Genomic DNA, 72,089 nt, shown 5'->3' with positions numbered 1-72,089 from the left:
TGAGTGCAATGGATCTTTCATATGCAATATCTCACAGACAGGATAGTACATACCATGGCCTTGTTATACCATTTGTGAAACACGTGTTGCAACTAGAAATAGTATACCGAACGCGCATCAGGCGAGCGCATCAGCATCGAGCTACGTTCCGCCCCTTATACCGGCCTCGGTGGCGTCGTGGTTAGGCCATCGGTCTACAGGTTGGTAGGTACTGGGTTCGGATCCCAGTCGAGGCATGAGATTTTAAATCCAGATACCGACTCCAAAAACTGAGTGAGTGCTCCGCAAGGCACAATGGGTAAGTGATTCAACAAATTCAACAAAGGCCATGGTTTGTGCTATCCTACCTGTGGGAAGCGCACATAAAAGATCTCTTTCTGCCTGTCGTAAAAGAGTAGCCTATGTGGCGACAGCGGGTTTCCTCTTAAAAAAAACAGTGTTAGAATGACCATATGTTTGACGTCCAATAGCCGATGATAAGATGAAAAATCAATGTGCTCTAGTGGCGTCGCTAAATAAAACAAACTTTACTTTTACTTTACGTTCCGTCCCTAGCACAAAGGGAAGTAACCTGGTTATTGCGAACACATATCTGTTATATGCAGAATTATATTCCTTGGACTAAATTTAGAAAATAAAAAGTGGGATTTCTGACAAGCATGTAAATAATAATTATAGTGCTGATAATTGCTGTTGTATTTACTACGAACTTTCGTGAAGTGGGTGGTGTCTCAGTTTGATGGGTTTAGTTGGAGTAAATATATTACATCATTGTTATAAAACAAAATACCAACGAACATATCGAATACCTTGAGCATGTCGTGAGTCAGTGATCATCTACATCGCTTGCAATAATTACAACTTCACCATACCCTTAGTTAATAGAGGTCACCGGCCTCAGTGGCGTCGTGGATAAGCCATCGAACATAAGGCTGGTAGGCACAGGGTTCGCAGCCCGGTATCGGCTCCCACCCAGAGCGAGTTTTAACGACTCAGTGGGTAGGTGTAAGACCATAACACCCTCTTCTTTCTCACTAACCACTAACTAACCAACTGTCCTGGACAGACAGCCCATATAGCTGAGATGTGTACCCAGGACAGCGTGCTTGAACCTTAATTGGATATAAGCACGAAAATAAGTTGAAATGAAATGAATGAACAAGTACAAGTTCTTTACTGCGTTAAGCTTTACAGCTTAAAGGCATAAAAACAATATTTAACATATAAAGTAATATCTACATGTATATTCAATAGTGCATTGCAATGGTGGAGAGTGACTTAAACATGTACACAGCTATTGTTAAGCTATAACTAAAATCGCATGTAGTATAGTATAGCAATATGGTAATATAATATAATTTAATATAAAGGTACAGTATTGTTAACTACTATTGATAATAAAGGGGCATATGGCTGTTTATAATAATGTATAAGTAACCAGGTATAAGTAGTTATAGTGTTTGTAAGAACTGGTCTCTACTTCGATTCGTGGGGGCGCAATTTAGCTCAGTCGGTTCAGTGCTCGCTTAAGGTGCTTGCGTCGCAAGATCGAACCACCTTGGTGGATCTATTCAGCTGACTGGGTTTTTTCTCTTTCCATCCAATGCACCACAACTGAACATAGGCCGTGGTATGTGCTTTCCTGTCTGTTGGGAAAATGCATATAAATTATCCCTTGCTGCATTAAAAAAAATGTAGCGGGTTTCCTCTGATGACTACGAGTCAAAATTACCAAATGTTTGACATCCAATAGCCGATGATTAATCAATCAATGTGCTCCAGTGGTGTCGTTACACAAAACAAACAAACAAACAAACTTCTACTTCGATTCGCCTGTAATAAATATTTTTCAAGGTTATTTATCTCATTATTTTCAGTGGTTAAAAGCTGTATTAATTTGAAGACACTAGGATGTTTAAAATAGTATTGTTTAATTAACTTATGTCTTAAAGTTTCATATTGTGAGCACTGTAGAATGAAATGAAATTCATCTTCTATTTCATCAGAACTACACACCTTACACGTTCTTTGAGATCTCTCTATGTCAATATACCTACCAGTTTCAATATTTAATTTGTGTGCACAGATTCTAATTTTTGTTATTTCTTTTAAGTTACGAGAGTGTTGGTTTGGCTAAAAATGCGAACTGGTGAGCTCAAATAACATACTAACACCACACGTAAGGTGTGTTGTTTGTAAAATCTGAAAACAAATATCAGCTTACACAATGGGCAACTGTGCATGTGGCTATTAGACTCTCACTGTGGTTTACTTTGGGGTGACTCTGCAGTACAATGTGACAGATATGTGTGTACAAACTGAACATGATCCGCACCAGACGAGAGTTGTTAACAATACTTGATGTGACATAAACCTGGCTAAATGTTAAGGGGTTTTGTTTTATAACTAAGCGTGCTAGCGAGGCGTTGTTCTCTGTCAATCTGTCAGTACGGCGGTGTTATAATGTTGCCTTTGCTCATTCTGGTATTTTTTAAAATAATATTTGTTTCAAATCGTGATGTGTAACTAGGATTTGTTTTTTTCTAATATAAATAGTCTAAAAATAATTATAATGTTCTGCCCTAATTCCCTAAACTCTCGCAACTTTGCGATCTCGCAGTGCAATGCTAAAAGACTTACAAATAGGAAAAAAAGAAAGAAATGTTTTTTTAACGACGTACTCAACACACTTTATTTACGGTTATATGGCGTCAGACATATGATTAAGGACCACACAGATATTGGGAGAGGAAACCCGCTGTCGCCACTTCATGGGCTACTCTTTCCGATTAGCAGCAAGGGATCTTTTATATGCACCATCCCATAGACAGGGTAGTACATACCACGGCCTTTGATATACCAGTCGTGGTGCACTGGCTGGAAATAGCCCAATGGACCCACCGACGGGGATCAATCCTAGACCGACCGCGCATCGAGCAAGCGCTGTACCACTGGGCTACGCCCCCCCCCCCCCCCCCCATAGGATGCTTTGTGGTCTAACAGAGCCTACAAGATCTTTGTGAATTAGACCATTGATTGTTAAATGTTATATGTTAAATGTTCCAGCCAGTGCTCCACGACTGGTGTATCAAAGGCCGTGGTGTGTGATATCCTGTTTGTGGGATAGTGCATATAAAAGAGCCCTTGCTACTAATAGGAAAATGTAGCAGTATTCCTCTCTCTCTCTCTCTCTCTCTCTCTCTCTCTCTCTCTCTCTCTCTCTCTCTCTCTCTCTCTCTCTCTCTCTCTCTCTCTCTCTCATTACCAAATGTTTGACATCCAATAGCCGATTATTGATTAATCAATGTTCTCTAGTGGTGTCGTTAAACAAAACAAACTTTAACTTTTTAAATGTTCTGCATTCTTCAGCCAAAAATTATCAAATGGACTACATCTAAAACTGATCATGACTCATCGAGTCTTGGGGTGAGAACTATGGTTTGATTCGAATATTCGCTAGATATTCGAATATTTGTTGAATGGGGAAAATGACTCTAAATGAGATAGTTCTCGCTCCAGCCAATGCACCACGATTGGTACACCAAATATCGCGGTATGTGCTATCCTGTCTGTGGCATGGTGTATATAAAAGATCCCTTGCTGCTAATGAAAAAACATATCGGGTTTCTTCTCTAAGACTATGTCAAATTACTAAAATGTTTGACATCCAATAGCCGATGATTAATAAATCAATGTGCTCTAGTAGTGTCGTTAAACAAAACAAACTTCTTTTTTTTCTAAATGAAATAGATAATACGGTTTCTTTGAATTCTAAGATCGGTCCTGCATGCTGCTTGTCACGTGCAAATCCGGAAATTCGTCCGGGCATGTAGTCTGTTGTTTGACTGTGATTATTTCATGGCAGACAGCTTTCAAGTGGCAACTATTAGATTGAAGTTGACAGGGGAGAGCATGTAGTTTGTAAACATGTGTAACTTGTTGACATTGAAGACTTATTTGTGGTAGTTCCGGCCCATGCAAAAGTAGTACTTTTGAGTAAAATGGGTGTACTCCGGCCAGGTTTAGTGGGTGTGTTTGTTTAAACCAATATCTTGGGAGAAAGAGCAGGACAACAGGGGTTGTCCATTTTATGGTATGTTTCTCCCGGGCAAGCAAAGGTACATAAAAAAAACCATGGGCCTGCTGATATTAATAAACCTGCTATAGCCACTAACGCTATACAGAACCATATAGCTTTTTGCCTGATATGGAACGTAAAGCATGTTTCGGGTATTAATAATAGTGACGTCATGCGTGTGGCTGAAATTCATAAAAAGTATTTTCGATATAACGGAAATGCGGTTCACCTACACTAATTAATATATCGATTTCCAATCCTATAAACAAGAATTAAAACAAAAAAAATTGCGATAAATTCATAACACAGTTGGTTTTCAGATATTACTTTCTGGGGGCCAGTTTTATTCATTATTTAAAACGAAATTTTACTTCGAACTCTATTTGCGAGATTATTTGTACTAAAATAAATACTGGATTAACAAAATTGCGAATGTCAGGTTTAAGAAACAGGTGGCTTCCATTTAACATTCCTAAAGAAAACATACTCTGTAAAGTTTGTAACACTGATATTGGAGATCAATCAAAATCAAAATATTGAAAATATCAGAAGAACATATACATAAACAAATATAATTACAAACTTTCCGAATTTATACGATTTACTGTATTCTGATTGGCTGACGTCACTAAAAAACCAAGCGTTATCCTTCCATAAACCTCATAAAAATACGTCATCACGGAAGAGCAAGATCGATTGGAACTATTTTTAGCTGGATGGGCGAGAAGCCCAATGACCCAGTTCGGTGATCGTTTTAAAAATAGAACAAGGAAGTGACCTCTTTTCTCGATTAAATAAATAAGGGAAACTGGATGAGATATTCATGTTATATATATATAAGTTAAAATAAAGATATATACACTGTTTTTGTTGATTCAATACTTATTTTTATTTTTAGACGGACAATTTCCAATAGTATGTATACATGTATTCCTACGCTTATTTACAGAACATGGTTGACGGTAAGAACGAAAGAAATGATTTTTGAGTGTTTTAAGGTACACTTCTTGTACTGTTTGTAATTATAAGAATTGTTTCTAATTTTTTAGGAATTTATCGATATATAAAAGTCACAAATGTAGTATAAAATCGCTTCGCTACGCTACACGATTTTATACCATTTGTGACTTTTATACATCGATAAATTCCTAAAAAATGAGAAACAATTCTTATATAATCCTAGCGTTTTTAAAAGGAAATTTATGTTATCTGTGTGAAATGCACCAATATTGAAAAACCTTGCTTTATGTATTTTTGAAAAATCTTGTGAACTTGTGACTTGATGTAGGCCAGTAGTATTAGCACATAACCTGGAAAAAATTAGTAGAAAGCTGAATTTTTCAGTAGAGCTCCAGAAAGTCATACCTTTCACTGTATCGGTACTCGGTTACAGCGAAAGTGGACTGTTGACGATTTTTGTTACGGCGTGTTGCTTGTTTTTGATACGGACATTTTACATTTTTCTGATTTTACTACAATGAGCACTGGTTGTGGCTGATGCTATGGAACAGACGACACAAACACAGGTAAAACTATTTACACTGACGTATAGAAACAAACACATGTTATACTCTTCAAAATGAATACATATTCTGTAGTATTATACAGATTTGGACGTATATTTACAGGAAATGTGCATAAATCATATTAATATTATTTAATAAAGTTTCCTGATTATTAATTGTTTAAGAGTTATAACTAAAGTAGAATACATATATCATAACTCTCAGTGAAAGCCGCAATTATGACAGAAATATAGTATTTATGACTAAATTAGATTAATAAAATTACTGAAAATGCTACGGAACGTTTACTGTCTCGATACGAACTGTTGTCAAACTACGGAGTGTTTACGATTTTTGAGTTTTTGGCTTATTTGTTTTAGATTTCTACATCAAGATGCAAATATTGTCGAAAACAATATTGAAAAAGTTACGTCAGCCGTCAGACATATTGTAGATTCACCCAAAAGAGAAAATGTCAATTTTGAATCCATCCAGTGACATTTTACATCTGTCTCTCTCCGTCTGTCTGTCTGTCTGCCACTGTCTCTTTTCTCACTATCTCTCTCTCTCTCTCTCTCTCTCTCTCTCTCTCTCTCTCTCTCTCTCTCTCTCTCTCTCTCTCTCTCTCTCTCTCTCTCTCTCTCTCTCTCTTTCTCTCTCTCTCTGTATCATCTTAATTTTGGTAAGGGATTAAAATAACCCACAATAAACTGTGTATGCACACATGAATGTGTGTACGAGATTGCGTGTATATATGTGTACTCGTGTATGTATATATCTTGCAGAAATCACATGTTTTATTTGATGAAACGACAACGTGTCAAACCAAAGTGAAAGAAAGCAGCTGTGCCTAGTGTCGACCAACTTGCAACGGGAACAAGACCAGTTCTTCAATTCCACCATATGGATAGCTCGAAGATACTGGCTCATATTTGGATGGGATTATCCGACATATAAATTGAATGCACTTCTGAATTTTAGAAATGACAAAACTATATTCATTGTTTATCAACTATGTTTTTATCTGATCAAAACAAAAACATTTTAAAATGGTCAAATAATCATGTACCAGTACTACACAATCGTAAATTAATAGCGTTTTTAAATAAAAATTAAAAAACCAAATGACTAAGTTAAAGCTACAACAGAAGTTTCGGGTGTACTCGTGCATAGTTTCTTTGCGACATAAGTTTTAAACAAGTTGTATTTGGCCAATTTTACACATCGTCCTGTGTCGTGCAAACGATGGACGCCATTTGAATGTTTTACCACATCCACACATTTTGTTCATATCACCCAAACTAATTAAAATTAGCTCCACTGGTTAATTACTATTACCTGTGGATCTAACAGCACCCTGATGGAGTTCATATACAGTTGACCAATCAAAACCTTACTTGCAAAATCATGCCAGTGATTAGAAAAGAATTTCAAACCATTCAGGATTATGCCGAGGGTATACGAAATGATTCGTGTGAATTACGAAGTATGCCGGAAACGAATTTCAATATAAAATGTTATATAAAATTCGTTTCAAGACGAAAAAAAAATGTGATTGTATAGCCATAAAATCTGTTTATAATAGTATACAATCCAGAGTTTATTACTGCACTTTTCCCACTGTTTTTTAATGTTGAATAAGACCAACAAGTTCGCCTATTGCATAAATAGTCTCGCCCGATCTTTTTAGAATTGGTATGCTCCCGAATAACGCTATAAAAGGCGAAGTGTAATTGGTCGATATTTAAATTGCTATTTATAGATGAAATGTCACCTGGATATGGGAGTCCACGCAATGCTGTTAGATCTACTGGTAGACCGTTATAGCTAATTTTAATCAGATTGCATATCACCGTGCTTACCAACCATGTGATCTTGCAGGGAAGCTGATATTTTGAGTTTTGATCCGCATTCTTGGCATGCGTATTTTCAGGGTCATCACCGATACATGGTCCTTTGTGTTTTCGCATACTTGAAACATATGCAACATATTTTGAGTATTTCGAACATTTGTCACAACTGAATTTCTTCTTCTCATGCTTAGCCTTGACATGTCGTTTCAAATTACTGCCATTTGGACTTTCGTAGGCACAAAGATCACTTTTTTTGTCTTTAAAACTCCACTAACCTTTGATTTCAATGGGGTTGATGTGATAACAGGTTTACAGTTGTTAATGTCAATATTAATATCAGTACAGTTGTCAGAATTGGTGATATCGTTTTCTTTGATATCTGGCAAAAACAACTTTCATTGATATATCAGTTTCATTAATGATAACAGGCGATTGATCAATGAATGACAATTTCATAATCAAACTAATTCGGTAAACACGCCGTAACACCGTTGGAAAAAAAGCCTTTTCTTATAAATAGAAATCGTCAAAATTCTGTATCGTTACTGTTTTGATTTAGAAAAGGTAAACATGCATTTTCTAATATTTTTAAAGCCGCACACCCTAGTTCCATCCAGCGAAAATAAATTATAATTTGGTTAATCTACAAACCTGTAACACACTTAGATCACGTTTTTATCAAATGGAGTGAAAAAGCAGGTTTTATATCGATAAATACCATGGGAATCCCCATGTCCCAATTGCTTGAAATAATTTTGAAAGTTAGTATTCTGATGTCACCGGTAGATGTCGCTCGAAGCACAACAATGCCTAAGTCACGACAAATTTCACAGACTTGGGGTGCGTTCGTTTCACCTCTCCTGGACATGTTCCAACTGTTCTGTCCTGGTTGTATCCCCTCTCCAATTATCGTAAGACTTAGCATAATTATTGGTTTTAAGGGTTTGTAACGTTTTGTATTGAGACACTTACTTGTCTGAACTTTATTGTTACTGAAAATGTTCACGAACTGTGAACAAAAATCTCACAAATGAACAACAACAAATCGGATGTTGATTGCGCAAACCGTGCACGAGAAAACAAACCGAACCAAAATGTTAACGGTCACGTGATATACCAACGTCTGTGACATTAAAAATATATTGGACCTCGCTTGCTTAACGGTTTTTTCTCGACAGAACGTCTTGTGAAAAAATGCAAAAAAATGCATTTCGTGGTTTTACAAACACCAGGATTACCAAAAAGCACTTCAGGTGAATGGAAATGTGTATTCTAAATAATAAAATGTAAGTAAAATGCAATTTTATTTGTGAAAAATGTGGTTTAATAGCGAAAAACAACGCCGTAATGGTTAAAAAATAGCCGTAACTAGGGTGTGTCCCTTTAAGCAATGTTTTGACAATAAATGCTAACATATTTATTCTATACTGAAAATGTATTGCTTGTATGAAAGTTACAGTGAACATAGGTAGTCCTGACATATTTTTCTACGGATCTGTTTTTTTAAACATGCTATTGCATGACACTGTATTAAAATAGTGCTTTAAACTACGCTATACATCGCTATGCACTAAATTAAACACGTGGAAATACGTACGGTACGTTAAAATTAATATTTGAGTGGTTTGAATAATTAAATATGAAAGTTACCTTATAAGCATGAACAATATTGTTTAAAAATCTACCGGAGCTCAAGCAAGAAACACGCAACACACCGTAACAAAAATCGTCAACAGTCCACTCTCCCTGTAAACGAGTACCGATACAGTGACTATACAAACATCGTAAAGTTATACTTATCTACTGTTGCACACTCACATTCTCTCTCTCTCTCTCTCTCTCTCTCTCTCTCTCTCTCTCTCTCTCTCTCTCTCTCTCTCTCTCTCTCTCTCTCTCTCTCTCTCTCTCTCTCTCTCTCTCTCTCTCTCTCTCTCTCTCTCTCTCTCTCTCTCTCTGTCTCTGTCTCTGTCTCTGTCTGTCTGTCTGTCTTTTTCTCTCCCTCTTCCTCTCTCTCTCTGTCTCTGTCTGTCTGTCTGTCTGTCTGTCTCTGTCTCTCTCTCTCTCTCTCTCTCTCTCTCTCTCTCTCTCTCTCTCTCTCTCTCTCTCTCTCTCTCTCTCTCTCTCTCTCTCTCTCTCTCTCTAAATAGCATATTTTGTTTAGATACTATTGTTTAAATATGTACTTTGTAAGGCAGTAACCACAGATCCCCTACCTGTTCACTGCCTATGTTTTGGGGGCAATAAATGTTTCTTTTTTTAATCTAAAAATTACAACAACAACAAACAAAAAATTAAAAATCGTAAAGTTCTGCAAATTCTACCCTATGGTATTCAAACAAATTCAAGAGGGCCGCTATTACCATCAGCGATAATGGGAAAACTCCAAAAGCATCATAAGTGCTCAACCACAGGCTTCAGAACAATGATTTTAATGTGCAAATCCATGTTTAGAGTGCTGAATCCAATGGGAGCAAATATGTTTTAATTTCATCTGAAATTATCCAAGATGGCTACTAATAAAACTAATAATCGGCTCACAAACCAGACATTTCTTTACTTTAGAGCTATACTAATACATAATTCACAATACATTAAATTGAAGAGGGGTTTTACAAACAAAATCTTGATAACTGGAGATAGGGCAAAACACAAAATGTCTGTTTTTGTTCAGCATGTGTGTGAATTATGACCTTGCAAGTGAATTTTGACCTGGCGTATCAACTGTCTTTTTTTTTGGTAACATTATTTGACCAGTGGACTAAATATGTTACTAATATCACTATCATTTATTTGTTGGGCAACAGTAATTTAACCTTTTAGCATTGTAGGAGTACTTTCTGATGGATTGGCTAGTATTTTTCCATTTGATTTTCAATAAACAAAATGGCCGCCAACCCATATAAGGACAAATATGGAAATATGCGACTGTTTATGCTCCAAATACTCATCTCCAGGATGGTCAATGTCCCCCTGACTTTGTAGATAATGATGAATATGTCCAAAACCTCAAACTGGAGTGGAAGCTTCAGTGAGCAAACAATAGAACAAGATTTAATGCGATTGCTGAAAACGTCTGGAGGTATGACACATGGTCGAGGAATTACAGACAGCATACTGAGCAAATGGGTGCATGCTATGCCTTGCAGTATCCCGATCTGCGATGCCTTGGAAACTTTTACGGGTGTGCATAGTAACACCTCTGACCAGCATGTGGACCTTCATGCCAGTAGCACAGCTCGAGATAGAAAACACTATGAAACCTTCCTCCATTGGCTGGAAGTGCATTCTCCATTCTCCTATGGAGAGCACAATAACTCGCTGATCTGTCTAGCAAGTGGTGTCATTGCTGGGAAGTGTTTCATTGCGGGTCAAGCTGTTGCTGTTGGCATAAAAGCTGTTCGTCTGTTACTGGGCTAACGTATGCTAACATGAAGTTGAAGAGAAACGACAGAGTAACCAGCATCAGTTGTAAAAACAACAAAACCGTATCACTATTCGTGGTGTTGAGTTGGAGGTGAATAGCGCATTGTTATTCATGAGGGTCACATGTGTGATTAAGGGTAGTTCTGAGATGGATGCTTATCTCCTTCACAAGTTTGCCAAACAGCCACCCTCCTTATTTGATAAAGTGATTATGAGGAAAACTGCGAAAAGTGTTCTTGGTAACATCCTAAAGGCTTTCCCTGGCCTACTGATGCCACATATTACCAAGTCTGTGACCACTATGTATAATATGTGCTTGAAGTCTATGGGCCAGACTCTGTCTTAGTGTTTGATCGATATGGCAGTGCAACCTCAACAAAATCTGCTGAACAACAGCGACGAGCACAACAAAACACATTAGCTGATATAGTTTTTGATTGGGAAATGAAAACCACAACATCTAAAAAGGCTGTTTAAGGAAATGGCAAAAATAAAGATCGCTTAATCAAAAGGTTGATTGGAAAATTTGAGGGAGTAGGTCTGACTTTGAAGCATAGCATCGCAGATGCTGGCTGGTTGATTGCATCAACTGCCATGGATACTGCCAAAACACTAAATTCACCTGCTGTTGTTGTGGCGACTGACACTGATTTGCTGGTGATGATAGTTGCACAAGCCACCTCAAACATGGATCTCTATATGCTTTCTGGCCACAACCCATTGCAAGTATACTGTATAGGTGAAATTCAAGCAGCTGTTAGCAACGTCAAACAACACCTGATGTTTGTACATGCAATCACAGGGTGTGATACAGTGGCTGGCCTCTACAACCAAGGGAAGAAGAAGGCTCTTGCACAGGTTTGATGATGGTGACAATTGGTACTGTTTGGGTGTCTTTTCGCAGTCTAACAGCACTCACAGTGATTTAGCAAGTGCTAAAGCTACATAGAGCAGTTAAATCAAAGTCACTGGACAAGCATCGTTATGTCATGTATTGTCCATAAAGCATCTTTATCTTCATCTGGTTTTAAGTTGGAATCACTCCCTCCAACTTCAGCAGCTGCAAAATATCATAGCTTTAGAGCATACCATAATGTCCAGCAATGGATGGGGAAAGAATTGTCACCAACTGAATGGGGATGGCAGTACAGGGAGAGACTGCTTGTTCCAATCGAAACTAGCAGCCTTGTTGCTCCAGAAAAAGTGTTGAACATGATATCCTGTGCCTGCAAGGGAGGGTGAGGAAAACGGTGTGGCTGTTACAAGGCAGGGTTGGAGTGCACATTATTGTGTACTGTTTGTGGTGGACTATACAAATTCTCATGCTATTAATGCAGAAACTGATGTTATTGATTAGACTTCCAGATTCAAGCTAATGTAAGCTAATTATGAGTAGTCAAAAGTTGGTTTTAATTGCTTATTGGAATATATTTTATAGCATATGGATGCAAATATAATCTTTCTGTAGAATATAGTTATAATGTTATGCAAATATTTCGATTTCGGAGCCAAATATTGGTCTCGTTGGCGGCCATTTTGGATTTATGCTAATTAACTCAGCTCTAAGACAAATGTATATAACTTCATTGGATTCCACACACATCAAATATGAATTTACACATTAAAATAAGTTTTCTAAGGCTGGTGGTTGTGCAGTTATGATGCTTTTGGAGGTTTCCCATTTTTCTCATTGTGATGGCGGCCATCTTGAATTTTAAAAATGCCACAGGGTAGAATTTTCAGAACTTTGTGATGTTGGCCGAGGTATGGTTTTCTGGAGCTCTTCTGAAAAATTCAGCTTTCTACTAATTTTTCCGAGTGCTTGTTATATTTTGGCTAGCGTTCCTGGCCTGTATTGGTGATTACGTACCCACGGTTCTATGTTGATTCTCTGTTGATTGCTCTTGTTGTAATGTATTGTGCCCTGCATGGTGTGTGCATTCACTGTGTATGTTATCTGAGGAGTGAGGTTAATGGCTTAAAGTAAGAGAAGAAACCGGATGTAACTGGAGAGCTTCTTTTTGTGTGTAGACCTATACATCCGTATCTCGGTGACAAAAAGCTAGCGTGTATGACCATTCATCCAAAACGCATCGCTCGTTTTTCTTTCCCGACATACCATGTTTCATTTCTTCATACCTGAATCTCTCTTCTCCCTCTCCTCCCCCCGCCCCCTCTCTCTCTCTCCCTCTCCCTCTCTCTCTCTCTCTCTCTCTCTCTCTCTCTCTCTCTCTCTCTCTCTCTCTCTCTCTCTCTCTCTCTCTCTCTCTCTCTCTCTCTCTCTCTCTCTCTCTCTCTCTCTCTCTCTCTGTGTGTCTCGCTCTGTCTTGTCCTTTTTCTAATGGCAGATAACACAACACAAAATATCCACTATACATTTTTGGCCAAAAGAAATAGAAAGATACTTTTCTATTTTCAAGTTAATTATAAAAGAAAAAAAGAAATGTTTTATTTAACGACGCACTCAACACATTTTATTTACGGTTATAGGGCGTCAGACATATGGTCAAGGACCACACAGATTTTGAGAGGAAACCTGCTGTCGCCCCTACATTGGGCTACTTTTCTGATTAGCAGCATGGGATCTTTTATTTGCGCTTTGCACAGGCAGGATAGCACAAATCATGGCCTTTGTTGAACCAGTTATGGATCACTGGTCGATGCAAGTGGTTTACACCTACCCATTGAGCCTTGTGGAGCACTCACTCAGGGTTTGGAGTCGGTATCTGGATTAAAAATCCCATGCCTCGACTGGGATCCGAACCCAGTACCTACCAGCCTGTAGACCGATGGCCTAACCACGACGCCACCGACGCCGGTTAAGTTAATTATATTCCCAGTTTGTCACAATCATAAAGCCTTTACGGTCCACCTCAATCAAACATTCTAAATATGGATATGGCATCTGCACGTCTTACTTCGCTGAACATTTGTATAAAAATAAATTAAATTAAAGTTTGTTAAAGTTTGTTTTGTTTAACGACACCACTAGAGCACATTAATTAATCGTCAGCTATTGGATGTCAACCATTTGGTAATTCATAGCAATCAGAAGAAATCCGCTACATTTTACATTAGTAGCTAGGGATTTTTTATATGCACTTTCCCACAGACAGGAAAACACATAGAACGGCCTTTGACCAGTTGTGATGCACTGGTTGGAACAAGAAAAAAAAATCAGTTGAATGGATGCACTTAGATGTTTCGATCCTACGACGTACACATCCCAGGTTAGCGCTCAACTGACTGAACTAAATCCAGTCCCTAAAAATTAAATTACACAAACAGATTTAAAAAAATGATTGAAACGAAACACCAAGTAACAGTATGTAAATATATTTTATTAGATCCATCAAGGCAAACATCATTAGAAATATCATCGTAATACTGTCCTATACATATGTACACGATTATTTTCAAACTTGTGAGTAGTGTCTTTTCAGAGACTAACACTTACAGTGTTTTTATCGCTAGCATATCTCTGTTGTATATCTGTTCAAGACAGAGCCCAGCGGATAATATATCAAGCCGTGACGTCACTACAATGTCATTGTGATCATGCAGACTCCACAAAACTCGACCTCGTAAAACGCTACATAGATAGTTTCTTATTTATTGGCACGTTTCATACCATATTTTATTTAGCCCCAAATCGACATCAAGTCGCATCGAAATTAATTAAATAAATTTACTGTTTAACGACACACACACACACACACACACACACACACACACACACACACACACACACACACACACACACACACACACACACACACACCTAGTAAGTATGCACAAATACGATCAACCTCTGGGTGTCATAACTTAGAACCATATAAAAACATTTCACAATTGAAAAACGTGTCCGTTCCATAATTGGCTCCTAAGGCTTTTTATGTTTGTTGTCGCTGTAGCTATTGGTCATGTTAATGATGATGATGATGATGATGATAATGATGGTGGTGGTGGTGATGGCGGTGATGATGACGATGATGGTGGTGGTGGTGGTGATGATGATGATGATCATGATGATGATGGTGGTGGTGGTGGTGGTGGTTGTGATGGTAATGGTGGTGATGGCGGTGGTGGTGGTGGTGGTGGTGGTGGTGATAATGATGATGATTTTTTACAAATTATGCAGACTGTATATTATATACATGTATTTAAAGATAGATGTGTTTCTATCTGAAGATGTGACTTGGTATAGTTTATTTTACAGGCACACGGACTTTAGCGTAAGCACACAACACACTAACATATCAATTAAAGTGTCAACAGTGTCTTAAAATTAGAACATCTACTCAAATGAGACATTTAATAGTAGTATACAATGTAAGTAACATTATAAATCATGGTTATACGCAGTCATTCATCCCATAAGAATTATAAGGGACAATGAATAAAATCAGAGAAAAATAAAGGTTCATGAATAATTTTTACTAATGGTAACAATCTGTGCGACTTTTAGTAACGATTTTTAGCATGTTATTTAAAGTATCTCTTTTTACACACTTCTTGTGCTACACAACGTGTATCATGTTACTAAAACAGTATGATTTGGTCATTCTCATGGAGCAACTTGTAAATTGCGACTAAAATGGTTACGATTTTGTAATTCTCTCAAAACATCTTGTAGCATCAGACTAAATTAGTTACGATTTAGTCAACATCATAAAACAACTTATGGCTGCATGCTACCATTCGTTACTACAAATCACACAGTGTGCCCGCCCCTTAATTATTTGCTCATTGATATGAAGTGCTGTAACATCTCATTATCCGTTACTGCTCGTGTATCCTTGTATGACATTGCCTATTACCATCACGGCACTTATAACTGTTTGTTTCTCATGGAAAGCAGTATCCTGAAACATAGACATGACGTCACAAATGTAATATATTTTACACACTCCTTCACAATTATCCACATAATTATCCGATAGAATTTATAGACTAGATATGACGTCACAGCATTACTTTGGAAGACCCTGGGAGCTGTTAAATCCATTTCTGGTATTTCGTTGTAGAGCTCAAGTTATCGGCAAAGTGTCACCACATCCATACATACAGATCATTGTTAGAAGGTCCTGGGGTCGTTGTTTTTTTTAATTCCTTCCTCGACTTTGGATATCTCTAACCAGTCCTGGTGCTGGCAAATTCCATCTTGTCCGGCAAAAAAATATTGTAAGTGTTTGAAGGAAGGACACGAAAACACGGACGCTACGCTCACATGTCGACATCTTTGCCAGCAAAGTGAGGCACAGACTCTGATTGGCTTTCTGTACCGGAAATACGTGTCACGTGAACCCATTAACTAATGGCAATGAAGCTGCACAGCAGCATGATTACAGTGTTATGAGATGATTCTGGTCAATAGAAACGTTTTATTTCCACCCATGAGATTTTGGACCGAATCGAAAACACAACTTCTTGGGATAACCGCTGTGTTTGGGAAGATCGACGAAGTAGCCTTCTTTTCTTGAGTATCTGTAGAAGAGGAAATGACGTCATCGATTAATGAGTTATAAATAGAAATATACTGAACTCCATTAAAAACGCACTACCCAATTTTCAGTTGTTATTGCTATCAGTAGCGGATCCGGAAAATCCATTATGGGGGGCCCCAATGACATGAGGCGAAATGCCAAGGGAACTTTTGGGGAGGTTTCGAGGTGGATAGTAAAACATTTTTATGTATATATATAATAATAAAATTATAACTGTCGCAAAATTTAGGGGGCCCCGGGACCCTGGGCCCCACTCCCCTAGATCAGCCTCTGGCTATCGCATGTGTTGGGTTTCTATAAAACACACAAAAACAATAAATCTTTGTATACAATCAGAATACATCCAGTTATACGAAAATCAGTTAAATGTATTATTATTTCTTCTCGTGTAATTTTGACAACTACAAATAGGACTGGTGCGTTTTGAATGAAGTTCAGTATAACGGTATAAGTCGTTATGGTTTCTTGTTTTGCTTGCCACGTCTTCACGGATTCTGTCCCTACCCCCACCTCACTTGATTCGCCCTACACCAGCTCACCTAGCCCCACCGCCTCAATGAAAATGGTTAACTACGGTTCCGATTATTCATAAATGGAAACAAAAACGTTTGTTTTGTTAACGACCTACTACAACACATTGATTTGTTAATCATCATCAGCTACTGAATGTCAAACATTTTATAATTTTTGACATATAATCTTAGAGAGGAAACCAGCTATATTAGTAGCAAAGGATCTTTTATATGCACCATCTCACAGACAGGACAGCACATACCACGGACATTGATACACCAGTGGTGGTGCATTGGCTGGAACGAGAAATTAGCCCAATGGGCCCACCGACGGGGTTCGATCATAAACCGACCGTGCATCAAGCGAGCGCTTTACCACTGGGCTACGACCCGCCCCAGATGTAACCAAAGTAATGCAACAGTTTTGACACTCATTCATAAATTCTGAAGACATAACAGTTGCCATATATTCTAAATGATAATCACTGCACAAGACAGAGTCCAAAGGAGAGATGATCACCGCTTACCGTAACGATCTGCTCATCTTCTCGTACGTCATCGGTTTCTTGTTCTTCTTCTTTTGACCCCACAACATGGCGACGTCGTTTGAATTGACCAAACGGAAGACTCCTTCCGTCCTGTTCTCCCACCGAATCAGAGAGCCACACGTTTCCGGATCAACAAGCAGATCGCGAATAAACTCCCACAGATGAAGCACGTTGGAAGCTGAAAACCACGGAGGACACAGACTTTTGACTTACGGTATATCATAAAAAACTAGACATGTTATATACATATATATATTAACGGTAAGCTCGCATGTTAAGGTCCAGTCTGTAATACTAATAAACGACCCATTCTGGAATAAGTACCCATTATGTAATTAAAAAGCCTACCCATTTTGTAATAAGTACTCATCTTCTCATTAGAAAAACTCTACTCATTCTGTATTATAGATAGGTTACAACAACAATGGCCTGAAAATGCATACCTTTAATTTGTCCCGAAATGTATTTTATTCAGCCAGCTATATAAACAGATACATTTAAAGTTAAATCTCATTTCTTGTCAATATTCTGTTATACCCCAAATAAAATCCCATAAGCGATAATGTTAACCTATGTGGCTAAAATGCTTTATGCAAGATATCAACAAAGATGTGACTTGTAAATATAAATCTATAGCTCCTTCCTCAAAATATTATGTGAAGAAAGTGGGACCTTTCATGGCTCATTGTCAACATAATGGAATGTTTTTACAAACACGTCTTGTTTTACAAAAAAAAAGACAAAACAATGTGTAGTACTTAGATGTATAGGTACCCCGTGCATGTTTACATGTGATACTGGGTGAAATACAATTGCATTCATTTATTGCCCAGGTAAAACTATTTTTTTAGGAATAGTGCTACCTTTATAACACAATAACTTAAATTGCAAAAACATATTACTTTCGTGGCATGTATGTATTATGGAGAAGGCCTAGTAAGTTGTATAACTTGTGCCAAATCCATTTGTTCTTTAAAAATCAAATACAACAACTGAAATATGCACGTTCAGTGTGTTTAATGCTAGTATCAAACTACCAACTGTCAGCAGAAAGTTGGCCAACACGACGGGTGCGCCCAGATTAAAACTAATGGGTTATAGTACGATAATCGAGTTGTAAGAGCGCTCAGACTAGCAATTGGACAGTTGTAGAAGTCGTGACAGCAACAAATTGGCCAACTTTCTGCTGGCAGTTGGTAGTCTGAACCTAGCATTACACGACCTATAGCTGCTGTTTAGCGATAGGATACGTCGCTATTGCGTGACTGCGATACAGAACACCAAGAAAGACAGGTGGAATGAAAGCATTTGAAATATGTTGAAATACGCTATTGAAATCACAAGGCGGAATTCATTTACTTAATTTATAATCCATTTTATACCCCAAACATTCATGGGCGGAGTTAGGGGAGGTTGATAGGGAACGTCTAACTTTTTAATATATTCATGGGCGGATGTAGGGGTAGGTTGATAGGGAGCGTCTAACTTTTTAATACATTCATGGGCGGATGTAGGGGGAGGTTTGGAGGGGGTAAATAGTGTCACACAATTCTTAAAATGGCGCACCAAACGGGCGGGGATCACGGGTCCTCGGAGACCCCCCCTCTGGATCCGCCAATGGTATCCACAGTAATACTTACTTTGGCCCTTCTTACGACCGGGTTTCTTCTTCTGTGATGGACAGTGGAGCCGTGATGAGCTGTCAAGCACGGTGTGCATGGGCTGACATTGGTCAAGGTGAGGGTCACTGTCCGACTGGTCATCCGGGAAGTTGAATTTGAACTTTCTATCGAGAAGAAACTTGCTTCCACCACATCCATCAGATCCAAAATCGCTGGAATCGTCTATGATTAAAAAAATATATACAGTGTTGCTGAGAAAAGATATAATACTGTCAAACCTACTAAACCGGCCACCTTCATAAGGCCACCTTACTTTTTATGCATCTTTTAATATGGATCACACGTAAATTACGACGGCATTTGTCCATATTCTAGTAGATGGCTGTTTCATACAGGTTCACTTATGTCCGTATAAAACGATGCGGGAACGCTTAGATATCAATATAGCAATCATAATGACATCACTCATAATAGCAATTTAAGAAACGTAAAGATATTAATCATAATCTAACACTCATAATGTTATCAGTTATGTACAGTTATTATCATGGTATCACTTTAGTAACCACAATTATATCAATTTATCATTTATAATGATATTAATCCAGTTAAACGAATCAACAATTATAATGCTATCAATCCCTTAGCTGTTCAATCCATATTATAATAATATTATTGCAATGATCATAATGATATTAATCCATCAACAATAATGATATCAATTCAGTCGTCATAATGATTACCCAGTAGCCAGAACGATAATCATAGTACTAGTGCAATAGTCGTAATGCTATCAATCCAGCAATTATAATTATTAATTCTAGCAATGCAGCAATCAACATGCTATCAGTTCAGCAGTCATGATATCAATTCAGCAGTCGTTACATCCATACAGCAATCATCGTAATAATATTATCAATTCAGCAACCATCATAATTATAGCATGGCATCAATCAACATGATATCAATTCAGCATTCGTTATATCCATACAGCAATCATCGTAATACCAATTCAGCAAGCATCATGATACGTATGTGCTGCGAATCAGTTAACACATGGCATATATAGAGTTAAAATTGGTTGTTGCTTTTGTATTGATTTCTGCTGGGGGGTTTTGTGTATAAGGAGCGGGTCGTAGCCCAGCGGTAAAGTGCTCCCTTGATGCGCGGTCGATCTAGGATCGATCCCTATCGCTGGACCCATTGGACTATTTCTAGTTCCAGTCAGTGCACTACGACTGATATATCAAAGGTCGTGGTATGCGATATCCTGTCTGAGGGATGGAGCATATAAAAGATCCCTTGTTACTAATGGAAAAACGTAGCGGGTTTCTTCTCTAAAACTATACAAAAAATACAAAATGTTTGACACCCAGTAGCCGATGATTAATAAATCAATGTGCTCTAGTTATGTCGTTAAACAAACCAAACTATTTTTATTTTATTTTTTTTGTTTTTTTTTGTATTTTAAATTTTGTTTTAATAAGTAACTAATCTCCTGCCATACCTGACACGTCGTCCGTTAGATCCTCGGCCGAACTCGGGCTGTGTTCCCCGTACGCGAATCCCGAGTCGGATTCCGAGCGAAGATCGACAGATTCCGCCATATCGTTCAAGTCGGGCACGGCCACGTCGTGCCATTCCAGCTGCGACATGGTTTGGTAGGTGATGCAGAAATCGCTCAGATCTGAAGCAACAAAATTGAGTTTTACGATTTTAATACAGGCGTGACAGGATGTACTTGTTAGAGTGAACAGGTCTAGAGATTACTGAAGCTGATAGCACGAACCAGGAAGGTTTTTAAAAAGTATAGATGACATTAGTTAACAGGAAAATATTATCGTCTGCTGGCATTCATCAGAGGATGTGACATCACCAAAAGGGTCTTTGAAGGTTTTATGATCGTTGAAAAACGATTACTTTAAATAATGTTTTAATCGCACTCACTTGGTTGTCATACAAACCTTATTTAAAATTCGTTTGAAAATTTGTAAAACAATTAGAAAACTCTTTTCAAAAGTCTGGTATATCCGAAATATTAATTTTTGGAATCTCTTAAGTACTGTCCTGTCTGTAGGAAAGTGCATATAAAAGACCCCTTACTGCTAATGGGAAAATGTAGCGAGTGCCCTCTTAGGACTATGTGTCATAACTACAATTATAGTGTTTGTTTACTATTTTGTATTTTGTACCTGAGAACATTGGTCGAGATCGTTAGCGATACCATCTGTACTTTGATACATATTTACAAGCATAGGGAGAAGTCCTATATATCGATATGGTATGCAAGTATCACACGTTTTTATAACGTACATGATTATACATAACATAAAGTTCAGCAACTTTTCCAGAAGGTATATACAATATTCATAAGTTAGACCAAACATCAAATTAAGATCGTATCGGGTTGCATAGGTCTACCACTCGGTTTGGCCTATCTGTTTTGTGGACTACAATCAACACCACTATTTCTACTCCTATTTCTATTTATAACCTAAATACTGAAAACTAAATCATTTTCTTCAAATATATATATATACATGTATATATAATTAAGATAGAGCCCAAATACCTGAGATTTAGTTTTGTAAGGTTATTACCTGTTATTTACCAAAAAATAAGACAAAGGTTTTTTTTGCTAAGTTGTAGGTTTTCCCATGTGACGGCTCATATATTATTAAATTATGAACAAATATTTTTGTTGTTGTTGTTGTTTAATGACAATCCAGAAAACAGTGGAGTCTGCAGCTATCTGATGTCTTGCATGGTATTTGCGAAACTAGGTTTATGAAATGAGATAAAAAAAAAACCTGCCACAGTTACACTATCTTGTTATTGATTAGCAAACAATGAGTATGGCATGTATCTTCAAACGGACGCAACAGCATTTACCATGACCTTTGATAAACTAGTTTTGTATTATTTGTTGGAACGGTGGACATTTCCAGTTTTATATCATGTCTTAAAACGTAAGTGAGCATTTCCAAAGAGGAAATGTTTTTGGTACTTGAGAAGGTAAAACATAAATAATTTTATAAGAAGCGAACGTTTGGCAGACGTTTTTGCAGCTGCAGTGTTCTGACTGTGTATCGATATATGCGTGTCTTGTTGAGTAACTTGTGCATGTCCTGTTCTAATTGTGTTCAAGAATATGAGCAGAACGCAGGGTACTCCAATAGCGTGCCTTTATACTCTTAAAGTACGGTTAGCTGATCCAGGACACACCTTCATATTTGTGTCAGAAATGTATTTTACATGTCTCTGTAGACCTAAGGTATAGGTACGACTACCCTGGGCTTGAATTTAAACTTGCACCAGAAAAAACAAACATGGGCGTATCCGCATACCTGATAGTAAAGGAACTCTTAGTTACAGACCTCCATGCACTTAAAGTTAAGTAAGATACCTTTACATCTACCCTGGGCACAGATTGAGACCTGTACCAGAACATAGTTTGCAGTTCTGTAAACATAACGGTAGCGTACTCTCTTTACTTGCCGTTGGCATATATACCTGGTGAGCAGGTATTTTCTTTTGTTCTGGAGTTGTTGTTGTTTGCTTTTTTTCTCTTGTTTTTTTTACTACCTGCAAGTCTGTTTTAATTGTGACTTACCTTCTTGCAAGGCGATGTTTTCCTCTGGGTTTGTGCCACACTCGTTCAAGAAGTCCACCTCCCTCAGATTTCGTAATCTGGTCCCTGAAGTAGCGACGTTCATATCCACCGGGAGAGTGCTGCTCGACTGACTATCGATAAGCGACCCGATGTCGGCAAAACACGTATCTTCCGGGTACGGCATTATCTGAAGCAGGAAGTTCAACATAACACTACATACAACCAGGTAAAAACGCATTGAGTAACTATATACAGATATACCTGGTGGCTATTTAATATGTGTGTCAGGGAAGAATGCAGAATTTTTTGAGGACGGGTGCACGATTAAAACGGGTATCTACAGTTTTTAGGGGAAGAGTGCGAGATTTTATAAAAGGGGTACCTATAATATCCAAAAATAAATGAATTCACCCGCTGCTTGATCAAAGCAATTGTTTTTCTGTTTTAATATATTTTCTGTGGAAGCATGATCGGAACGCCTCTAGAAACCTCGCTGGCCACAATCCAGAACCAAAACCTCACACACACACACACACACACACACACACACACACACACACAGAGAGAGAGACAGACACACACACACACACATACACACATACACACACACACACACACACACCAACTGCCACACCCCAAACTGCATAATTTCCAGCACATGCGCCTGCGAACATGCATATATATATGACCGTGGAGCGCTCGCCTGAGGTGCATGGGTCGGAGGATCGAATCCCATCGGTGAACACATTCTCTTGTTGGGGTTCCCACGTCCCACGTGCCCTACTACTATCAAAAGCCGTGGTATATGTGGTCCTGTCTGTGAGAAAATGCATATAAAAGATCCCTTGCTACTAATGGTAAAAATGCAGCGGGTTTCGTCAATGACCAAATGTTTGACATCCAATATCTGATTATTAATTAATAAAAGCGTTCTAGAGGTGTCATTGAACAAAGCAAACTTTAACTTGCACTGAATTTGAATCATATCGAATACTAATTCATTAGTTTCATGTTTATATGCAATTAAGGTTCAAACACGCTGTTCTTGGCACACACATCAGCTATCAGTACTTTTAATCCAGGACCGATAATTAAAAGTTATTGGTTAGTCAGATATCAGAGAAGTTAGTATAGTGGCCTTATTGAGTGAACAAAACTAGCTCAGGGTAGAAGCTGGTACAGGGGGTGAACCTAATGTCTGCCAGCCTTAAAAAGTTAAAGTTTATTTTCTTTAACCACACCACTGGAGTACATTGATTAATTAATCATCGGCTATTGGATGTCAAACGTTTGGTCATTCTGACACGTAGTCATCAGAGGAAACCCGCTACTTTTTTTTTTCTAATTCAGCAAAGGATCATTTATATGCACTTTCCCACGGACAGAAAAGGTGCACTGGTTTGAACGAGAGAAAAAATAATCAGTTGAACGGACCCACCTAGGTGGTTCGATCCTGCGATGCAGGCGTTTCAGGCGAGCACTCAACTGACTGAGCTAAATCCCGCCACTGCCAGCATTAAAGTCAACCAACCCACATCACGGTGGCCGGTGCAACATACGTGTTTCTTCTTTGATTTATATATCCACTAATATGCATCAATCACCTTGCACACAGCATATGAAATAAAATATTTTGCCAGCAAGAGTGCACGTCGGTGCAATGTAGCGTTCGTTAATATGTTTTAAAGTTTTTCTACTTATTTTTTACTTATTTTTTTTTTTAGTTTTTTTTTTTTCTTCGGTTGACTGGCTTCTTTTAGTGATCACCGCATTCATCCACACGTCGGCTAAAAGTTAACGGTCGTTCATTGGTCGGCGAATACTTGACGGTGAAAAAGGAAGTGTTCCCTGTTGCAATGGGTATCATTGTCCAAGTGTCCTGGCGGCCACTCAAAATCATTTATGGCTTAGTAAACAATCTCTTAAACTGTTTGTAGTCAATTTACGTAATGGTCAAATTTATCGTGCACGTACGCACTTTTGTACACAGGTATACTGCATAAATTAGTTCAGTCACAGAACACGTCAGTAAAATGTTCCATACTAGGTATTTTAACATACACTGTCTGTCTGTCTGCCTGTCCATAAAGAGACAGAGCTCAACACAAAATCATTGAAACCATTTAAGGGACACTCCTGACTTTGCTACATTGTAAGATGTTTCCGACTAATAAAATATTTCTAGATTACACTTACATATTAAATATATTTTCTTGTTTAGAATATCAGTGTCTGTATATTCAATGTGTTTCTGGCCGTCTTAATATTTGTAAGAAGCCCAAACTGGATTTTGTCTTCAAATAATTTCGTACGTACGAAAAAATATATTTTAGGAAATAAAATGAAATTTAACCTCGTACAAATATCAGAACGATCAGAAACACATTTAAAATACAGACACTAATATTTTATGTAGAAAAATATATCTGACATGTAATTACAATCGTTATAAAGTCTCTGTTAGTCGATAACTTCTTAAAAATTGCAGCAAACACGGGAATGTCCCTTTAAAGCAACCGTTTCACTACGTACAGTTTCAGTACATTCGTTTGTTTATGCTTTTCACTGATATCGCCAACTGTCGTGATGTAACATAGATCATTATGTTGTCTTGTCGCCGGTTTTATTATAATTATATTATTATTATTATTTATTAGGTAGTTAGGTAGTTATTTAGTTATTCATTACTTCATTTATTTATTTATTTATTTATTTATTGTATATTGTCTAGCTAAACAGTTAGAAGCGGGGCTCTGTCTGAATGTGATCAACAGAGCATTACATTTCTACGTGGTAACTTTGAGACTTGAAACTTTATTTCGGTACACCCAGGCCGTCAACAACAGCATATGAGGAATTATTGTACAATAGTTAATTACAGTGACAAGATGGCAACAGGAGTTCTTCGTAGAATATATACAAACATAATTCAAAATGCCTATATCCACATTTTGAATGAAGACACATGGTGACAAGACATTCAAATATAGCAGAGAGATTTTTACAAGTCAGTATTTTTATAAGTATCAAATGGTATTGAAGATGTTTGTCTGTGGTTTATCAAATTTACTTGTAATTTCAGAGATGAATTTTGACATTTTACGGAAGGTGCTTATGCTATTACAATTAAAAAATTCTTTGAATGTAAGTGTGCTAGGCTTTTTATAATAATATGGCTTTATAAGCCTTTTGCGTGTATTCATAAAATAATTACATTTAAATAAGCAGTTATATTCATCTCCAATATCATTTCCTTCGAACAAGGTACATAATATGTTTTCGACTGGGATTGTAGTGTGTGTGCGTGCGTGCGTGCGTGTGTGTGTGTGTGTGTGTCTGTGTGTGTGTGTATGTGCGAGTGTGTGTGTTTGCGTGCGTGCGTGCGTGTGTGTGTGTGTGTGTGTGTGTGTGTGTGTGTGAACGTATATGTGTTTGTGCGTATGTATGTACATGTGATTACATGACTGAATGTCTCTCTCTCTCTCTCTCTCTCTCTCTCTCTCTCTCTCTCTCTCTCTCTGTCTCTCTCTCTCTCTGTCTGTCTGTCTGTCCGTATCCTGTTTTGTCTGTCAATCTGTAAAGCTTGGTCGTTCTCGTCTGTGAGACACGGTTCCAAACAGCCACGATTGTTCATGTACTGTTATTCAACCATACTGACCAAAGTTTAATTCCTACATTTGATGACAGAAGCGTGCCGTACATGCAGATGTATTTATTCGGAAGAACAATGGTATTGACATTGTGTATTGACAATGTTTATTGATATTATTGTATTGAGAGTCGTTTAACAATGCATCACATCTCGTGCTATTTACTCCTCTCACCTGTATTACACAGCAAACATAAACATAATTCAGTGCAGTTCCATTGTTTTACTTTTAAATGTTAAATAGCTTAAAGTCATATTCCTATTGTTTCGCTTTGAAATGTTAGCTAGTTCAAAGTCACATATATGCATGGGGTTTTTTCCCCAATGTACAGTTTACTAAGTGGACCATGAATAATTGATCTCTTGTCGCGTGATGCTGTGGTTATTAACTGCCGGGCTATGTTGTTTTTGGGGTGGGTTTTTTTATCAATATCCACCTGAATGATTGGTGACGTTACCTCTGTCATTGTTGTTATCAATTATCAATCTACCTGCCTGCCTACCTACCTACCTACCTACCTACCTACCTGCCTGCCTGCTTGCCTGCCTACCTACCTACCTACCTACCTGCCTGCCTGCCTGCCTGCCTGCCTGCCTGCCTGCCTGCCTGCCTACCTACCTACCTGCCTGCCTGCCTACCTACCTGCCTACCTACCTGCCTGCCTGCCTACCTGCCTGCCTGCCTACCTACCAACCTACCTGCCTGCCTACCTACCTACCTACCTACCTGCCTGCCTGCCTGCCTACCTACCTACCTACCTACCTACCTTTCTACATACATTCTGGTTGAATCTAGTCTAGTCTAATCTCAAAATATGTCCATCTGTCTATCCATATACCCCCTTTGTTTCTCTTGCTCACTCGCATGCTCTCTCTCTCTCCCTCCCTCTCTCACTCTCTCTCTCTCTCTCTCTCTCTCTCTCTCTCTCTCTCTCTCTCTCTCTCTCTCTCTCTCTCTCTCTCTCTCTCTCTCTCTCTCTCTCTCTCTATATATATATATATATATATATCACATAGATCATGGATGGACATGTGAATGGATGGGTGGACATATAACAATGGAAATATGGATGGATGGATGGATGGATGGACGGGCGGGCGGACGGACGGATGGACGGATGGGTGGATGGATTGGGTGGATGGATTGGGTGGATGGATGGACATGTGAATGCATTGAGGGATGGATAGAGTGATGGATGAATGGATGGATGACTAAATGGATATGAAGGGATCACTGGATGGACAGACGGAGCTGTCCTCGTTTAGTTATTCGATCCCTCGGATGTATATCTTTGTCCGGATTAATATAATGCAGTCACACGTGAATAATCAAGTATCTGTGTATATATATGTGTGTGTTTAGGACAGGTTGGACTGTATGTGCACGCTGTGTTTGACGGTTAACAGGATGACGTGATGTAAAACTTACAGCGCTGTAGAGGGAACATGCCAGGGAGCTGTCCTTGCTCGGGTACTCTCCTGCAAAAATAAAACACTTCAGCTTTATCAGACCCTCTAAGATTTAGCTCACTCTTAGCTATCACCGGAAATAATTCCCGGAAATAATTCCCACCGCTATTTATACAACTTTCATTTAAGTAGTTGCATGTTACCGCACCCCCCCCCCCCCCCACCCCCCCACCCCACCCACCCCACCCCACCCCCCACCCCCACACACACACATAAACACGCTAAAAAAACATCTGATGCGTGCCTGCACCTTCATTCCCCATCCGCTCCACATATATTCCTCCTCTCAGCGTAATATTAATCAGTAATACGTGTCAAACAATTAAACAACAATTGATGCCTGTTTTAGTTTTTTTGGTTTCCAGTGAAGTTCAATGACTGACATATGGGGTATGTGTACACACAGTTGTGGAGTGTTTCTGGTCTGTTCAGCAACAGCAGACAAGCACGTTGGTTTGTAATATAATATACAGGACAGCATAGCGCCTAATACTATTAGTAAATAAACCAATTACCCAAAACGACCACTAGGATCCGAATGCTCGTAGTATTTAATAAGTATTCGATGAACCAGGGCCGAAAGTTCGGGGTAGGGGCATTCAGAATTAGTTCCCTCTAACGATGGGAATTTTATTATTAGCTCAGTTGTTAGATTACTGGACTCTTATTCTGATTGCATACCTTGTGGTATACTGTGAAGATTGTTCAATAATACTAGTATCTGCGTGAGAGTACTGCAGACGAAACTAATGAGCACCCTGTTGTTGGTCTCTCAGAGCAATATTCTAGCCCCCCCCCCCCCCCCCCCCCCCAACCCGAGTATATGTTCAGTTCTTTATTGACACTGCGTTTTATAAGGAATTTGTACTCACAAAAATACAAATACAAAAAAACAGCAGAAACAGGCTCACTGTAAATACCCATTGTACAATAATTCCTCATATGCTGTTGGAACAAAGGCTAGAACTATCAGAAACATATTTATTATTTATTATCCATTTATATACCCACTAATATAATATAATATGTCAAGCAGAAAAATATATTAAATGAGTAATCATTAGTCGTTAAAAGGTCTTTGTTAGTCGGCAACATCTAAAACAATGGCACAATGACAGCAAACTCAGGACTGTTCCTTTAAATGACACCCCAGCACGAAAAACACATCGGCTATTGAGTATCAGTAACAAGAAGCTGTGAGCATGTGATGTATGCAAGATTTTTCTTTGGCGGGGGGTCAGCGTTTTCAAAAGGTAAAAACGTACATCTACAGTATTCAATAAGAGGTGGGGGCTCGTTTTGTTTTAAAAGGCACTTACAGCATACAAAAGTACATTAATTGTATTCGTCTGTTAAACAATTGTTATTTTGGGACGTGGCGGAACGTTTGCGCATCCCAGCACCCTCCTCTAGATCCACGTCTACAGTATTTAATAAGAGGGAAGTTCGATTTTTATATTTTTAAAGCACTTCTTACAGTATTTAAAAATGCATTAACATGCATTACATATATAGCAATATTCCCTAGAAGGCGACGAGGACATAAAACATGCTCCCAACTTCTAATGAATAAATTGATTGTGTTCATCTGTTTAACAGGGGGCGAGACGTAGCTCAGTGAAAAAGTTCTCGCTTGATGCGCGGTCGGTTTGGGATCGATCCCCGTCAGTGGACCCATTGGGCTATTTCTCGCACCACGACTGGTATGTCAAATGTCGCGGTATGTGCTATCATGTCTGTAGGATGGTGTATATAAAAGATCCCTTACTGCTAATCAAAAAGAGTAGCCTATGAAGTGGCGACAGCGGGTTTCCTCTCTCAATATCTGTGTGGTCTTTAACCACATGTCCGACGCCATATAACCGTAAATAAAATGTGTTGAGTGCGTCGTTAAATAAAACATTTCCTTTCATCTGCTTAACAATGAATATTATGGGGGCATTCGTAACTCGAGGGGAAGCGGTTGCGCACCTCAGCACCTTGTCCTGGATTTGCGCCTAAGTATACTGTGGTATAACACCATTATAACTAACCGTATAAATGTAATTGAAATATATATATATACAGTGAAACTCCTCTAAACCGGACACCCTTGGGACCAAGTAAAACGTCCAGTTTTAAGAGGTATCCGGTTTAGAGAAGTTCTCTTTTGTACAGATATTTAAAAGGGGGCGGCACAAAACGTCCGGTTTTGAGGGAATTCCGGTTTACAGAGAGTCCGGTTTTGTGAGGTTTCACTATATGTGTGTGTGTGTGTGTGTGTGTGTGTGTGTGTGTGTGTGTGGTGTGTGTGTATTACTTATTTACAGTTGTTATTTAATACAGTAATACAGTCCCGTGGCCTGGGTGTACACGTACACGTACATAGCATAATGTAATTAAAATATTAACAAAATTGCAGGTATATTGCTAAGAAGAACATTTTTAAAATGTTTTATCTCATTCTGGCAGATGTTTTAAATTGAAACGAATAAATTTATATCAAGTTATAGCACAATTTAAATATATATATATATATATATATATATATATATATATATATATAGTTGTTATCTAGGTAAACAAAAAGTAAATAACTCACCCAAGGTATGCATTTAAATCATGCAGCAGATCTAGATGATGAATGCAGTAAAATTGTATAATGTCTCATAGACACTAGCACTATTTCTACGTGATGTACACCGCAACACACAACTATCATGTCATGGGCAGTTTTTGTCAGTAAGGAAACCAGGGGCGGATCCACAATCACTTCACTGTATATATATATATATATATATATATATATATATATACAAACGGCGTCAACGTTCATACGATTGTTTTTTTGTTTTTTTTCCCGGGAATCTTTAGCCCTCCGGATCTAAATGGACTGTTCCGGTCGGCGCATCACTACCCAAACTAGTATCATCGTCCAAATCAGTGTCTGGTTTCCTCCTCCCCCTTTCCCATTGTGTTTGTGGATCGTGTTCTTAGTCTTACACTCTATCTCACGGATGTACATCTTTATCCGGTCGGAAGGTCGTTAGTTTATGCATTGCGTTACAGAGTGGTCTACAAGTGACATCATTTCAGGGGTTTCTAATACCTACAGTTAGTGTCAGTTGACATGCATTAGTCATATTATACTCTCTTTTTTATTGCAGTAAGTGAAATGATATTACGGATGTAATGGAAATTATCTAGTATGTCCCAAACACAGCCAACCGATCATAGACACTGGATCTGTTTAGCAGGACGGATCTAAGCGGGGTGTCCATGGTGGTCCGGTCCAACCCTTCAATTCGACAGGTCCTTTTTTTTGTTGTCCTAGTTCATTTTCATCACACTAGCAGATCTTATGACGTCCCTCCTGTCTACGTATTGCACTCTTTGGTCTAAAAACCGGCCTCGGTGGCGTCGTGGCAGGCCATCGGTCTACAGGCTGGTAGGTACTGGGTTCGGATCCCAGTCGAGGCATGGGATTTTTAATCCAGATACCGACTCCAAACCCTGAGTGAGTGCTCCGTTAGGGGCGGGACGTAGCCCAGTGGTAAAGCGCTCGCTCGATGCGCGGTCGGTCTGTGATCGATCCCCGTCAGTGGGCCCATTTGGCTATTTCTCGTTCCAGCCAGTGCACCACGACTGGTATACCAAAGGTCGTGGTGTGTACTGCCCTGTCTGTGAAATGGTGCATATAAAATAAATCGTGCTGTTGATCGAAAAGAGTAGCCCATGAAGTGGCGACAGCGAGTTTCCTCTCTCAATATATGCGTGGTCTTTAACCATATGTCTGACGCCATATAATCGTAAATACAGTGTGTTGAGTGCGTCGTTAAATAAAACATGTCTTTCTTTCTTTCTACTACAGTTACAGTACATCTATTGGTTGATTAATCATCGGTAATTGGATGTCAAACATTTAATAATTCTGACCTGTAGTCTTCAGAGGAAACCCGCTACATTTTCCCATCAGCAGCAAGGAATCTATAATATGCACTTTCCCCAGCAGATGGGACAACATATACCCGTGACAGCCTTTGATACACCAGTGATGGGGCAGAGAATGGGTCCACCGTAATGAGGAAGAGAAAACTGCAAAGTGCATTGTGCATAACTACCATCACCACCACCACCACCATCGGTTTGGGAACCCGTAGACATGTGGACAGTTTGATTGCTGATATTACAAGCCTACCAACGAATGAATAAAAAAGAAGATGATTATGATTATAAAGATGATGATGATGATAATGATGATGATGGTGGTGATGATGATGGTGGTGGTGATGATGATGATGATGATGATGGTGGTGGTGGTGGTGGTGGTGGTGGTGATGATGATGACGATGATGATGATGATGCTGTTGATGATGATGAAGATGAGGAGGCGGAGGAGTTGGGGGAGGAAGAATAATGCAGAAGGGGTACGAACACTACACAAACAAAACAAACTGAGCTTTCCTTAAACGCTTTGCGTTTTTCTTTACTTTCTAATTTGTAAGTAGTACCTGGAACATCAGAACAGACAACAGACGTCGGGTGGGGTCAGGGAACCCAGGCCTTCCTAAACTCTGAAGATAATGCATTTACTTTCCACTTCAAACTCAAATTAATGTATAGCTGCCCCCAGTTATCTTCCGACCCCTATGATAGATAACACTTTATCAGTGAGAATGTCAACGATATCTCTACCAGATGGGAGCCTAACATTAACATTTGATATCAGCACCAGAGGGAGACTAATATTAACGCTTGACATCAACATAAGAGGGAGCCTAATAACGCTTGAGATCAACAGAGGAAGCCTGACATTAACACTCGACATCACATCAACTGAAAATTAAACTATGTCTTACCTTTTTCAAACTGAAGGATAATTTTTCCAATGGTCGCCTCGGCGATGTGGAGCTCATCAATGTCGCTTGTTGACATCTTAAACACGTGGTAAGTATTCAGCGGTGAGTTTTAAAAAAATATAGCAGACGACAGAAGCAGACGGCAAAATGTGAGTCCGATGTGTCACATATCTGAACAGAGTCGTTGACTAAACCTTAACTCAGGTTTGCTCCCAGTGAATAATCTAAAGAATTTTTTTTTAGCAATTTTCCTTATTCCACTATTTTAAGACTGGTTTTCAGGGTGAATCCCCCGTTGTGTACGGTTTTTGTGGGGTTTTTTTACCTCAAGACGTTTCTAAAGATTAGCACGCTTTGGAAGTGGTGGGTATTTCCCTTCTATATTTATAAATAGCTCACTTCCTGAGCTGAGTGAACAAATCGTCTGCTTTTCCAAGAAATCAGTGGACTAAACGAGGTCAGCCGTTATAAGCGGGTATTTTCCTTTACTTCTTTTGTGACTGGCAGTTTACGTCCCGGGGCATAAATAGATTATGTATGGATATTATCTCGGCGTATAAACACGTCAACGCAGAGAAGTCATATTTTAAAGTGATAAAAGGTTTTCTCAAGTCAGCCTCTCATAATTTTCCTCATGGACATTCCGATATTATAACCTTATTGTGTTTGTCAACCGGAGTCACTGGGGTCACTCTCAAGAAGGTGCTTGGGAGTTTGTTTTCTAGAAGGGCGCTTTAGGAGAAATCGTTTCCTTTGGTGTACGTTAGTCCACGATCTTATATCTAACAGAATATGTAATTAAAGGGACATACCCTAGTTTTTAAACACTACAGCATATTTGTCACTATAAGAGTCGTTTGTGATCACTGAAATAAAACACTACTTATATTTTATTGTTTAGATTATCCATTTCTATACAACCGAAGTGTTTTTTGGTTATCCTGGCATGTTCCCTCTACAGCGCTGTAAGTTTTACATCACGTCATCTTGTTAACCGTTAAACACAGCGTGCACATACAGTCCAACCTGTCCTAAACACACACATATATATATATACACAGATACTTGATTATCCAGGTGTGACTGCAATATATTAATCCGGACAAAGATGTACATCCGAGGGATCGAATAACTAAACGAGGACAGCTCCGTCTGTCCATCCAGTGATCCCTTCATATCCATATAGTCATCCATCCATCCATCCATCTATCCATCCATCTATTCACCCATCCGTCAGTGCATTCACATGTCCATCCATCCATCCACCTACCCACCATCCAGGTGTTTCTATTACCACAAAATGCATTTTTACATATTTTTAAAAACGCACGTGCGTTTGAGAAGTAACTGTTATGGAGTCGCGTTTTAGTCTATTTTAACGGTATTTCAACGTCACAGACTCTTGTTTCATTCTGTTGTATTCAAATTTGTTACAGGTTTGTAAGTTAACCAAATTCTTACGGGTTGAAACTAGAGTCTAGGTGAAAATTATGCCGTAGTGTTTAAAAACTAGAGTATGCCACTTTAATATGCAAGTTGTTATGAAGGAAAAGAAAGAAAGAAGTGTTTTATTTAACGACGCACTCAACACATTTAATTTACGGTTATATGGCGTCAGACATATGGTTATGGACCACACAGATTTTGAGAGGAAACCCGCTGTCGCCATTACATGGGCTACTCTTCCGATTAGCAGCAAGGGATCTTTTATTTGCGCTTCCCACAGCCAGGATAGCACAAACCATGGCCTTTGTTGAACCAGTTATGGATCACTGGTCGGTGCAAGTGGTTTACACCTATCCATTGAGCCTTGCGGAGCACTCACTCAGGGTTTGGAGTCGGTATCTGGATTAAAAATCCCATGCCTCGACTGGGATCCGAACCCAGTACCTACCAGCCTGTAGACCGATGACCTGCCACGACGCCACCGAGGCCGGTTTTGTTATGAAGGATGCTAGATTTCGGGGTTGCACAATTTCTGGTCTTCGTCAATTTGCTATTTCATCAAACGGAATTTATTTTATTGAATTTATACTTTTACTTATACTTATTTAACCTATATAATAGAGAGCGCCAGTCCTACTTATACAGGTTAAACCATTTAAATTTAAATATTAACACATTAATATATGGCGATCCCAACTTAACACTACATGAAAACAGTCTCATCTGCAAAGCAATTCACAATTTCATTGTTGAAAGCAAATGTTTGACTGATAAAACCGTTCACCTTCTCCTTTATTCTTCTTGTTTCTCTGTTCTAATCTATATACAAATATTTATTTTTTGACAGGTTAAATATACAATAGTTTTACATTTTTTTACATTAAATGCACATCTTGTGCATGTTCACCAGCTCATATTTCAATTGTATAACGTAGGGAAAGGTCTTTATATAGGCTATTCCTGTTGACCAATCGCATCTGTTAATATAAACAGAAATAAATATGGTTTAAACTATTTATACTTATTTTCGTGCTTATATCCAATTGAGGTTCACGCACGCTATTCTGGGCACACACCTCAGTATCTTGGGTTAGTTGTTAGTGTGAGAGAGGTCAGCTCACTGAATTGATAAAACTCGGTCCAGGTGAGAAACCGGTACTGGGATGAAAACTCGGTACCTACCGGCCTCAAGTCCTATAGCTTAACCACTACACCACAGAGGCCGGTAATATACAGTAACTTGCTTATATCCAGCTACGGCGCAAGCACGCAACACTGTGCAGGAAACTTAACTAGCTGAGTTGCTTCACAGACATTTGTCAGCACGTGTGTCAGCTCGGAGTTCCCTGCCCAGAGCAGTGTCACTGAATAATAATTAGATATAAGCATTAGCCATTAACTTAAGTAAATACCAGTAAGTTATTTTGAGCGAAAAACTGCTTCTGCCACATGCTTACTGTGGCTTTCATTTCTGTTTATGTTCACGTTTATATTCAATCAGAGTTCAAGTACATAGCGACAGGTCGATGCACTGGCCTTACGCGTCACCGCCTAGCTGTGCACGCAAATTGAATTCGACCTAGAACTGAGATACGAACTGATGACCTAAAAGCTATCAATTCCGTAACTTAACCGCAATTGAGACCCAAGGCTACTGTTGGCATTTTTCTATACCATGTTGCCAGTTGTGTATATCATGTTGTCATACACAGAACAGCACATGCATATAAACCACGTTCTAGCAGAACGGATAATGGAAGATGATAGTATGGCCATCGAGGATGCTGGTTTTCAATAGAAAAGGGGCGGGACGTAGCACAGTGGTAAAGCGCTCGCATGCTGCGCAATCGGTCTGGGATCGATCCCCGTATGTAGGCTCATTTGAGCTATTTCTCTCATTCCAGCCAGTGCACCACGACTGGTATATCTAAGGCCGTGGTATGTGCTATCATGTCTGTGGGATGGTGCATATAAAAGAACCCTTGCTACTAATGGGAAAATGAAGCGGGTTTCCTCTTTAAGACTATATGTAGCTCAGTGATACAGTGCTCGCTTGATGTGACTGTCGGTTTGAGATCGATTCCCGTCGGTGGGCACATTGGGCTATTTCTCATTCCAGCCACGACTGGTGTATCTAAGGCCGTGGTATGTGCTAGCATGTCTGTGGGATGGTATATATAAAAGATCCCTTGCTACTAATGGAAAAATTTGGCGGGTTTCCTCTCTAAGACTATATATCAAAATTACCAAATGTTTGACATAGCCGATGATGAATAAGTCAATGTGCTCTAGTAGTGTCGTTAAACAAAACAAACCTTTTTTATAGAAAAACTCAACTGATGAATGAAAGAACATGAGGGCTGTGAACATTTTCTTTCTGTAGTTGTTGATGCTTTAGCTTCTGCTGCTGTTGCTGCTACTGTTGTTGTTGTTGTCGATGTTTTTGTTGTTGTTGCTGCTGCTGCAGCTGTTGATGTCTTTGCTGCTACCGGTATTGTTGCTACTATCGTTTTTCCCACTTCTACTGTCGCTGATGATGCTACTGCTGCTACTTCTGATGTTGCTGCTGATGCTACGTCTGATGCTACTGCTGCTGATGCTGCTGATGCTGCTGATGCTGTTGTGGCTGTTGTTGATTCTCCCGCTGCTGCTCCTACTACTGTTGTTGCTGCTACTGGTGCTACTAACGCTAATGCTATCGTTGATACTACTGTTACTACTACTACTAGTGCTGTTTCTACTGGTACTACTGCCGATGTTTGTATTCGTGTGCTACTGTTGGTGGTGGTGTTGGAGTTGGTGTTGTTTTCTTTTTAATCAACCGTTAAATTATCTTCTAGCATGCTAACAGAGACACAATAAAACAAACTCATATCGTGTAGTATTCTGTATTTCACGAGTTACGCTTTTCATATTACCATTTACAGTTTAAAGGCACTTAGTTTTTAATAATTAGTTTTCAATAATTTGCGTCAATACATGTGTGTGTCATCAATTGGTAATTAGCATATTCAATACTGCATCTCAGCACAAGACTGCTTCCAAAAGAAGTTATTATAGAGCCGTGAAGGTCACCGAGTCACAGATAAGTGTTTTCTCTGCAGATGACAGCTAACTGAACATGAAATATGGTTCCATGTCCGTATGTAGGAGAACTGCCATTTTGTAGCGCTCACCTGTACAGGCACCAAACACCTTTCGACAGAACCCGTAAACAAAGTGACGTCTGAACGCGCACGCGGATGTCTATGGAATAATAGTTCAAGCAAGGAACTGTGTGTTTAATATGGAAATAGTTCTCAAATTATTTCCAATGCGAGATACCTTTGCTTTTAACTTTAATAATACCTGCCTCGGTGGCGTCGTGGTTAGGACATCGGTCTACAGGCTTGTAGGCACTGGGTTCGGATCCCAGTCGAGGCATTGGATTTTTAATCCAGATACCGACTCCAAACCCTGAGTGAGTGTTCCGCAAGGCTCAATGGGTAGGTGTAAACCACTTGCACCGACCAGTGATCCATAACTGGTTCAACAAAGGCCATGGTTTGTTCTATCCTGCCTGTGGGAAGCGCAAATAAAAGATCCCTTGCTGCATGTCGTAAAAGTGGCAACAGCCGGTTTCTTGTAAAAAAAACAGTGTCAGAATGACCATATGTTTGACGTCCAATAGCCGATGATAGGATAAAAAATCAATGTGCTCTAGTGGCGTCGTTAAATAAAACAAACTTTACTTTACTTTAACTTTAATAACCTGATGGCAATAAAGATATGTTCCATTATTTGAACAGATTTCACTGTATGTGAATGTACTTGGTTTTTTTTTTTTCGAATTACGTAGATGATAAACGTTAAAACACAGGCAAAACCTAATACAAGATTATTAAAGAATCGTACGTATAATTAAAAATAAATTTCAGTTTGTACAATACTGTAATTTGTATACAAGCTTGAATATATGAATAATATATTAATAATATCAGTAACTTTAAAACTAATAACTATAACAGCAATAATCGGCTGTCTTAGATGTGTAAATGTGTATATCACAAGATATTTCATGTTATTAACAAATCATTTTGTGCATAATTATTAGAATTTAATAGCCAATGATTAATAAATCAATGTGCTCTGGTGGTGTCGTTAAACAAAACAAACTTTAACTTTTATTATTATACCGTCTGCATAAATTGTGTTTCATTGTAACACATCGTGTATATGTATGTTGTCGATGTCCATAGGGCATAATGGAAATAAAATGGCATAAGTAACATACTTATGTATATTAACTCAACTCCTGTTGTGTCTATAAGCGCTTGGAGTTCCAGATGTAGGATAAACAACAATGAATATTGAATATGTCCTGTCTGTTACTAGGAAAAACCCCAGCAATACTAATTGATCCTCTCGGTTACCAGGATACATAGCAATACTAAATGATAATTTCTGTTACCAGGATACATAGCAATACTAAATGATCATTTCTGTTACCAGGATACATAGCAATACTCATTGATCATTTCTGTTACCAGGATACATAGCAATACTAATTGATCCTATCGGTTACCAGGGTGCATAGCAATACTAACTGATCCTCTCTGTTACCAGGGTACATAGCAATACTGGTTGATCCTCTCTGTTACCAGGGTACATAGCAATACTAATTGATCCTCTCTGTTACCAGGGTACATAGCAATACTAATTGATCCTTTCTGTTACCAGGGTACATAGCAATACTAATTGATCATTTCTGTTACCCGGGTACATAGCAATACTGGTTGATCCTCTCTGTTACCAGGATACATAGCAATACTAATTGATCCTCTCTGTTGCCAGGTTACATAGCAATACTGGTTGATCCTTTCTGTTACCAGAGTACATAGCAATACTAATTGATCCTTTCTGTTGCCAGGGTACATAGCAATACTAATTGATCCTCTCTGTTACCAGGGTACATAGCAATACTGGTTGATCCTCTCTGTTACCAGAGTACATAGCAATACTAATTGATCCTTTCTGTTGCCAGGGTACATAGCAATACTAATTGATCATTTCTGTTACCCGGGTACATAGCAATACTAATTGATCCTATCTGTTAGCAGGATACATAGCAATACTAATTGATCCTCTCTGTTACCAGGATACATAGCAATACTAATTGATCCTCTCTGTTACTAGAAAAAACAGCAATACTAGTTGATCCTCTCTGTTACCAGGGTATATAGCAATACTAATTGATCCTTTTTGTTACCAGGATATATAGCAATACTAATTGATCCTTTCTGTTACCAGTGTATATAGTAATACTAATTGATCCTCTTTGTTACCAGGATGCATAGCAATACTAATTGATCCTCTCTGTTACCAGGATATATAGCAATGCTAATTGATCCTTTCTATTACCAGGGTACATAGCAATATTAATTGAACCTCACTGTTACCAGGGTATATAGCAATACTAATTGATCCTCTCTGTTACCAAGGTACATAGCAATACTAATTGCTTATCGAAAAGAGTAGTCCATGAAATGGCGACAGCGGGTTTCCTTTCTCAATATCTGTGTGGTCCTTAACCATATGTCTGAGGCCATATAACCGTAAATAAAATGTGTTTAGTGCGTCGTTAAATAAAACATTTCTTTCTTTCTTAATATACCAGTCGTAGAGCAATGACTCCTCCCTGAACACCAGTACAGGATCTTTACATGCAATTTCTCACAAACAGAGCAACACATACCACAACATGTTTTAATATACCAGTCGTAGAGCAATGACTCCTCCCTGAACACCAGTACAGGATCTTTACATGCAATTTCTCACAAACAGAGCAACACATACCACAACATGTTTTAATATACCAGTCGTAGAGCAATGACTCCTCCCTGAACACCAGTACAGGATCTTTACATGCACTTTCTCACAAACAGAGCAACACATACTACAACATGTTTTAATATACCAGTCGTACAGCAATGCTGTTAAAATGAAGGAGTAACTATAAGTAAACACATCAATGCAGCTGCTGCGGGTTTCTTTTCAACATCACCAGATCGAGTTTTACAAATGCCAGATGTTGCATAACAAATAGCCGCATATTAAACTACATGTTCGGGAGTTGTTAGACAAACGGAAATTCCACCCCAGTTCTTTTAAGAGGGCTGGGTATTATTTACTCAGGGTTGAGTTATGTGTCTCTGCACGACTGTCAAATAATAGTGGTAACAAACCCCACGCGGATCTAGGTATGTCTGATTGTATTGGCAGATTGACAAAAGATCTTAAAAAGAATACGCGTACGTTTTAGGGGAATTACCTACAGACTTGACCTTTCGCAGAAGACCAATCAAACGAGAGAGCTATTTTAAATATAGGCCAAACACTCACCTGTTTGGGTGTCTCTTATAACGGTCATCGTTTGATCTCTAATCCAGTCCACTGTATCACGTAGCATTTAAAGCAGAAATCTCGAGTAGATTTGATGATAAATAATAGAATTTTCGCTTCTTTTACATGGCACAGAGAATACTATATGAGTGGTCGTTAGATATCATTTATTTTTACAATGTGTTGTTTATATAGTGGCGAATCCAGAAAATCCATTTTGGGGGGAGGGCAGTGACATGAGGTGGAATGCCAAGGGAACTTTGGGGGAGTTTTGGAGGGTGATCGTAAAAAAAATCAAAAATTAATATATGATAAAATTATATATATCACAAACTTTAGGGGGGCCCCCTAGATCCGACATGAGTGACCGACTGCTAGATACCATTTATCTTACAATGAGTTGTATTGGCGGATCCAGGGGGGGGGGGGGGGTCATAGGGGTAAACGCGACTTTGAGCATCTTTATTTGACACCCCAACCCACCCAAATACCCACCCCACCCACCCCTACCCCACACACCCCTACCCCACACACCCTGATTTCACTAAAAAAAAAATATTATTTTTTTGCCACTACCACCTCCCCCCCCCCCCCCCTCCCATACACATACACTGGATCCGCCTCCGAGTAGCTAGATAATACATAATTGAGTTTCTCTTTCTTTCCAAGGTGGCGAGATTTAGCTCAGTCGGTTGAGTGCTCGCTTGGTGTGCTTCCGTCGCTCTAGTAATGTCGTTAAACAAAACAAACTTCTTTTTTTTAGATTCCACTTATCCTATAAGTTGTTTATATAGAGAACCCTACATAAGTGGGCGTTAGATAACATTTATCTTACAACGAATTGTATTAAAAGGTATTTAATACTGAAAGCCAGTTTGATACGTTTTTGAACAACTCGTTCTAAGATAAATGGTATTTAACCGACACAAGTATAACAAATTTATTCCTTACGTAACCTTAAAAAAAACCCGGCTAGTACGGTTAGTGTTAATTCCATTGGCCTATGTGGCTATCACCATGGAGAGGTCAATGAAGCAGATGTCTTTAAATCTAACGCATGTAATAACACTGGGTGATATGGGTGTGTAACAAATGTACCGGCCTCGGTGACGCAGTGGTTAAGCCATCGGACTACAGGCTGGTAGGTATAGGGTTCGCAGCCCGGTACCGGCTACAAACCAGAGCGAGTTCTTAAGGGCTCAATGGGTAGGTGTAAGGCCACTACACTCTCTTCTCTCTCACTAACAACTAACCCACAGTCTGTCCTGGACAGACAGCCGGATAGCTGAGGTGCGTGCCCAGGACAGCGTATTTGAACCTTAACTGGACATAAGCACGAAAATCAGTTAATGAAAATGAAATAAATTGGGTTCTATTTTCCAATCTAAGTCACATAAAAATGCATTGATAGCCAACCATCATGAAGAAAGAAGAACGTTTTCGAGCCGCTTTAGCCATACTCTATACTAGACTTAGGTGATGACACTTGTTTGGTGCAATTAAAGGGCCTATCCTAAGTTTGTTACACTGTCACAAGTTTACGACTAACAGAGCCTTTTTCATGACTATAATTACATGTTAAAGATATTTTCTTGTTTAGAATATCAGGATCTGTATAAACAAGGTGTTTGGTGTTATCCCAATGTTTGAATTACTAGTAACTCAAATCGGAGTTTACGTTCCAATAATTTCGCACGTTTGAAAACACACACACACACACACACACACACACACACGCACACACATTTATTACCCATATGAGCTCAAATATATGGGGTAATATTTTTTCGATCCCTCCACAGTGTGGAGATTGCTTCTACAGCCATTGATTGGCTGGCTTAAAAATCACGATGGCCGGAACTTCACTTTCATTCATATAATGTTTCCATTCATGAGTCAGATTACACATACGTTATATACGATCTACAAAGATTTACAAAAACAAATGGACTCATTTGTTTCGTAAACATGAAATGGTATATTTTCATAAGCATATATATATATTTTAGTAATCTATAAAAATAATTATTATTAAATGCAAATACAGTTGTATTATTTTGTCCTGTAAACATTTGGCTGTAAAAAGAACGTCGTTATGTTATGACGTCACTTATATTACGTCATGTAATGCGAGTAAGATTATAAATGGCTGATGGCTTTGTTGTAGACTGCAGAGGAATGTTTACATTAAAAATCAGTTAAAATTGACAATGGGTAATAAAGAGAATAACCAACTCGCTACGTGGAGTTACGAATTATCTGTCCCTCGTAAATGAATGTTGTAAAACCCTCGCCAAGGGCTCGGGTTTTCAACATTCTTTCACTCGGGACGGATAATTCATAATTCCTTGTAGCTCATTAGTTATTCTCTAAATACATATACATACATATATACATATACATATACATATACATATACATATATATATAGAGAGAGAGAGACAGAGGATTCGTCACGAGTATTTTTTAATATGGAAAATATCAACCGAGTCTGTTAATTGGTATTTGTCTCGGCAGAGCCTCGACAAATACCAATTAACTAGACGAGGTTGATATTTTACATATTAAAAAACACGAGTAGCGAATTCTATTTATCCTATAACACTTCTAAAATAACATTCCAATTACCTTTTTTAGTAAATCACAATACTAAAGTCGCCGCCATCGATACTATGACGTCATCACGATTAGTACAGATTAGTTTGACGTCACGCATTTTAAACAAATCTTTGAAAACGTTACGCTCAGGTACACGGGTCTTGTTGGCTTGTAAGCAAATGACCCATCCACAGCAACAAATTACCTAGAGACCTTGCAGATTTGCATACCATTATTAACCGGGTTAATAAAGTAAATTATCATATGGGTTTATGACATGGATATCATGGGTAAGTTATAGGATAAATATATAGACAAAACTACATATATGTGGTTTTCTAATTTCTGTATTCCACGAGTGTATTTCCTGCAGGAAACCCCGATGCCGCAGGCAGAGGGGTTTCCGGCAGCAAATACACGAGTGGAATACAGAAATCAGAAAACCACATATATGTACTTTTGTATTTATTACATACCCTAAATTGGAAAAAAAATTCCAAATAATAAATCAAAAATTGTAACACTGCTAGCTAATGACGGGGATTTCTAAATTTACACGACTATGTCAGCTACTACGCGGACCGAAGAACCACCAATTATTACACATAGGAATATAGTTCTATTTAAACAATAAACAGAAATAAGAAAGAATGAGTGAAAAGTTACCTATAATTTTCATGATATTGTTTGAAATGCCTTTCAAAGACAATGTAATAGCTAAAATTCACGAACAATATAATATTTAATTTGCTCGTAATACATCAGAAAACCTTCAGCATGCCAGTTTTATCAACGAAGAAAAATGACAAGAGAGAGAGAGAGAGAGAGAGAGAGAGAGAGAGAGAGAGAGAGAGAGAGAGAGAGAGAGAGAGAGACAGACAGACAGACAGACAGACAGACAGACAGAGAGCCGTCACACGCGAAAACCTACAACTTGGCATAACGTCAGAAACCGAGTAAATGCGGATCCAATCTAATTACAATTATCTCCACTATTACATGTGGATCTAACAGCAGCCCGTTGGAGCTCAAGTCCAGTTGACCTTTCATTCGACCAATCAAAACCTTACTTGCAAAATCATGCCAGTGATTTGAAAATAATTTGAAAACATTCGGGATTATGCCGAGGGTATACGAAATGATTCGGGTGAATTACGAAGTATGCTGGAAACTAATTGCAATATAATATTTTATATAAAATTAGTTTCAAGATGAAAAAAACCCGTGATTGTATAGCCATAAAATCTGTTTATACTAGTATACAATCCAGAGTTTATTACTGCACTTTTCCCTCTGTTTTTTTAATGTTGAAATAGACCAACAAGTTTGTCTATTGCATAAATAGTCTCGCCCGTTATTTTTAGAATTTGTATACTCCCGAATAACGCTATAAAAGGCGAAGTGTAATTGGTCGATATTTAAATTGTTATTTATAGATGAAATGTCACCTGGACATGGGAGTCCACGTAATGCTGTTAGATCTACTGGTAGACCCAGTAGAGCTAATTTTAATCAGGTTGACGCGGCTCAAAGTTTTGTACAAGTACAATAGTGTTTGGATACTATTTTGTATTTTGTACCTGAGAACATCGGTCGAGATCGTTAGCGATACCATCAGTACTTTGACACACCTTTACAAGCATAGGGAGAAGTCCTATATATCGATATGGTATGCAAGTATCACACGTTTTTATAACATACATGATTATACATAACATAAAGTTCAACAACTTTTCCAGAAGTTAAATACAATATTCATAAGTTAGACCAAACATCAAATTAAGATCGTACCGGGTTGCATGGGTCTACCACTCGGTTAGGACTATCTGTTCTGTGGACTACAATCAACACCTCTATTTCTACTCCTATTTCTATTTATAATCTAAATACTGAAAACTAAATAATTTTTTACAAATATATATATACTATGTATGACGTCATATTTAGCAGTTATTTAGCAATTCCTTTCTGAAGATAAGATTGAAACATGTAAAAGGATAATTATTTCTTTAAATTGTTTTTTAAAATACATATATACTGTACACTTGTTTTCTTTTATCATTTTTTTTATTTATATATATATATATATATATATATATGTGTGTGTGTGTGTGTGTGTGTGTGTGTGTGTGTGTGTGTGTGTGTGTGTGTGTGTGTGTGTGTGTGTGTAACAATACTACATTTTTAGTTATTTATTTTACCATCGTTTGCAAACAAATTTACTGTCGTCTGCACACACATTGCGATACGGTAACAGAAACGTTTCATTTATATACCTTTATTATACGCCATGATGTCATTGCATAAGCTGGCCTAGAGATTAACATGCGGAGGTATAGTAGATCAATTCTCGAAAGGTTGTTTGTCCCTCAACCAATTTATTATTATTATTATTATTATTATTATTATTATTATTATTATTATTGCTGTGTGTGTGGGTATGTGCGTGCGTGTGTGTGATAATTATTAAATTATTATAATATCTGTTCACTTTACTCACTTCACATCATTTGTATAGGAGTTGGTTTTCTTTCCTTACAGATGTATATTTTAATTTTACAAGAGCCTGAAGTAGGGCTACTCTTTGAGGCACATTTTGGAATTCAAAATAGAAGACCAAGACTAAGAACAATGGAATCTAATCTGTATTAGATGACGAGCGGGACGTAGTCCAGTGGTAAAGCGCCCGCCTGATGCGCGGTACATCTGGGATCGATCCCCGTCGGTGGAGCCATTGGACTATTTATCGTCCCATCCAGTGCACAACGACTGGCATATCAAAGGCCGTGGTATGTGATATCCTGTCTGTGGGATGGTGCATATAAAACATCCGTTGCTGCTAACAGAAAATGTAGCGCGTTTCCTCTGTAAGACTATAGGTCACTATTACCAAATGTGTTACATCTAGTAGCCGATGATTAATAAATCAATGTTCTCTAACTTTAACTTTAACTGTATTGGATGAATATGATAAATACAGTCCAGCAGATGTTGACAATAATGCTGAACATAGAATCAAACACTTATCTGATGATAACACCAGTGAGCAGAATGACACTGAACCTGATCCAATTAGCACAAGTTACAGAAAGGATGCAGTGGAGAGAAGAAGAAACCAGAAGAGAAAAAGGAAAAACAAAAGGGTGGGAAACATGATTACTGTATAGGCTAGCCCGAGTACTTGGGCTACGTGTAGGCCTATCGTTGGGTATTGGTCGACTTTGCGAAAAGACATACCCCTTGTTTTAATATTATTTTAATAAAGATTTCAAGATATCTAAAAAAATAAAGGTGATCCCCTAAATTGGGATATCATGTCTGTGTTCTTTTTATTTCTTCATCGAATGAATCGATCACACTGATATCGCCAGGTGATAAAAAGTAGTTTCGTTTTTGTAAAGGCGGTGTATATTATAATTTGGCATTTAAGAAAAATACTTTTAATGATGAACACTACCACTTCCGTTATTTTTATAAGCCGTGATACCCCCAAATTTAAAAGTTTCTAATAGTTTGTAAAGAATTGCCGAATAAACAAATGACTAATTAAAAATCATCAGTTACGACCAACTACATCTGCAATTGAGAACAAAATATCAGACGAAAGTTAGTGAACACAAAAAGTGATTGACCGAGGCTGTTAAAATAGTGTTAACTTACGTTACGGTAACTATCGTAAGCTACTGAAGTTTTTCCACAACGCGGCTTGTTTTCTTTGATGTCGAGTGTGCCGATTGGTCGATTTTTTTTTTTTTTTTTCAACGTGAAAAAAGTGTCCAATATGAACCGGGGGACATATACCCTGATAAGAGCAACCCCTGTTGTCCAGTTCTTTCTCCCAGCAGATTGGTTTAAACAAACACACCCTCTAAACCAGGCCGGAGTACTCCCATTTTACACAAAAAAGCACTACTTTTGCATGGGCCGGAATTACCACAAACAAGTTTTCAATGTCAACAAGTTATACATGTTTACAAACTACATGATCTCCCCTGTCACTTCAGTCAAATAGTTGCCACTTCATAGCTGTCTGCCATGTAATAATCACAGTCAAACAGCAGACTACTTGCGCGGTCAAATTTCCGAATGCATTGGGAAGATAACTGTAATCTGAGGCCAGTGTACTGCCAGCTGCTTGTCGTAAAGCTAGAAAACGTGATTAAATAAAATGAAATACTGTTTAAGACATGTTGCATTTTTTTATATTAAATGTTTGATTACTAGCGACAACAAGTTTTACTTTTTATTAGTCATGTTTTGTCTTACCGGTTAATGTTGTAAATCTGGGTCACGTGGTTGAGTTCATTTCCACGAAGTGGGTGCATTGATGAGGAATACATATTGTTTCTCACTTATATACTACAATCATTATTAGTTGAAACTTTCTACGTTTACAGTAACAGATTATATTTTAAACATGGTAAAATTATAATTCATTTGTGCTATATCTACTGATATAATACTAGCGTCGACATGATACATCCCTTCGTCCCTTGCACAGAAATACAAAACTCTCAAAACCGGCGTGAAAATGAAAGAGCTTTTTGTGACCAGGACAGGCGTGCGCTACAACAGTTTGCTCTGAATGTGCACGTAAAGCCCTATGACCTGACCTTATCAAAACCATAGTTTTAGTCGGTGGCCTCCTGTTTTGACGACAATTATTTTGTAGTTGAATTTACATGCGTAAGGCATGGCCGCTCACAAATTTAATAATAATTTCCTTTTAAATCATGAATGGATAATCTTTAATGAGAAATGCGCCCAGAAAAAGCAATCAGAGTAGTTGTAGACCGTGGGCCCACTATAACCACACACACACACACACACCCCCGCTTCCCCCCCCCCCCGCTTCCCAAAGCCCCCCCCCCCCCCCCCCCCCCCCCCATAGGGATTTTTCAAGATGAGTATATTTTTGAAGCCTATCCATAGGCATATTCAAATCAGCTTGTCTGCAGGCAATCTGTTGGTGGGTGTGCCTGTAGGGTTACGTTTGAGTTTAGGCACCCTATTTATTTTTAACAGGGCAAATTTCTGATCAAGGTGAATGTTCCACATAATTTTTGAATATATTTGAAAATAAATCTGGACTATATCACTGCTTTTACTTTAAAGCTGGGAGTAACCCATGAATGTATTCCACCAAAAAATAATAAATTTTGGCATCTGACTAAGCATAGTGAGTCAATGAATTTGAAATGTCCTGAATATTACAAACATAGTATATGAAAAAACTGCATGGCAATGTTGAAGTTCTCATCCAGACATATTTTGAACAGGTTTAAGACCAAATTATGAATGCTATTCATGCTAAATTACATGTTCATAACAACAAACCACAAAGCAATGCAATATATTAAATTCATATATAATGAGGTAACTAAAAATACTTGTCTCCAAAAATCCCGGGGGGGGGGGGGGGAGGGTTTCGATATCTGGCCCATGGACTATTGTCACAACAGTAATTGGTCTAAGGGGCCTCAGTCATCCCGATCGTTTCGCACCTTTGATAACACCGACAGAACCGATTCACAAAGCTGAAAGCAGTCGTCAACAGTCGGTGATCACGTCAATCAACTACCAGATGACTTCTCACTGGCTGCAGTAAAACAGTGATCTCCATTTGTCTCGCATAATGAATGAGTAACCCCACCTTATGTGGGCATACATACATACGTACTATAACCGGAGATATCATTTCCGGGCGGCTTTCTGGAGCGACCAACTGATTGTACCAATTAACACTAATTTCCAAGAACTATATTATATAGTAGGATGCGGGAAAATAAAGAGGGATGGAGAAAAATAAAGGGGGCGGCAAGACACGAAAGCGGGGCGGCAAAATGCAATAGCGGGCCGGCCTCCCCGCTTAAAGGTCTACATTAAACTTTTATCAAAAACGTAATTCACTATTGTTTGGTATCTACGTATACCTTTTACAATATATATATGAAGTATCAATAAAATAAAATTTTAAAAATGTACCCGTTTTTAATATATTCGCAATAAAAAGTCGCGTTTTTCCCATCGCTTGCCAAAAAGCCTCTGAACTCCAAGAGTCAAGTCACGTGACCCCGTGACGCGCTAACCGGCATAACATTCGCAGCCTTTCGGTCATTTTACATGGAAGTGGAACACGTGTATTTTTAAAACGCGAAAATGTTATTCTATTGAATTGAATTGTATGTTTGGAATATTATTTTGAAGATATCTTTCAAATGTGAAACATGGTGAACCATTGTTCGGTGTATGGACGTACAAAAGCTGCAGTTAAAGGCAAAAGAAGTTTGCATATTTTTCCGAAAGACAAAGCGACATTGTTTGCACGGAAGCAGTTCTTAAACCGAACACGTGCGTATTGGAAAGGACCGTCAAGATGGGATTCGATTTGCACTGATCACTTCACACCTAGATATTATGACAATTATCTAAGATGGTCGATGGGAATGAGACCGAAACTTTTGTTAAAGAACTTGTCTGTTGCAAGCCTGTATCCCCACTGTTCAGCCTATTTGCAGCCCGGAGCCCGAACGTCGCCCGGAGACAAAAACAAAGCCCGAATGTTAATGCCGAGGTGTACATTGTTCATATTTGGCACAAAGATACACCTCAACACGATGCATTTATATATACTGACACACAATGAAAACGCAAAACAGATATTTTTCAATATTTTGTTGTGATTAATGAAAAATAAATTTTGTGGACTTAAAATAACAATTTATGAGAGGAAGATGGTGGATGATTACCATTCTGGAGAGAAAACTGTAGTCTCGCAGCACGATGTCGCGGTGTCATGATGTTACCGTTGTACGGGCGTCTGCATCTGAGTCCAGCCGTTCTGAGTCGACGGATGACCGTCATCGGATGAATATGCCTTCCATGACGTCCTATCGTGTTGCTTGCTGTCATCGTCGCAGTTCTGAACCGGTCACGGAGGTGGTGTCGTCGAATCTGCCGATCTTGGCGTGGGGTCGTAACGGGACGTTGACCAGGTCGAGGTCGATCACGGACACTCCCAGTCTGTTGATGACGTTCAGCAAGTCATCCAATAGTTGATGGATGGACTCTAAAGGTCCTAGCAACTTGGCTTTGCGAAGTCCCCCCTTGAATCCCAACTCTCGCTCCCTTTGTTCGTCTCTCAGTCGTGGCATTCTTAATGTGACGAGGAATATGATACCGTTACGTGACTTTTATGTGTCCACATACTGGCATTTCACGTGCATTGCATGCAGCATGATTGAGCATATAGTGAGCGCATTTCATACCATTGTGTGTGTTTCTGCTAGTGTATGTGTAACGAGAACAAAACCAGGATTAAAACCCAGACAAAAGTACCAATCAATGGCTTCCTCTCATAAATTGTCCAAATATAAGTCCAATAAATATATTTTTCATTAATCACAACAAAATATTGAAAAATATTTATTTTGCGTTTTCATTGTGTGTCAGTATATATGTTAAAAAAATAAATGTAGGAAAAATATTTATATATATATATATATATACAGTGAAACCCCTCAACACCGGATCCCCTCTAAACCGGAATCCCATCAAAACGGGACGTTTTTCTAGGTCCCGTGATTTACGCCACTTTTAGCACTAAATTGTACCCCACTAAACCGGAAACCCCTCTAAACTGAACACTGGACAAACAATTCGGTCTCAATGTGTCAATTTAGTGTAAATCTTCCCCATGAAAACCGAATTACCAAACCGCTACCAGTCAATGTGGCGCCACTAATTGCTCCTAATGTTACTCCAGCCGGATTACCTGTCTGCGAACACATGATGTGCACATGCTCGGGTTTGCTGTTATCAATGTAATCACCGTTATACACCGCTAAGTAGGTAAGGTTGGCAACATGTCAATAAATAATTAACAAAACATCCATCGCCAGCGTAGATATTTAATTTACACAAGCATTGTGTTGGTTACGATAAGCCGAGTTCGTGTTTGGGTTAGATGTTTTAAGTCACGAAGGTGATTTACGGTCTATATATTCCTTCACAAACGAGTAACATGATTTGCTTCAAAGATCGACAAAAATAACAATGAATTTAAATCACTGTCTTCACTGAGACATCATCAAGAAGCGAGAGGTTTGTAAAGCAGAGTTTGCAAAGGACATTAGCAGAAATAAACGATACGCTGAACTATTTAATGGGGAAGGGAATGTAGATAAGTAAATGCAAACCCCTGAAAACCGGACACCTCTGAAAACCGGACATTTTACTTGGTCCCATGGATGTCCGGTTTAGAAGGGTTTCACTGTGTATATATATATATACACGAAGTAAAATGAAAAGTTACTGCAACCAGGCAGTATCAGCCGATTGAATTCCATTCAGAATTAATTTTTTGAAGTTTTTAAAGCATTTTTATTTTTATACAAAGTTTAACACGTGAATTCACCATCAGATTAACCCTTTAACCACTACACTGCCGATGTCGGTATCGCCTCCGTATCACCGTGGTACAGGTGTGTAGATGTGTACAGCAATCAAACACATCTTTAAAATATACTTGCCTTGATATTCGTATTATACTGTGTTTTTACCCACAGCTCTTTGCAATTTCTTCTTCTCTTTTGTTTAATCCTATTGATATACCCAACATTGTTTCACATGCAATAGTAGATGGGAATTGTTTTTGCTAGATGTCGCTAAACATTCATTCATTTATTCATTTATTTATTCGTTCATTGCTTCATTCAATATTGTGGTTTGAGTTTGGTGTTGTTAAACGATCGTATAGGACTGGAGTAGACGCGTCTCCAGAGGGAGGATTTCGGGGGTGGGGTATGAATCCGACCCACTACACATTATATTATTTTATTAATAAATATGTATGTATGCCTACAAAATTAATATTTTTTGGCAAAAATAAAACTGTAAATGTTAAACCCTCTACTGAAAGTTAAGTCCATAGGTTTTCATTCTCTTCACAATCCAGATTAACGTCATTTGCCTTTCCTACAGAAGTTCCTGCCATATGTTTGAGCAGGGCTATAGTGCAGCTGTAAGGTATCAGTGGTCATTAAGGTGCCGTCACACCGTGTGGAAAATACCGTACGAACAATTTCACCAATGATCAGGAAAGAAATGTTTTAGTTAACGACGCACTCAACACATTTTATTTACGGATATATGGCGTCAAACATATGGTTAAGGACCACACAGATTTTGAGAGGAAACCCGCTGTTGCCATTTCATGGGCTACTCTTTCCGATTAGCAGCAAGGGATATTTTATTTGCGCTTTCCACAGGCAGGATAGCATAAACCATGGCCTTTGTTGAACCAGTTATGGATCACTGGTCGGTGCAAGTGGTTTACGCCTACCCATTGAGCCTTGCGGAGCACTCACTCAGGGTTTGGAGTCTGTATCTGGATTAAAAATCCCATGCCTCGACTGGGATCCGAACCCAGTACCTACCAGCCTGTTAACCGATGGCCTAACCACGACGCCACCGAGGCCGGTCCAAAGATCAGGATGACGCTGGTTTAACTCCGTCCATTCGGCTGCAGTTAAGCCTCTTTGCTAGTGGTTTCTTTATTATGTAAGTGAGACACTGGAATGAATTGTTTTGTTTAACGACACCACTAGAACATGTTGATGGTGGTGTACTGGTTGGAACGAGAAAAACCAATCAGTTGGATGGATCCACCGAGGTGGTTAAACCGTTACATCTTCTGGCAGTCACTTTAACAAAAATGTTAAAGTTTGTTTTGTTTAACGACACCACTGGAGCACATTGATCTATTAATCATCGGCTATTGGATGTCAAACATTTGGTAATTTTGACATGTAGTCTTATTGAGAAAACCCGATACATTTTTCAATTAGTAGAAATGGATCTTTTATATGCACCATGCCACAGACTGGATAGCACATACCACGGCCTTTGATACCAGTCGTGGTACACTGGCTGAAACAAGAAATACTCCATTGGGCTCACTGACGGGGATTGATCCCAGACCGACCGGAGACCGTCATGAAGATAGTTAGTCCGAACCTATTTCAATGTAAGGAAATAGAGTTTCGTTGTCGTTTTTAAAGAAAAACAGACCAATTTGTTTTGGCAGTGGCCCTCAAATTTAGGGGAAAACGATAGAGATATTCGGGCAAAATGTGCTAACCTGAAAGCCTTTTTACCGTGTATTTTCATCATTCTAACAACAATATACCGGTAGTTGAAATTCATGTAAAAAAAAAAAAAAAAAAAACGTAGTGAATCGTTTGCAGCTCGATATAAACGTTTCTATCCAGATTCGGGCATTTTCGTTTAACTGGGGCAAACATCAGCCTGCCCCACCCCCTTAAAAACGGGAGCTCGTACGCCTATGCAGACGAGCGGTCAACCGGTAAGCTAAATGATGATTTCGTGACGTAATGTCGTGTTGTTACCAGTTGATAATTTACAGCTCAGTTTCCATCGACAAGATGGAATTGTATCAGTGTTTGAAATTTGCTCGAACAGGGGGAAAAAACCCATTCTGCACTGATAACTATAAATAAGTTCTACAAATTAAAATTCAACTGATAAAGGTTTTGTACTCTTGTTGATAATTATGAATTATTGGCCCATAGAGAAGGAAGAAAGGAAATGATTTATTTCACGACACACTCAACACATTTTATTTTCGGTTATATGGCGTCGAACATATGGTTAAGGACCACACAGATCATCAACAGCACTATCTTGTAAAAAAACAAAAAGCACAGTGCACGGGAGTGTCAGAATGGGACACAGAAAGAGAAAGAAACAAAGTCAGAGGGGAGAGAGGCAGAGGAAATTTTTATTTAACGACGCACTCAACACATTTTATTTTCGGTTATATGGCGTCAGACATATGGTTAAGGACCACACAGATATTGAAGGAGGAAACCCGCTGTCGCCACTTCATGGGCTACTCTTTTCGATTGGCAGCAAGGGATCTTTTATATGCACCATCCCATAGACAGGATAGCACATACCACGGCCTTTGATGTACCAGTCGTGGTGCACTGGCTGTAGCGAGAAATAGCTCAATGGGCCCACTGCCAAGGATCGATCCCAAACCGACCGCAATCAATAAGAGGGGCAGAGACACAGGGAAGAAAGGAGCACAGACAGAAAAATAGATGGGGTAGGTGCATACATTAGAGAGAAAGACGGACAGAGTATGTCGGCGGACCGTTCTAAAATGCGCCAAATGTCCTTCATTCAAATTACCGGCCTCGGTGGCGTCGTGGCAGGCCATCGGTCTACAGGCTGGTAGGTACTGGGTTCGGATCCCAGTCGAGGCATGGGATTTTTAATCCAGATATCGACTCCAAACCCTGAGTGAGTGCTCCGCAAGGCTCAATGGGTAGGTGTAAACCACTTGCACCGACCAGTGATCCATAACTGGTTCAACAAAGGCCATGGTTTGTGCTATCCTGCCTGTGGGAAGCGCAAATAAAAGATCCCTTGCTGCCTGTCGTAAAAGAGTAGCCTATGTGGCGACAGCGGGTTTCCTCTAAAAAAATCTGTGTGGTCCTTAACCATATGTCTGACGCCATATAACCGTAAATAAAATGTGTTGAGTGCGTCGTTAAATAAAACACTTCTTTCTTTCTTTCATTCAAATTACCGGCCTCGGTGGCGTCGTGGTTAGGCCATCGGTCTACAGGCTGGTAGGTAATGTGTTCGGATCCCAGTCGAGGTATGGAATTTTTAATCCAGATACCGACTCCAATCCTGAGTGAGTGCTCCGCAAGGCTCAATGGGTAGGTGTAAACCACTTGCACCGACCAATGATCCATAACTGGTTCAACAAAAGCCATGGTTTGTGCTATCCTGCCTATGGGAAGTGCAAATAAAAGATCCCTTGCTGCTAATCGGAAAGAGTAACCCATGTAGTGGCGACAGCGGGTTTCCTCTCAAAATATGTGTGGTCCTTAACCATATGTCTCACGACATATAACTATAAATAAAATGTGTTGAGTGCGTCGTTAAATAAAACATTTCTTTCTTTTCATTCAAATTGCGCAACATTTTTGTTTGGCTTAATCCTACCGGACATTCCAAATTCCATAGCACCAAAACCAACACACACACACACACATATACACACACACACACACACACACACACACACACACACACACACACACACACACACACACACACACACACACACACACACCCTACCCCCATCCCCCGTCCCCCATCCCCCGCCTGCTACAGATTACGTCGGACTGCTGATGCTCCCTTACACCTGGCGGTTCCCTCTCCCATCCACCCCCAACCGTTTCCTGTCCTGGACGGAGGAGCCGGCCGACGCCGACACCTATGCGTGCGCTACAACAGCTTGCCCTGAATGTGCACGTAAGACCCTATGACCTGACCTAACCTGACGGACAGAGTGAAAGAGAGACAGTAAAAGTTTGTTTTATTTAACAACACCACTAGAGCACATTGATTTATTAATCATCGGCTATTGGATGTCAAATATATGGTCATTTTTAACAGTCATATAGAGGAAACCCGCTACATTTTTCCATTAGTAGCAAGGGATCTTTTATATGCATCATCCCCCAGACAGGATAGCACATACCACGGCCTTTGATATACCAGTCGTGGTGCACTGGCTGTGACGAGAAATAGCCTAATGGGCCCACCGACGGGGATCGATCCCAAACCGACCCCGCATCAAGCGAGCGCTTTACCACTGGGTTACGTCCCGCTAGAAAGAGGAAGGAAATGGTTTATTTAACGACGCACTCAACACATTTATTTACGGTTATATGGCGTCGGACATGTGGTTAAGGACCACACAGATATTGAGAGAGGAAACCCGCTGTCGCCACTTCATGGGCTACTGTTTCTGATTAGCAGCAAGGGATCTTTTATATGCACCATCCCACAGACATGAAAGCACATACCACGGCCTTTGATATACCAGTCGTGGTGCACTGGCTAGAACGACGCCCGAACGAGACATACAGAAAAAGATAGATACGTACTTCTTAACACTGACATCAAATGGTGTTTAACCCTTACAGTGATATGTTTGCGTCAAAACAGCAACCGATGAATTGGTATGTCACTCTATAATGAATAATGTTAAAAGTGTTAACTCGTATAAAAAAAAAAACGTATTGTACCAACTCTCATAACATTTGAAACACTTTGTTTATTACAAATAATTTTAAAACTAATACATTTATTCACTCTCGTGTGATTTAGTAATTATTCCAAGTGCTGTATACATCTTTTGGTCTGTATGTACAATCTTCAAATATTTTAAAATTATTTGCAATAAGAAAACAGCTGGGGTTCAGGAGTGGACAAAAGGGAGACCTTACATAAAATGGCACTTTAGTAATTGATAATGTAGTCAGGCGCGTGTACACGGGGTGGGTTGCGGGGGTCGAAACCCTTCCCACATCAATAATTTTTTTTTTTCTCAATATATTTTCCGGGGGAGCATGACTCGACCCCATAATCAAGACCCCCCCCCCCCCCTGCTAAAAATTCCTGTACACGGTCCTGGTATTACATGATACTGCATAATATAATTATTGCCGTGCAATTGTTTATCTCGGCTGTTCCATCAGTTACCTTCATCCCAGTATCAAAAAAAGAAGATTTAACCTTTGGAATTTGATGACAATTTGTTAAGAAACGTTTTAATTTACAGCAATGAGTTTAAAACTATATATGTTTTTAATTTTTGTTTTAGTTTTATTCATTATGGAGGTACATACCAATTAATTGTTCCTTTTTTACGCAAACGGACTACATTGGCCTTGGCGGACTATTGCTGGCCACAGACCACAATTATTTACGCTAAAACTAGTCAGGGTAAACCCATTTTAAACTAAAACATTTGCATGGGTTTGAATTACCACAAAAATGTCTTCAATCTCAATATTCATTTCAACTTATTTTCGTGCTTATATCCAATTAAGGTTCAAGCATGCTGTCCTGGACACACAGCTCATCCATCTTGGCTGGTTGTCCAGGACAGTGGGTTAGTAGTTAGTGAGAAAGAAGAGGGTGTAGTGGTCTTACACCTACCCAATTGAGTCGTTAAAACTCGCTCTGGGTGGGAGCCGGTACCGGGCTGCGAACCCAGTACCTTCCAGCTGTATGTACAATGGCTTAACCACGACACCACAGAGAACGGTAATGTCAACAAGTTACTAATGTTTAATAACTACATATTCTCCCCTGTCGACTTCATTGTAATAGTCACCATTACAAAGCTGTCAGCTATCAAATAATCAGCTGTCTACTTATGCGGATATATACCGACCTCGGTGTTGTCGTGGTTAGGCCAGTGGTCTACAAGCTGGTAGGTACTGGGTTCGGATCCCAGTCGAGGCATGGGATTTTTAATCCAGTTACCGACTCCAAACGCTGAGTGAGTGTTTCGCAAGGCTCAGTGGGTAGGTGTAAACCACTTGCACCGACCAGTGATCCATAACTGGTTCAACAAAGGCCATGTTTTGTGCTATCCTGCCTGTGGGAAGCACAAATAAAAGATTCTTTGTTGTCTGTCGTAAAAGAGTAGCCTATGTAGCGACAGCGGGTTTCCTCTAAAAAACAGTGTCAGAATGACCATATGTTTGACGTTCAATAGCCGATGATAAGATAAAAAAAAATCAATGTGCTCTAGTGGCGTCGTTAAATAAAACAAACTGGAAAACCAAATGGGAAGACAACTGTGATCTGTGGTCCCATCGAGCGTGTAAATTGTAACTCAGGCAGTTGGGATTTTTTGCTGTTGTCTCGCACCAAAGTTTGATATTTTGTGCTCGTAACCTATTAATACATTTGACGTGTGTTATACACATGCGCTCGAATGACCTGCCCAGGGCATTTTATTATTTGAATGAAATGACGCACCTAAATTTAAAATGAAGTTTACGAGTGACTTTTTTTGTTGTTGTTCATACCCCGATGAACGTAAAAGAAATAACAGACAATCCTTGAATGAATGAATGAATGAATGAATGTTTAACTACACTCAAGCACAAAAATAGTTCGGTTATTGGGTCAAAACAATGGTAAAATGAATAGTCGGGGTGGGGGGGGGGGTTCACAAGTGTATTTGGGATATTAACATAGCTATGAGTTACTGATTCTTGCTTCATAGGTTTTTACAAAATGTATTTTCAGCTACTGTAGATAAAAGAACAACCAGAAAATATATTGGATTTGTCCAAATTGAAAATTAAGCAAGAAGTTGTAAATAGTGTGTTTGCGGGTGGTAAAGGAAGTTGTAAATAGTGTGTTTGCGGGTGGTAAAGGAAGTTGTAAATAGTGTGTTTGCGGGTGGGAAAGGAAGTTGTAAATAGTGTGTTTGCGGGTGGTAAAGGAAGTTGTAAATAGTGTGTTTGCGGGTGGTAAAGGAAGTTGTAAATAGTGTGTTTGCGGGTGGTAAAGCAAGTTGTAACAGCCATAAATAGTTTACACCGTCTAAGGTAGCTCAGTGGTAATGCGCTCGCTTGATGCGCGGTTGGTCTGGGATCGATCCCCGTCGGTGGGCCCATTGGGCTACTTCTCGTTCCAGCCAGTGCACCACGACTGGTGTAACAAAGGCCGTGGTGTGTGTTGTTCTGTCTGTGGGATAGTGCATATAAAAGATCCCTTGCTAATAATTGGAAAAATGTAGCGGGTTTCCTCACTAAGACTGTATGTCAAAATTACCAAATGTTTGACATCCAATAGCCGATGATAAATAAATCAAAGTGCTCTAGTGGTGTCGTTAAACAAAACAAAATTTAACTTGTTTTGTTAAAGTGACTGTCAGAACATGTAACGGTTTAATCACCTCGGTGGATCCATCCATCTGGTTGGTTTTGTTGTCGTTCCAACCAGTGCACCACACCTGGTGGTATGTGCTGTCCTGTCTGTGGGAAAGTGCATATAAAAGACACCTTGCTGCTAATGGAAAAATGTTTCGGGTTTCCTCTGATGCTTACGTGTCAGAATTACCAAATGTTTGACATCCAATAGCAGATGATTAATTAATCAATGTGCTCTAGTGGTGTCAAACTTTAACTTTAACTTAATGTAAAGGTTTATTACGTAACCGATTTGCGGTTCTAGTGAATTTAAATTTGCATAACCCACATGCGTGAAATATTATGCGCTGTTGTAGTGTCTTCAAATGAACTGTATTCAAAACAAATATACGGGGCGGGACGTAGCCCAGTGGTAAAGCGTTCGCTTGATGCGCGGACGGTCAAGGATCGATCCCCGTCGGTGGATCATTTGGCTGTTTCTCGTTCCAGCCAGTGCTCCACAACTGGTGTAACAAAGGCGGTGGTATGTACTATTCTGTCTGTGGAATGGTTCATATAAAAGATCCCTTGCTGCTAATCGAAAAGAGTAGCCCATGAAGTGGCGCAGCGGGTTTCCTCTCTCAGTATCTGTATGGTCCTTAACCATATGTTTGACGTCAAAACAAAGATGGTACGTACCTTGGAAATTGAGGTCAGCAATTTTATTCATAAATAAATAAAATCAACTAATAAAAAAGAAGGCAAACGGAACAATTTACTAGAATGCATTAAAACGCGTTTGATATCGAGATATTGTTGCGTGCTTTTTGTTACAATCGTGTTATGATCCCAGGGCAGTTTACTGGAGTAAACACAATTATTTTTTATCGCTATTAGCACCCCGGGGTATTGGGACGATACCAAAGCTGCCTGGAGGGTGTGTGGATCGTTTATGAATCGTTTAACGGTGGGTGTTCCATATTCCACTTTCTTTGTTTATAAACCGTTAACATTATCACAGGATAGGTAACCGATAACCTTTCTTATTTTATTGTTAAGGTTTTTTTCATCTTGGGTTTTTCTCTCAGTGGCAAAGCTCACGCGTGACAAAAAAACGAGAAATGCACGCAAAACATTTTCATTTATGGTTTTATGGTGTCAGACATACGGTTAAGGACCACACAGATAATAGGAGAGGAAACCCACTGTCACCACTTCATGGGCTACTCTTTTCGATTGGCAGCAAAGGATGTTTTACATGAATTATCCCAAACACAAGATAGTACATACCACGGCCTTTGATACACCAATTGTGGAGCACTGGCTGGAACGATAAATAGTCCAATGGTCCCACCGACGGGGATCGATCCCAGACTGACCGCGCACCAAGTGATCGCCACTCACCTAGTCGCAATTAGTGTTCCACAACTGGAACATCAAAGACCATGCTCAATATGTCTTGTTCGCTTCCCCTGCGTGTGCTGTAATCTCACCGTGGTGCAGGGATGTAACATTCTCTTTGAGAATGGCCAATACAGCACAAATCCCCTTTTTTTCTTCGAGATATAATTAAAATTTTGAATAAAAGTCAGTATCTATCTGTGATATTTGTATTTTGCACAGTTCTTTACACTGTTTGCATTGCCATAGTTTGACACCCAATAGCCGATGTATTTTTCGTGCTGGGGTGTCGTTAAACATTCATTCATTCATTCATTGTTCGCTTTATGCAGATTTACATATAAGAAAAATCCTTGATTGTTTTTTGTTTTTTTGTTTTTTTGTTGTTTCATGTTTTTGTTTTTGTTTTTGTTTTGTTTTTGTTGTTGTTGTTGTTTTTAGCATTAGTAGTCTGTCTGGCAGCAGCAGATTTCTCCTTTAATTCGACCAAATTTCGAATTAACCCTGTTAGTCATCTAATAGCCGTAGGTTAAAATTTTCTGAGGTGTGAAAAAATATATAAATATTCTTTCTTTACCTGAAGGGCGTGACGTATGTGCTATCCTGTTTGTGGGAATATGTAGCTGGTTTCTTCTTTATGACTATGTCAAAATTACAAATTTTTGACATCCAATAGCTGATCATTAATAAATCAATGTGCACTAGAACTTTTGTTTTCTTTACCTGAAACAAATATATCTTTTTTCACACCTTAAACGGATGTCAAAGTTATCAAAACCTGATTTATTTCAACTTATTTGGCAGAAAACTGCGACAGATTATAATTCCCATTTTCCTTACTTATCCCCCTTGAATTGGTAGGTGGGAACCAACTGAACGACTTCGTGATGAAACTTCAATCTGGGAGACAGTGCACCACGACTGGTATATTAAAGGCCGTGGTACGTGCTATCCTGTCTGTGGGATGGTGCATGTAAAAGATCCCTTGCTGCTAATGTAGCGGGTTTCCTCTCTAAGACTAAATGTCAAAATTACCAAATGTTTGACATCAAATAGCAAATGATTAATAAATCAATGTGTTCTAGTGGTGTCGTTAAACAAAACAAACTTTTTTTGCTCAATCTTGTTTACTGACTGCGCTATCACGTGTGTGTGTGTGTGTGTGTGTGTGTGTGTGTGTGTGTGTGTGTGTGTGTGTGTGTATATATATATATATATATATATATATATATATATATATAAAGCACCCAAAAGACTCCAGTTGCATGAACAGGTAATTAATTAAAGATATACTTAAATAGTGTCGTGTTACGGAGAAGCTTTAGATATATAATATATTATTCCTTAGCTGAAATGCTTTAAAACAATACAGAGCTAAATTTCTTAATACCTGAGCATTATTATTGTTACACAAATCAATGAATTTGAACATACTAGGGTATTTTCTAAAATGTGGAATATACTTTTTTCGTATGCTATCATACAGTGGACAGACGAGTACAAAATGATATTCATCCTCTATATCATTACATATATGACACGTTCTGTCTTCTAATAAAATAGGGTTAGGCTTGTTCCATCTTCCTGTTTCAACCGATAATCTATGTGATGCTACCTTAAAGGGACATTCCTGAGTTTTCTGCAATTTTTAAGATGTTATCGATTAACGGAGACTTTTTAACGATTGTAATTACATATCAAATACATTTTTCTGCATAAAATATTAGTGGTTGTATATTAAACGTGTTTCTGATCGTTCTAATATGTGTACTAGGTTAAATTTCATTTTATTTCCTAAAAATATTTTTCGAAGTTATTTGAAGACAAAATCCAGTTTGGGCTTCTTACAAATATTAAGACGACCAGAAACACACTGCATATACAGACACTGGTATTCTAAACAAGAAAATATATTTAATATGTAAGTTTAATCGTAGAAATATTTTATTAGTCGGAAACATCTTACAATGCAGGAAACTCAGGAATGTCCCTTTAATAGGTTTACAGCAAACAGGATAGCGCTCTACCGACTGAGCTAGATCCCGCACAAAAACACGTTAAATGGTAAGATAAAAATATTTGTCTTTAAACAACACCTCAGCACATCTTAAAATACGGTTGTTTGGTGTTCAACAATGTTAGCAGCAGGGGTTTTTTTTCTCAGCATTTCGTCGATAAAGAAAGAAAAAAAAGAATTTTTATTTAACGACGCACTCAGCACATTTTATTTACGGTTATATGGCGTCAGATATATGGTTAAGGACCACACAGATATTGAGAGAAGAAACCCGCTATCGCCACTTCAGTGGCTACTCTTTTCGATTAGTAGCAAGGGATCTTTTATATGTACCATCCCATAGACAGGATAGCACATACCACGGCCTTTGATGTACCAGTCGTGGTGCACTGGCTGGAACGAGAAATAGCCCAATGGGGCCACCGACGGGGATCGATTCCAAACCTACCGCGCATCAAGCAAGCGCTTTATCACTGGGCTACGTCTCGTCCCTGTCAAGTTATCACCACCTATGTCTGTCTCTAGCATTACTATTTCTCTTCTAATAATATTTTGTAGCCTATATAAAGAATTTCTTGCCAAAAGTTAATGTTGGCTAGAGTTAAAGTTTGTTTTGTTTAACGACACCACTGAAGCACATTGATAAATTAATCATCGGCTTTTGGATGTCAAACACTTGGTAATTCTGACTCGTAATGCGGCCAGGGATCTATAATATGCACTTATTTGGCAGAAAACTGCAACAGATTATAATTCCCATTTTCCTTACTTATCCCCCTTGAATTGGTAGGTGGGAACCAACTGAATGACTTCGTGATGAAACCTAGTAATGCGGCCAGGGATCTATAATATGCACTTTCCCACAGATGGGACAGCACATACCACACCTTTGCCCAGTTGTGGTGCACTGGTTGGAACGAGAAAAAAATCAACTGAATTGATCCACTGAGGTGGTTTGATCCTGCGACGCAAGCACCTCAAGCAAGCATTCATCAATCGACTGAGCAAAATGCCGCCCCTGTATTATAATATAATGGAGACAATATTACACCGTTTTCAGTTAAACATTAATCGAAATATGCTAATATAAACAAAGAACAATACTCATTCTTGTCAAAATATGTTTTTTATTATTATTAATACATTACAACATAGAAAATATATAACAAAATGTTCATAACAATATTATCAAATATAACGTCAGGGTCATCAATGTACCATTCAATGTAAGCCATATATACAAGCGCAACACTACACTTATAGTGCAATTGTCCATTATATTGCTCAACACGAGTGCCTGTACAGTCACTCAGATTATCAAATACCACTACTTCTGTTAATGTCTATCTGCGGTAAGACGCAATACAGTGGCGGATCCAGAGGGGGGTGCAGGGGAGTGTAACATGTTTCTTCACAAAGCCTTGTCCATACATACATATATATATACATACATACATATATAAATAGATAAATAAAGGGCGAATGTTAGTGACAAAAACGAGCACCCCTCCTGTACCGCCACTGAGTTAGTATGTAGTTTTATGTACACAATGCTCTCAATCCCCGCAAGGGATACTCGGAATTAACCATACTGGTTAAAATTAGAACTTCTCTTGCATTACACAGTGTCACCGATGACGTCATACTCAAAGATGGATTGGCTGTTTCCTAGATGATGTCAGGCAGCTACCATAGTCATGACATCCATTTGTCGCTGAGTATACTGTTCATGACACACAAATGCAGTGACGCTAATGCAATGCAGAAGTATTATACGTGAAGCCATAACTTGGCAAGTTTCCAATATCAGTTATGTTCATGATGCAATGAATATCATAGTTAGGCGAATGACAGATGACTGTGGGATGGCGATCGGCTATATATAGACCAGTGTCGAGTGCCAGCACCCGGATGTACATTCAGCCATTGTAGCAGTCTATGCAAGTTGGTGGTCTGTAAAAACAAGGATTGGCAGGTATAAGAAACTGCGTCTAAACAAATGTCGCATGACTATCTTTAACAGGTTCTAGTTTACTGCCACGAGTCTATTACAGTAAACAGTTTTAGTCAGATGGGAAACTGAAGACATTTATAATTCATGAATCATTCTCTTGAACTTTGTAATGTGGTATTTTCTTTACACTTCGTATTATACCAAGATAATATCTAAGTCACTGTTTTGCCCCATTCCAACACTCTTTAAATCGTTAAAAACTCTATCCGCCACCACACACACCTCTCCCCCCCCCCCCCTCTCTCTCTCTCTCTCTCTCCCTTTATGTCTCTCACCCTCTCTCGCTCCATCTCTCTCCCCCCTCTCTCTCTCCCTCTCTCTCTGCATACTGTTACAGTTTACCTATCACGATGACGTAGTAACATGTTAACCGTGTACTTGAGATATGCATTCACTGTGGTGTCTCTAACAACTTGAGTCGACATCCTGACGAATATTTACCTTCTAGCAGTTCAATCCTTCCACCCATAGGCCTTTGGTCCAAACCGGAAGCACAGTTTCTTTGGGAACTTGCCATTCTTGGGTACTTCACTAAAATAGCCAGCTGAGCGACAGAATCTGAAAATTAATATAATACATCGTAAGTAAACAGTTCACAAATAACAAGCAGAGCGGCAGAACTCTCCAACTAAATTGCACGCCGTCACTAACAGTTCAAAACGAGTAACAGTCGTAGTAAATAATCCTTGCAGGTCAACCTAAATATTTAATTGATTGACATTTCATATTTCACATGTTTGTTGTACCCATATTTGCTCTTACTTAGGTAAACTGTTATTTACAAAGTCTTGTGTTTACACAAATGTATTTTTATCTGACCTTGTAAAACACACAAACAAATAGTGGCTTTTGCTTTGTCTAGTTGTTTTTGATTTGTTGTTTTTCTGTGTTGTTGTTGTTGTTGTTGTTGTTGTTGTTTATTTTAAATTTCTCTTTCGGGTTTTTTTTTTTCTTTGTTTTGGAGGAGTGGCTTTTTCAATCCTAATTTTACTCTTTTTGATATTCGAGTCGTATAAAATGTATTTTAAGCTACTGCAAACACCAAGACGACTACAATTTAAGCAAATAGTAAAAAAAAAAAAATGTAATTGCAAAACGTATTGTTACACTGTCTAAAAGCTAGGTTTTAATTTAAAATACTCACCTCATAGCGCGACTGAGTTTCTCGTACGTCATTCCGGGGTTGTTTTTCTTCCTGCCCCACATGTTAGCGACGGCCTCTGACTGGACGAATTTAAAGACCCCTGCTTCCTTGTCCTCCCATCTGAGGAGAGAGGGGTTCAGCTGGGGGTCCCTCAACAGGTCCCTCACGAACTCCCACAAATGGTTGCCCTTTGATGCTGCAAAACAAAATCATGGAGTTCTTAATCACAGTTCATAACATTGATTACATGAATGTTTGTAAGAAAGAAAGACAGCCTGAGAGAGAGAGAGAGAGAGAGAGAGAGAGAGAGAGAGAGAGAGAGAGAGAGAGAGAGAGAGAGAGAGAGAGAGAGAGGAGAAACTCGCTGTGCCATATGTAAGCAGCAATATATATATTATATGCACCCTCCAATAGACAGGATAGTACATACCACTGCATTTTATTTACTAGTTTTGGTGGAGATAGGAAACCACTGAGGGAAGTCGATCCTGCGATCCATCGCACCTCAGTCGAGCATTCTAGCAGTGAACACCGGTTATTCCTACGACAAAAAGCAACAAGTGATATTTTATTTGCAACTTACGAGAAGGAGGTTTTCTCTTGAGTTTCTCGGTGTTCGATCTCTCCAGGTCACAGCAGCCCTCGTCAGACGAGCTCGAAGAGAATCGCCGATTGGTCGGTGTTGGCGCGAAGCTGTATGGCAATGATGGCGACATGACGTCATCATCGTCGGAGTGGGGGAAGCTGTCGATACCATCAGAGCTGATGGAAGTTCTGGAGAAGTTTTCCATTTCTGATTCTGTGAAGAAAATTTTTTATTCAATTAAAAAATAAATAAATAAATAAATAAATGTTGATTGATAAATTAATAATGGGTTTTAATGGTTGCGAGACATTTAAGAATTTTGATACAAAGTCTTGGGGGAGCTTGACACATTTTTCCATTGGTAGCAAAGAACCAGTTGTATGAGCTCTTCCATAAACAGAATAGCACATACCAGTCTTTGATATACCACTTGTGGAGCACTGGTTGGAACAGGAGATAAAAACAAATGATGAGTCCACCGATGGGATTTGATCCTACGATCCACACACTCTCGGGTGGGCGCTCTACCGATTAGATTAGATTCCCTACCCTCTTTCTGATTCTGTAATAATAATATCACACACCGTGATAAATATATATCACTCACTGTGATAATATATAAATATCACACACCGTGATAACGAATAAATATCGCACCCTGTGATAATATATAAATATCACACACTGCCATAACAAAACACACTATAATAACAAATAAATACCATACAACACATTAACCTATAGCAATAAATATAACTTTGTGCTGGTACCAAATATGAACACAACAGTGATGTTTATATACAAACAGAATACTGCGAGACTTGAACTGTCCGGTTTAAATTAATTCAAACCACGACGACAAACACAGCAAAAATAAACTTTATGTGTGTGGGCCTATTCACTGAAAATAGATTTTAAATAATATTACATGCATGTATGGCATGGCCATGTTTGACTCTGGGCACTAACTGTTGTATATTAATTTGATAATATTACTAAATCAATAATGGTTTTAAAAGACAATGTTTTATACTGACTTCCAAAATAAACTTTACAAGACTTGAAATCGTATTATAGAAAACCAACAAACGATACGGTGTGATATGAAAGTATCACGAAGTTCAACATCTAAACGTCACAATGCACTTCGTGATACATGCAAAGTGTTTGTGAGGTGGTTTCTAAATTGATTATTTTCAATTAGTAACAATATTTATCAAATTAGTCAAATGCAATGTATGTAAAGGTTTTTGTGGACGTCAGTATATATTTCCCCGTTAGACAAACAAAGGGAGCTAACCTGCACTAACATAACCGCAGTCCATGACCTCTGACCCTATGTCGTACGTGTGTCCGGCGATCTCGACACACTTGTCACCCAGCGCGTCAATAAACACAGCTATGTCGTTCAGGTCCAGACCTGCAACCAGACGACATGACATTAAATACAAAAATAGTCACTAAAAACGAAATACAATTATAAAGTACAAGCATGTCAATAAAAATAAAATTCAAATTGGTAACATATAATTGTTTATATAAACAACATCTGCTGATAACCTTTTTCAATAAAATTACAAGTTCAAAATCATAATATTTCAATAAAAATCTGATTACAAGTGATCAACTTTAAATTTAGTTTTAACATACAAACAAAACGCAATTGTTAAATGAAAACAAAAAGCTAACTTTAAAAAGAAGACCTAAATTAAGTTAACACAATACATATATAAGTGAAAATGCATTTGATTAATTTTACGTACGATATTTGAACTATATCTCTGCTAAGGAAAGCCACCAGATGATAACGGACAGTTCAAGTGAAATGATACTATGTTCTGGTTCACAAGCCTTAAAACCATCGTCATTGCACGTGACGTCACCCATAGCCCTACGGCGACCTATGAGGTTAATTAAGGGTGAACTGGAATTAAATTGATTGATTTCTAATCACTTACTGTGGCTGGAGGCGTCGCCATCGATCGTCTTTTCCCCGCTAGAGGCGCTGTAGCCGTTCTCGAAGAAAGGGTAACTGTCCGGATTGACCGAATCGATGCAAGGGGGCTCCGTGAATTTTGCTGAAATGGACGATGACGTCATTAATTTGACATGTCGCAGATTGATATCCGCTTAATGCGACGAAATAACAATTAAGCCACACCTGTTAATGATCGTACGAGGTGGATATCTGATGAGAACTGCCAAGCAGTGGTTGAAAAGACATTCGTCATAATGATTGACAGGTCGAAAAGTCTGTGAATCATATTTATCGCTTAGCGATGTGTCCTCCAGTTAATATATGTATACGCCCTTGAGTGACTTAACTGTTACACATTACTTATACCAATTAATATAATTAAAATATATTACGCACTTCTTTATTAAACAAAATTGTAAATTATATTTGTTTAACCAATAGGCCTAGCAGTTCCTAATTATTGCTTAATGAGTTCATATATATATAAAATAAATACAATAAAATCTTTTACCATAACACTATTTGTATGCAAAATATTCAAAGTATTTCGGTGATATTAAACAACACTCCACATTCCAAATACACAAAAAGTACTTTACCAAAAATGTTTAACGGGTTTCCTCTCTAAGACTATATGTAAAAATTACCAAATGTTTGACATCCAATAGCCGATGATTAATAAGTCAATGTACTCTAGTGGTGTCATTAAACAAATCAAACTTTATTACAATTATTAAACTCACATTGTTCAATAACTTGTGCGAACAGTTCGAACAGCAGGGCTCCGAATTGGTTGTCTGTCGACATGAAGTCTTCCTTGGTCATCTGGCAGAGTTTCTGCCCGGACAGATTCTGGTAATTCTCCCCTCGCAGGTGCGCACCGTCTAGTTTGTGGGTGTCGACGAGGTAGTAAAGCCAGTCCAGGACTTCGGCGTTGCTCCAGTGTTCGGGGTGTTTGGCGGTCCAGCTAAGTAGATTGTCAAACGACATGTTGTCTGTGAAATCTGAGAGAAAAAGAAACAAATATATATATATATATATATATATATATATATATATATATATATATATATATATATATATATATTAACTCATCTTGTATTGCAAGTCAAATGGTATGTTTGTGCAAGACATAACAATATAATTAACAAAAGATGAATACACGTATAGAAAATATATTATTGTTTTATAACTATAAAAACGTTTTTTTTTTTAAAAATAAACCAATACACACATAACAAATACCGCAAATACTCAACAACCTATTATTACATAAACATTGGAACCGGAGGAGCACTGTCCCCTACCCCGCCCCCTATTGTCACACCCCCTATCTCAGTTGAAAGTGAATTAATATATAGCTGCCCACACACCACCATCCATTTATTGATAACTTTTGACGCCTATAGATTTTTCAATGAATAAATAAATAGATAAATAAATAAATAAATAAATAAATAAATAAATAAATAAAATCAAACAAACAAACAAACAAACAAAACAAACAAACAAATAATAAAAAAGAAAAAGAAAACGTCAAATAAAAAACTACAAAAACCCTCCACCAAAAAAACCCCGAACATGTATATACATGATTTGTGAAATAGTTGTGTAGCTAAACACACAAGAATAGATAACTTTAAAGCAGTAAACCGATCTACCCGTATCGTCTGCCACACGCAAGCCGTCACTAACAGCCGGTGTCGGTTCAGTAGCCTACCTGACATGTCTTCTTTCATGGAGGCCAACAGAGACGGGTCTACGTGGTACGGGCTGCGGGTCAGGTCTGTGTACGTGGCGTCTGTCCGTTTTTCCATACAGCAGCTGTCCGTGTTTGGCTCGAGTTTTATATTCCTGGGGTAGAAGCTGTCGGTGTCGTTAAACTCAAACATCGGCTCCATTAGCTGAAATAAAATAAATTAAATTAAAAATTAAAATAGGTAGGTAGGGGAGGGAGGCAGGGAGGGAGAGAGAGAGAGAGAGAGAGAGAGAGAGAGAGAGAGAGAGAGAGAGAGAGAGAGAGAGAGAGAGAGAGAGAGAGAGAGAGAGAGAGAGAGACAGACAGACAGACAGACAGACAGACAGAGACACAGAGAGATGGTTAGATAGATAGACAGACAAACAGACAGATAAACAGGCAATTAGACATATATAAAAATAGATAAATAGAAAGACAGACAGACAGACAGACAGACAGAAAGACAGACAGACAGATAGACAGATATATAGATAAGAAAGTTAGGCAGATAGTTTAAAATATTAAATTTTGAAAGAGTATGTTATTTAATGGGGGGGGGGGGGGGGATGTGTGTTGGTGGATGAGCAAAAATCATTACGTATAGAGATCTTGAGACGACTGTATGAGGTTAGAAATATGAGCTTAGCCAGTCAATATAAAATAACAGGCTTAAACCTGCTATATAGAACGGTGTTGTATGTGCTGTCTTGTCTGTTGGAAAGTGCATATAAAAGATCCCTTGCTGCTTATGGAAAAATGTAGCGGGTTTCCTCAATGACTGCATGTCAGAATTACCAAATGTTTAATAGCTGATGTTTAAAATGTTTAATAGCCGATGATTAATAAATTGATGTGATCTAGTGGTGTCGTTAATATACTTACTGTTTGTGCGGGATACAAGGCTTGCAGTGACATTTTCTTGGCTGTTTAACTACGTCACTTGAGAATCTGTAAGATAAAATGTATATGTTACATTAAACACTTTAAACTCAAATCCAGACACACACAGACACATCGACAGACATACAAACATACACAGCAGACACATCGACATACACACAGACACATCGACAGACACAGACACAGTGACACAGACATGAACATGTGTATGCATACAAGTTTTAATTTATATACATACGTACGTATATATACACAGAGAGACATATAAATACCCACATACCCCCAACACACACACAAACACACACACAACACACACACACACACACACACAAACACACAAACGCACATTCATACATTTACATACACACACACACACACACATACATACATACATACATACATACATACATACATACATACATACATACATACATACATACACACACACACACATACATACATGTACATACATGTACATACACATACACATACTTACACATACATACATATACTGACACATACACAAATATAAAAATACATAAATAAATATACCTATACTAGAAAATGCATATTCACACACCCATTCATATACATAATAACCATCTAGTTTATTGTAACATGACATTTCAAAATGCATCACCAAAAACATTGTTATTGATAACATAATACAAATACAAAATAATATGTATTGTGTTTGTTTTACAATAGTACTAACTGTTGTTTGTAAAATAATTTAATTATGAATATTGACAGTTGCATAAGAGAAAAAAATATAATAAAATTATTAAACTACGTTATTAGTCATGTATTTTGTAAACAAATGCATGACCAATCTTTCAGTTTCAATGAAAATATTTCCTTACCAGTAGTGTTGTCTGAAAAATCCTTTACTCCCGTTTTCGGATAGCTATAAGTAATGTCATAGATGTATTGCAACCCACACATCCCAGCGTTGACATTAAAAGAGTTGCAACTATACGCCATCAGCCAATGAGAGCGCTGGGAAACAGGGGGATTCCCCTTTCCCGCATCCCGACGTTTTCATTGGTGGAGAGCCAATCAGAATGACTATTGATTTTCGTGTAACTGTGTCAAGCTAAGTAGCTGTTTATATATAGGACCGATGCAGCATTTGTATGGCACTTGGTCACGAACATTGTAATGACAGATAAAAAAAAAAATTGCGTGTACTGAACTCACACTTAACGTTTTCTGCTCGGGTCACTGATGTTGCGTCTGTTGGTTAGCATTATCAGTGGCAGATTCAGGGGGTGGGAGGGGTGGCGGTCTTGGGTGTACACGCACTTACATTCACTAGCATGCAAACATATGCATTCGCACACACGCACATACCTTGAGGGCTGCAAGTGTTGTAATAAAAACTTTATCAGACATGGATTCAGAGGTAGAGTGCTGGGGTGGCATGCTCACCCCACCCTACCCTACCCCACCCACCCTACCCCACCCCACCCCATCCCCGAACTTCAAAGAACAGTTTCTCGTGAAT

The 72,089-nt window shown here is 38.6% G+C and overlaps 2 protein-coding genes across 6 annotated transcripts; both read right to left on the bottom strand.

Moving 5' to 3' along the window:
* Positions 1-14,179: 14,179 nt before the first annotated feature.
* Positions 14,180-43,129, bottom strand: LOC121380952 (ETS-related transcription factor Elf-3-like). Of its 5 annotated transcripts, none has more exons than XM_041510000.1 (7): positions 43,074-43,129; positions 27,740-27,789; positions 22,662-22,848; positions 20,556-20,735; positions 19,067-19,270; positions 17,406-17,604; positions 14,180-16,346 (listed from the first exon to the last, which is right to left on the bottom strand). In XM_041510000.1, exons 3-7 carry the CDS (start codon positions 22,843-22,845, stop codon positions 16,244-16,246), a joined length of 870 nt encoding a protein of 289 aa, XP_041365934.1. In that variant the 5' UTR covers positions 22,846-22,848; positions 27,740-27,789; positions 43,074-43,129; the 3' UTR covers positions 14,180-16,243. The 5 variants fall into 5 exon arrangements, with proteins under 5 accessions (XP_041365934.1, XP_041365932.1, XP_041365933.1 ...); XM_041509998.1 differs by lacking the exon at positions 43,074-43,129 and adding an exon at positions 32,619-32,945; XM_041509999.1 differs by lacking the exon at positions 43,074-43,129 and adding an exon at positions 30,362-30,479.
* Positions 43,130-63,332: 20,203 nt separating this feature from the next.
* LOC121380787 (ETS homologous factor-like) lies at positions 63,333-71,539 on the bottom strand. Its single transcript, XM_041509757.1, has 10 exons — positions 71,446-71,539; positions 70,565-70,630; positions 69,665-69,848; positions 68,688-68,948; positions 67,925-68,044; positions 67,267-67,386; positions 65,964-66,179; positions 65,381-65,576; positions 64,678-64,794; positions 63,333-64,175 (listed from the first exon to the last, which is right to left on the bottom strand). Exons 2-9 carry the CDS (start codon positions 70,595-70,597, stop codon positions 64,689-64,691), a joined length of 1,236 nt encoding a protein of 411 aa, XP_041365691.1. The 5' UTR covers positions 70,598-70,630; positions 71,446-71,539; the 3' UTR covers positions 63,333-64,175; positions 64,678-64,688.
* Positions 71,540-72,089: the final 550 nt, after the last annotated feature.

This window comes from Gigantopelta aegis, chromosome 9 (assembly GCF_016097555.1).
Source record: "Gigantopelta aegis isolate Gae_Host chromosome 9, Gae_host_genome, whole genome shotgun sequence".
NCBI lineage: Eukaryota > Metazoa > Mollusca > Gastropoda > Neomphalida > Peltospiridae > Gigantopelta > Gigantopelta aegis.
Note: the sequence above shows the minus strand (reverse complement) of the source record. Positions and strands in the feature narration are given on the sequence as shown.

What these genes read in the sequence shown, in the direction of transcription:
- LOC121380952 (XM_041509998.1), bottom strand. Translation starts at nt 32,694, where the DNA reads ATGTCAACAAGCGACATTGATGAGCTCCACATCGCCGAGGCGACCATT. An exon ending in AAACATCGCCTTGCAAGAAG is followed by an intron (nt 20,736 to 22,661) that starts GTAAGTCACAAT and finishes TTGTTGCTTCAG; the next exon opens with ATCTGAGCGATTTCTGCATC. An exon ending in CGGTCGTAAGAAGGGCCAAA is followed by an intron (nt 17,605 to 19,066) that starts GTAAGTATTACT and finishes CGTGGTTTTCAG; the next exon opens with CTTCCAACGTGCTTCATCTG.
- LOC121380787 (XM_041509757.1), bottom strand. Translation starts at nt 70,597, where the DNA reads ATGTCACTGCAAGCCTTGTATCCCGCACAAACA. An exon ending in CTGCGGTTATGTTAGTGCAG is followed by an intron (nt 66,180 to 67,266) that starts GTTAGCTCCCTT and finishes TTTTCTTCACAG; the next exon opens with AATCAGAAATGGAAAACTTC. An exon ending in CAAGAGAAAACCTCCTTCTC is followed by an intron (nt 65,577 to 65,963) that starts GTAAGTTGCAAA and finishes TTTGTTTTGCAG; the next exon opens with CATCAAAGGGCAACCATTTG.